Below are 72,089 nucleotides of genomic sequence, written 5' to 3'. Positions count from 1 at the left end.
TGAGACTAGTAAACACTTCATTCATCTGTGACGCCTAGTCCTACTTACCGTAACGTCTGTGTTTATAGGAGCTCATATGTCCTCATTGAAACAATTACAACCACAATTCTATGGCCATTACAGTATGAAATCATGTTTTTTTGTTGTATTATATCAGGCTGTAAATCTGAGCCCTGCCTTCTAAATTGTGCTTGTTCTAAACTGTGACCGTAACCTGAGTGAATACCTGAGGTGCCGGCTCCCCACCGGGCCGGCTTGCTCCATCTTTAAGGACGCCATTGTGTCCTGTGTTGTCCCTCGGGACAGACCAGCTGTCCTGAGTCCCTTTACTGCAAAACAGACTGCAGAGAGATTCAAGCTATGAGTATACATCCTGCACAGCTTCACATTAGCATAACTCAAGAATAATTCATAGCCAGTCCAATGGATCAATGCAGATGCCTGGTCCAGGTCTGCACAGTGACAGTACACATGAGGCATAGTGCATTGGCACTTACCTGCGACGGTATCCAAACATGAGGAAGAGAACACAGAAGATGATGCAGGCGGTGCCGATGTGGATGCCAATGACGATGCTGCCCAGAGAGGCCTCTCCGTCCCTGCACTCACACAGACTGCTGCCTCCTGGAAACACAGCAGCAGTGATGAAGAACATCCTCCATCACAAAGGAAAAAGCCAGAGATACATAGACATGGTCCGTTGTTTCAGTAGTGTTCAAGGTATTGCTGGTATTATAGTATTAAGATAAGCGTCAAACACGCCATACAACTCATTTAGTTGGCGTTTGCTGTCTGGTCCTTTCAGTGTGAGAGCTTTCTGTCTATCAGCCAACATGTGTTTTAGATCTATTCCTCCTATGCCAGGGATGTATTTTTGATTTTGCCAGGTATAATATGACAAGAAGAAACTTTATTTGTCATATTACATACTTTTTGTGGTTTGCATTTAACCCATCCAAAGCAATTTAGACCAATTACCTTCTACTTCAATTTTTTGAAGATGCTCAGCGGTTCTACTTTGGAGACCCTAAATATTAGATTATGTTCTTCCAACAGAACTCTCACTAGCGTATCTGTCTAATCATGTATTATTAATTGGGATATTAGACATTTGTTGATGAATATCTTGTAGGCCTGTTCATTTTCATGATGAACTAAAATAGCTTAATTATGATATTCATTATTAATGATGAAGCCTAATTTTAAATAATGTTTGCCACCACTGTTTATGTAGGTTAAGCTGTGTTCAGGCTGTGAATAGTACATGTCATTGTGAAACACGGCATGACTCATTCAGACGTGACCTTGGTGGAGCTCTGCTCTCTCTCAGCATCCAGGTGTTCTCAGAGGACCGGCTGGAAGCGGGTCCAGGACACGGTCCAGCATCACTCACCTGTGGCTTGGTCCCTCACGCCTTCCTCTGCCAGCGACACCAGTCTCTTGAAGCAGTCGCTCTCTCCGTTTCCATTGTAGGCCACCAGCTTGACTTCATACACGGCACCGGAGTCTGGAACAGAGGAGTGAGAAACAACGATTTAAAAGGGAATGATGTGTGTCTCAACAGGATGAATGTGAGAGGATGAGTGGTGTTGTTGTTGTTTCAGATCAATCCATTCAGCTGCTACAACCCCACACAGAGCCATACGACCAGTGGGGATATCGGAGTAACTGCAGACCATTATTAAATCCTCTACACTTCACTATCTGGAATCTCACATTGTATTAATCTATGTGATGAATCCGAACTGTGTCGGTTAAACACCACATCACACGGCGGGTTCCTGCATTATGTCTAATTCTCTTGGCTTTCTGGATCTTACGACGTCTCGTTATATCAAGATAACCGTCCAGGCTGCTGCTGATTGTGTTTCATGCTGTGCATTGAACCGGCTCAATCAGTTCCTACAGACATGATCGTCAGCATCTATGTCTTAAAACGCCAACTGTTGTGACTAATCCATGATGATTGATCCATGCGGCCACACTTTTAACTGCCATTACATGCAGGGCTGTTAGATGATGAACTCAAGAGGTGATAGTCATGCGACACATGAACCATGATTATCATTACAGCACCACTATTGTAGATGTGTGTTCAGAGAATTCTCCACAGTTTGGACACCAGCTGTCAGGTCGTCCATCTGGAGGCTCCATCAAGAACCTTCTGGTATTCAAGCTCAACAGGGATGTTTTCTCAAGGTCCTGACTTCTCTTCACTTGATTTTATAGAGTGCACCTTAAGCAGTAAGATAGTGTGTTGATGTAGCAGATTTTAAAGTGCTCATACTTTATTTTCCATGTCTGATGTTGTAGTTTCCTCAAGATTCTTTTGAAAAACAATGTATTTGCCACTAATTACAAATAACTATAATCTTTTGAGACAGTTGAGATTCTGAACAGTTCTTGATTTCCAGAACAATTTGAAAGAACAACAAAAGCCTTGTATTATTAATGTATTATTAATGTATTATTGCACACATTATCACTGTATAATTATAGTTATAAGCACTCATGCATATTCATAATGGTGTTTAACTATAATCATAACACATTATGAAGTATTTTATAATTACTAATAAGATAACATCAGAATGCTTCTTAATTGCTGGTCATCCATATGTAATACATTTAATATTGCATTTTAGTGTAATCATAAGTTACAAAGTATAGTATTTGTCGTTAGTAAAGTAAAACATATTTGTACAACTTTCTGTGTGTTATTCTTAAAGATATAGATTTCATATATTTTATATTTTTCACTTTGCCTAAAGCAAACAATAAGCACGTATACGCACTTCTAGTCATACATTATCGTGATAATTGACCTTGTAATTCATTATAAAATGCTTTATAATGTGCTATGATTATTGTTATAAAGCATTATCAATATTTATGAATGCTATGACTATACAGTGGTAAAAGCATATTACACTACATATATGTTTAAAATGCATTACAGACATAGACGTCATGGTAAGTGTCGCCAACATGTCACATTGTCATTTAAAGCTAACTTAAGACTCTCTGCTGTTACTGTTGAATGATGTCAGTATTTAGTTTCAGTTATTTAAATGAATTAAAAAAGCTTTCTATGAAATTATAGAAAAGTGTGAGACCTCTAAAATAAGCTGCTGTTGGTTTGTCACCACACACACACACACACACACACACACACACACACACACACACACACACACACACACACACACACACACACACACACACACACACACACACACACACACAGCTGCGGACCTGCACAAACAGGTTGACCTTCAGATAATATTTTGTGAATTCATTTTTAGGGAGAGGTGTTACTTGTAGGTTGGGAGATAAGTGTGTTGTTATGGTTACAGACATCTGTACACTGACATGGGGTGAAGTCTCCACACAGACTCACCCAGCTTAGAGATGGTGTGGGCGTTGATGTGAGAGGGCAGCTGGACGGGCCCCTGGAAGTCTGCGTGGGGGACCCTGCGGTAGGACAGCCTGAAGCCCTCGGCCCTGCCGGCCTTACTGGGCAGCTCCCACAGCACCTGCACGGCGCTGGAGTTCAGCACTTTGGTGAAGAAGGTGGGAGAGGTGGGCACTGGAGACAGAAAGAGACGAGCTGATGCAGACGAGACCGACACAGAGACAAGGAGAACTAGCAGCTGACAGGAAGTGGATTCAGCACAACAAAGACGACGGATCAGGCAAAAAAGTAAAGACACATAAATAAAACGTATGAAGGAACCTATCGAAGGGATGGCATTTTTCCTATAATATCAAAGCCATTTTAAATGACAACGTACTGATGTTATTGCATAACATATACCATTCATGGTCATAGAAATAGACTCATAAACTATTTATATATGGAAGCTGTCTTCACTGCAGCTCTGGTTACATAATGTGCTCTTTACACATAACATGGAACTCACAAAAGATTTCCAATAGTGTTCATCACTTTTAGCAGAATTAAAAATGTTTTACACCTCTTAGCAGCCACATTTTTTAATGTGTGTAAGTTTTATGCAGAGTGAAATGTGTGTTGATGCACTGTGACTCATGTGACTGCCCCACAGCATCATGGGATGCATGAGCCATCTGGGCAAACATGTACGGTTGAGCATCGCGAGATATTTAATTTCGGCTTGTTTTGGGATGCTATTGTTTTCAACGACTGGACTTTGGAATTGTATATTATTTTCTCTGATCTTTTGGATTATGACCAATATGATTCGCTGGGATGTAGAAGTGAATAACCAACATGCATAAGGAAGCAGAGCAGGAATGAACCCTTCAGAGTTTCACGCTCTTACCGCCCCCGAGTGTCGTGGTCACCACGGTGAGGGACTGCTGGCTGGCGCCCAGAGGAGAGTAGGCCTTCAGGGAGAGGGAGTAGGTGGTGGCTGCTTCCAGGTTGGTCACGTCATGCTGGAAGGTCCCTTTACTGATGGCTTCCTGCAGCTCCAGACTGTCAGGTTCTGAGACACACACACACACACACACACACACACACACACACACACACACACATACACACACACACAGATTGAGTTATTATTCTAACTAAACATTTCTGCATTTTAAGTAGATATGATATATTTCTAGGAGACTCTTGCTATGTGCATGTGTGTGTGTGTGTGTGTGCGCGTGCATGTGCGTGCATGCGTGCGTGCGCGTGTGTGTGTGTGTGTGCGTGCGTGCATGTGTGTGTGAGTGTGTGTGTGTGTGTGTGTGTGTGTGACACTTACCTCCTATCTTGCGGATGTGCAGGACGTATCCGATGATGCCTTCAGTGACGGTGGCCTCCGGCTGGCTCCAGGTGATCTGCAGGCTGCTGGTGGACAGCGCGCTGGCAGCGAGGCCCTGCGGGGCGGCCGGCAGGTCTTTAGCCTGCAGGGCCACGGCGAGGCGGGCGCTGGCTTGGTTGGTGCCGGCGCTGTTCTCTGCGATGCACTGGTAGATGGCCTCATCCTCTGAGCTGATGCGGGTCAGAGCCAGAGTGCTGCACAGACAACAACAAACAGCTGCATCAATCCACTGCTGGCCCCATGTAGCAGACCCCACCGTGCAACACATGGAGTTATGAGTGCAACTTCACCCGCTCTACTGCCACTGATACTACTACCACTTGCACTACTTGCATCACTAGTAAACAGGTCAAAAGTATTATGGTTGAAAAGTTTTAGAATATAAATACTTCTGATGCTATCTGAGAGCAAGAATATGTTTAATATGTGATATGATTATAAGGGGTTACATGGAAAATGTCCCTGGCCCCAAAACGTTTTAGAACACGGCTCCGTAACACTCTGTGCAGCGCTGCCTCCATGTGGTACAACGGTGAACTGCAGGGCCAGAAATAGCTCTTCTGTTTATTAATGCATGGACATGCATAGATTGGGCTTTTTATAGTAAACCAAGGCATCATCCGACAACGCTACTGCTCCAAGGAACTCAGCTCTGTCATATCTTCTGAAACCAACACAATGCCTGAGCCTTCCTTTCTCATTTGTATATGTGAATATAAGTGATAACTACGTTGTCCTAATTAAATGCAACACCAGCACTGTGGTGCTACGACTGGCTCTGCCTTTGGGTTGCTGTGATACTTTACTTTATACTCTATGTGCATTCATTGTATTTGTTTTAACAGTTTTAGCCCAAGCCTTTTCCTTTTCCTTTGAGAAAATTGCGAAATATTGCATGCCCATACTAAGACAAGTTCATTTCGCAACCCCAAGTTTGTCTTTGATAAAGTGAAGCAAGAAAATATTTTAGTACGGACCTTTTCAATGTGCCATTTAAGTTTTCTCATGTACCATGCTATATATGTCACTTGTATATCACTAATGGTGTTAAATACATCCAAATACAGCAGTAGCATACACTAAATAAACTAAAATAATAATCTGTGCCCTCAAGTCATCATGCAATATTTGGCATAATCATATTTCTCTAGGCCTGTATGAGTCTAATGCCATTCGTTGAATCCTTACAGCCTGTCAAGCGCTCGCTGCGATTTGCTGATAAAACGTGTAAAATCTGACTGAAATGAACCCATAAATGCTGTTCTGGCATTACAGGAAGTCAGTCGTCAGGTAGCAATGCAGATACAGCGCTTACAGACTGATGGTCGTCTTCTTTTTGAGAAACTAAGTCATATTTCTCGACAATTGCTCTGATTTTTTTTAATGCATGTCTGTGTTGGATTATGTTTGGCTGATGCTTTGTTGGAGAAGACATTGAAGTGTCTATTGATCATCTGCAGGTTGTCTTCTTTCTAGAAAGCCATTCCGTTTGTCTCCAGCATGAAGCTAACAGCTAAGAGGCTAACAGCTAACAGCTAACAGCTAACAGCAACACAGAACGCTGCGAGTGGTCGAACATTTTGCGTGATATTAATATTGATATTTGGTCATTCATAACGTTGTTGTTTAGAGCATGTTCAAACGGCTTGCATCGTCTTGTAGTCCAGGCTCTGCTGTTTGATTTGATGTCCAACATCATTATATTTATATTCGGTGAGTTCATCGTTTCACACAAGGCTTAAAAGGTTTTAATGTTCCATTATGTATTTTAAAGATCATTCCACTGTGTGACTCATACTGTCAGAGGGAACATGTTCACTGGTCGGCTTGCCATCCCCCACCTGTTGTTATTGGTCAACTTGGCGTTGTGTCCCGGCATCAGGACCTTTCCGTTCTTCAGCCAGATGAGGTGAGGCTCCGGGACGCCCTGCGCCACGCAGGTGAACACAACACTGCCCCCTGCTGGTTTGGACACAGACTGCGGCCACTGCAGGAACTCAGGGGGAGCTGAGGAGGAGAAGAGAGGTGAGAGAGATGTATAATATAAATCTACATAACATACTCAGGTTCCCATGAACTGTCATGGATACATTTATTTAAGATAATATATTGACGATTTACAGTTTCAAAGATGCATTATGTCAAGCTCTCTTCAGTAAGAATGTGTCTTGGGTGAAGCTTAAATATGAAATATTTAAATCCAAGCGTTCAAATAAAGATCATTGCAATCACAGCATCTTTAGCAAGGGGCTATAGTCTCTACCATAACAATACATCCAACCGTACATGTTACGATATCAAAAGTTCTGAATAAAAAACATTCTGCAAGAGGGATATATTTCAGGAATTCTGTTTAATCTTGGAATTGGTTTACTTAATTATAAAATCATGTTCATTGTCGTATGAAATGAAAAAAACGCAATACCCAGATAAAAGGAACATTTACGTCTAAGATACTCCTCAAATCATTCAGAAATATGTAGAAAGTTTCATTACACACACACACACACACACACACACACACACTGCTCCTCTTGAGACCCAGTTCAACACTAGAGGCACAATAGACGTGCATAATGCTGAGATATGGGCAGCTGTATTTAAGCCCTGAAGCCCCTCCCACTCCAGCCCACGCTCAGCATCTCATTAATCTGTTGACCCCGACACCCTCTGTGCACCCCCACCCCCACCCCCACCCATCCATCCATGAGCTGGGGTGGGGTCAAGAGGATGACCATTGCAATAATAAGGAAACATTCATCACTGCAGTTTTCTTTCTTCTTTTATATCAACTCTCCATGAAGGAGGCAGCAGCTGAAATAATCACAGAGCTAAAGTAGACCAGGTGGGGTGAAGGTGTGCTGTCAGCTGTCTGCGTTCTGAACTCACAGTACGTTTCATGAATGGTTTCATCAGCCTCTGTGTGAGAACAAAGATGACGGGTTGTGTTTCAATTAAAACATGTAACAAGGTAACTATAGTGAGCGCACTCCATCTTTATTTACATGATTCTTTTTCCACCGTGGAGGCTTGGCAGAGCATCCAGAGTACCACAGGGGTTCATTGATAGAGGTGTCATATAATATTACTGTATCTCTGTATGTAATAATGGAATAGCTCTCTCAAGACAATCTACACCAGTATATCAAATACAACATCATTATTTCCTTCATTGTGTGTGTGTGTGTGTGTGTGTGTGTGTGTGTGTGTGTGTGTGTGCTCATTCTCTCTCAGGGGTCCCTGTCCACCATCTGTTCAGTGTCCCACCATCATGTTAGAACGTGTCTCTTCCTCAGCTGACCGTTCATACTCTTATTAATCGGTGATTGTTGACCTCATAACTTATTTTTATGTTTGTTTGTTTCTTTTCTTTGGGGACATCTGTCCACTGCTTGGACAGGAACATAACTACGTTTACATATGTGAGAACCATAACACTGATACAAGTGCAAAATGCCACTAAAGCACAGTATAGCTTGGATGAGCAGTGAATGTAGCTACATATTAATAAATAAAGGTACTCCAAGAAACACTAAAGGTTCTAAATATGATTGCACTACAATGCAAAGAGTATTTTAATGTGTAATACTTTAACGGTCCTCTATTCCCAGGATGTTAACTGGAAACAAATGTAATGTGGTACCAATTCTAGTTTGGGTTTTACAGAAAGAGTCAAGAAATTAGAAAGTAGTTACATAAATGTACAATGAAGAGTGTAGTATAGTGTAGTATGTAGTATAGTGGGTAGTATAGTGTAGTATGTAGTATAGTGGGTAGTATAGTGTAGTATGTAGTATAGTATGTAGTATAGTGGGTAGTATAGTGTAGTATGTAGTATAGTATGTAGTATAGTGGGTAGTATAGTGTAGTATGTAGTATAGTATGTAGTATAGTGGGTAGTATAGTGTAGTATGTAGTATAGTATGTAGTATAGTGGGTAGTATAGTGTAGTATGTAGTATAGTATGTAGTATAGTGGGTAGTATAGTGTAGTATGTAGTATAGTGTAGTATGTAGTATAGTATGTAGTATAGTGGGTAGTATAGTGTAGTATGTAGTATAGTATGTAGTATAGTGGGTAGTATAGTGTAGTATGTAGTATAGTATGTAGTATAGTGTAGTATGTAGTATAGTGTAGTATAGTGGGTAGTATAGTGTAGTATGTAGTATAGTATGTAGTATAGTGGGTAGTATAGTGTAGTATGTAGTATAGTGGGTAGTATAGTGTAGTATGTAGTATAGTGTAGTATGTAGTATAGTATGTAGTATAGTGGGTAGTATAGTGTAGTATGTAGTATAGTATGTAGTATAGTGGGTAGTATAGTGTAGTATGTAGTATAGTATGTAGTATAGTGGGTAGTATAGTGTAGTATGTAGTATAGTGGGTAGTATAGTGTAGTATGTAGTATAGTGTAGTATGTAGTATAGTATGTAGTATAGTGGGTAGTATAGTGTAGTATGTAGTATAGTATGTAGTATAGTGGGTAGTATAGTGTAGTATGTAGTATAGTATGTAGTATAGTGGGTAGTATAGTGTAGTATGTAGCATAGTGGGTAGTATAGTGTAGTATGTAGTATAGTGTAGTATGTAGTATAGTATGTAGTATAGTGGGTAGTATAGTGTAGTATGTAGTATAGTATGTAGTATAGTGGGTAGTATAGTGTAGTATGTAGTATAGTATGTAGTATAGTGGGTAGTATTGTGTAGTATGTAGTATAGTATGTATTATAGTGGGTAGTATAGTGTAGTATGTAGTATAGTATGTAGTATAGTGGGTAGTATAGTGTAGTATGTAGTATAGTATGTAGTATAGTGGGTAGTATAGTGTAGTATGTAGTATAGTATGTAGTATAGTGGGTAGTATAGTGTAGTATGTAGTATAGTATGTAGTATAGTGTAGTATGTAGTATAGTATGTAGTATAGTGGGTAGTATAGTGTAGTATGTAGTATAGTGTAGTATGTAGTATAGTATGTAGTATAGTGGGTAGTATAGTGTAGTATGTAGTATAGTATGTAGTATAGTGGGTAGTATAGTGTAGTATGTAGTATAGTGTAGTATGTAGTATAGTGTGTAGTATAGTGGGTAGTATAGTGTAGTATGTAGTATAGTATGTATTATAGTGGGTAGTATAGTGTAGTATGTAGTATAGTATGTAGTATAGTGGGTAGTATAGTGTAGTATGTAGTATAGTGTAGTATGTAGTATAGTATGTAGTATAGTGGGTAGTATAGTGTAGTATGTAGTATAGTGTAGTATGTAGTATAGTGGGTAGTATAGTGGGTAGTATAGTGGGTACTATAGTGTAGTATGTAGTATAGTGTGTAGTATAGTGGGTACTATAGTGTTGTATGTAGTATAGTGTGTAGTATAGTGGGTAGTATAGTGGGTACTATAGTGTAGTATGTAGTATAGTGTAGTATGTAGTATAGTGGGTAGTATAGTGGGTACTATAGTGTAGTATGTAGTATAGTGTAGTATGTAGTATAGTGGGTAGTATAGTGGGTAGTATAGTGGGTACTATAGTGTAGTATGTAGTATAGTGTAGTATGTAGTATAGTGGGTAGTATAGTGGGTAGTATAGTGGGTACTATAGTGTAGTATGTAGTATAGTGTAGTATGTAGTATAGTGGGTAGTATAGTGGGTAGTATAGTGGGTACTATAGTGTAGTATGTAGTATAGTGTAGTATGTAGTATAGTGGGTACTATAGTGTAGTATGTAGTATAGTGTGTAGTATAGTGGGTACTATAGTGTAGTATGTAGTATAGTGTAGTATGTAGTATAGTGTGTAGTATAATGGATACTATAGTGTAGTATGTAGTATAGTGGGTACTATAGTGTAGTATGTAGTGTAGTATGTAGTATAGTGTGTAGTATAGTGGGTACTATAGTGTAGTATGTAGTATAGTGTGTAGTAGAGTGGGTAGTATAGTGTAGTATGTAGTATAGTATGTAGTATAGTGGGTAGTATAGTGGGTAGTATAGTGTAGTATGTAGTATAGTATGTAGTATAGTGGGTAGTATAGTGGGTAGTATAGTGTAGTATGTAGTATAGTGTGTAGTATAGTGTGTAGTATAGTGTAGTATGTAGTATAGTATGTAGTATAGTGGGTAGTATAGTGGGTAGTATAGTGTAGTATGTAGTATAGTGTGTAGTATAGTGTGTAGTATAGTGTAGTATGTAGTATAGTATGTAGTATAGTGGGTAGTATAGTGTAGTATGTAGTATAGTGGGTAGTATAGTGTGTAGTATAGTGTAGTATGTAGTATAGTATGTAGTATAGTGGGTAGTATAGTGTAGTATGTAGTATAGTGTGTAGTATAGTGGGTAGTATAGTGTAGTATGTAGTATAGTATGTAGTATAGTGGGTACTATAGTGTAGTATGTAGTATAGTGGGTAGTATAGTGTAGTATGTAGTATAGTGGGTAGTATAGTGTAGTATGTAGTATAGTGTGTAGTATAGTGGGTAGTATAGTGTAGTATGTAGTATAGTATGTAGTATAGTGGGTAGGCAGTTGTATGAGTTGCTGGAAGTACAGATTCATATTAGACTGACTATTGCCGATCTAATTACTACCAAATAGAATAGTCTCCATGTGTATTTAAATATGGCCAGAATTATTTGGTGGAAGAAGCATTTAAGTATTTAGTTTACTTCAAGTATTAGTACCACAGACTAAAAATGCAATAAAAAGTACAAGTACATGAACAATCTACTTCAATGACCAGGTAAAGTACTCATTGTGCAGAATGGGTGCTGTCAGAGTTATATTATTATTATATAAAGAATATCATTTGATGAATGTTAATGCATTAGTTTCCAAGGAGTTTGGAGTTGGAGTTTATTTTATTAGGAATGAAACAAACTTGGAGGATGATCACATGTTTCACAGTACAGCTGTCTGATGAACGCTGTTTATAAAAAACATACAATATTTAAGTATCAAGTAACATGTCATTAAAATACTTATGTAAAGTACCTGTAGTATTTGTTTCTACCACCAACCATATCTGGAGAGTTAATTCTGCTTCACTTCACTTCACACTCATGAAACTCCCCGAACCTTTTTACTGACAGATCTGACTAAAACTACATTGTAGTGAAATTACACCCCTTAAATAAATGCACATTTGGTAATAAAGTTATGTGGCTCAGTGCAATACTGAAGATTTCTTTTGCTGAAGTTCACATTATATGTGAGAACTGCATTGAGGCCTTTAATCTGCATGATAAAAGATCTGCAGCTCATCTCTCCTGCAGAACCGGTCCAGAAAACAATGGTCGTCCATCCATTGTGTCTCCCTCTCCGAGGTGACACCCTGGTCCTCCATCCATTGTGTCTCCCTCTCCGAGGTGACACCCTGGTTGCCATGACCCCTCCCTCCCCTCCATTCATCTTCCTGCTCTTCCTAATTTACCCTGAGACCACACCTCCTTTCTCCTTCCACCTCTCTATCCGTCCGTCCTGACTCCACCGCCTCCTCCCTCACGGCAACCGTTCTCACACACCCTGCTTCCTCCTGTCGGGGTCAGGGGTCAGAGGTCGGAGGTCATTAATTCCCCTCGGACCCCCTCCTGCACCTCACACCCTGCATTGACTGTCTAGCTGTCCTCCACTTTTTGTCTCTTTGTATGTTGTCTTCTTTGTCCCTTCATCGTGGCCATGACCGTGGACACACACACACACGCACACACACACACACACACACACACACACACACACACACACACACACACACACACACACAGTTCCCACCGTATTGACTCCAGCTGGATAATAAATGCGTTCTCCTCACTGTGAGTCTTCACATGTACAGCTGTATGGAGTGGAACGTTACAAAAGACAAAACAATGAGAACAAACATGTTCTCATTGTTTTATTACGTCTAATTGCTCAAATGAAGAAGAAAAAATGAATCGCAAAGAAATCTTTTCTTTTCTAGATTTAAAAACGTTTTCTATTGGACTAAATATGGTTACATTAGATTTAGAGTGAGAAGTGATGATATTAAGAAATAATGTCAAAGCCTGTGGTTGTAAATCCTCAATAAAAGAAACATATACGTTTGTTTATGTAAAGAAAAGCACAACGATATCAATAGAAAGGTTATTGTTGTTGCTTTTGTCTCCACTTCAGTGTTGAACAGTTTTCAGCTGTGAACAATACTTTTATTCTCTGATTCTTTGTGTGACCTCATCGTTGATTTACTATCATTTCTGCACACATAGTATTTAGGTATTCTTATTCTCTTTTTTAGACTTTTTTTCTTCACACTTGAAATAATCATTTGACAAGATCTAAATCCTGTTGAAGCTTATCAGAGTCCATAAATATCAAACACACTTCCAACATATACGAATAGCTATATAACATGATGTTGTTACATTAGATATGATATACACGTTTCATCTCACCTTATTAGCTCTATTGTAAAAATATAATGTTGGATTCTGCAGCAGAATGAGGACATGTCCTCTTCTATATCCCTGATCATGCTGCAAACCCCAAAGAGAGGAAACTGATCAATAAACGGATGAATATATTAGAGATGCCCGGCTCCCCTCTACATTTAGGCTCTGTGACATAGTGACAGGGGAAGTATTGAATGATCGGCTCAAAGTCGGACACAATACAAAAAGAGAGAAGGATGGATGAAGGAAAAGCTTAACATATGAATATAGATTGGTGGTAATTGAGAATACAATAATGAAATGTGCTTCCGGTCTTTCTTTTGGTGTATGCTCCAAATGCTGAGCACTGTTACAGAACAGAGTAGATACTATACTTTCCCCACTCAGTTGGATTATAGCACCCGGGGATACAGAACTCAGCCTGTATAAGATTATTATTATATGTTATTCATATTTATATATATTCATCTGGAGGACCTCTACAAAGTCTGATAAAATAAATAGAAACCTTATGGTCATCTCCACTTGGGTTTGAGACTATAATTCATAACAGAGCGCCTGCACTAAAGCGTTGGTTTAAAGTTTGAGAGATATTGACATTTAAGTGGTAGGGAGGGTTTAATAAATATATAATTGTATAATGATTGTTACATTATGGAAAATGTAAGATCCTTTGGTGTTTGACCCATAAGGACTAAAGGTCTGATGATCCTTCTCTGAAGAACAGAGGTTTTCATTTTTTTAAAATCTAATAAAGTAAAATAACCCAAACTCAAGCTGTAAATAGTATATTTCTAGTACACGCTTAAGCATAAACTTGTGTGAATGTCACTGTCTGTAAGCAGTACGCTGTAGAACCTGCATGTGTTTAGGGATTTATGGTTTTTATAGTTTTTAAACCTTTCTGCAAATCAAAGGTCACTCCCATGACTTACAGGAGCAGACAGAAGTCAGACTGCGGATTACAAAGTGAACACGGTAACAGTCTCCTTCAAACACAGCTGATGACAGTGAGAAATGATATCAGTGTATGGACATCTGCAGGGTGACGGATGAGTCCACGTCTCACACACACACACACACACACACACACACACACACACACACACACACACACACACACACACACACACACACACACACACACACACACACAGCTGAACCCTGTCGTTAGTACTTAATGGTTAGAGAGGAACCGGGTGTCACACGGTAGTTTCTCCCCCTACAGCTGGCCGATGCTCCCAGCCTCCACCCGACTCATCAACGCGGGGCAAAGGTGAGCAGAGCTTTGCTATTGACCCGTTCCTTCCTCTCCCCTCAGCACTACGACAGTACATATGATCAAGTGCACTACTAGTGATCAAACGGAGGCTGCAGCATTGGCATGTTTTCTGGACAGAATGTATCTATAAGACATTTACAGCATGGAACATGAGAATTGTAATGTGTTAATGTATAATTCAAACTAATGTGTCTTTAATTAATCTTCTCTTCCCTGGATGCATCATGCCCTGCACTAATGTGTTTTTACATTAAAGGAACGGTCCAACATGAGTGTCTCTGTGTATGCAGTACATAGAGGTTATGAAGGATGGGACACGTCTCCACTTCCTCCCACTGTACAGAATTAAGTCAAATACATATACGGGAGCTGACATCTTGACATGTTTAAGTCAGCATCTGCACAGTGATGATAATAAACCCTTGCTATCCATCACCAGCACGGCCTCAGCGTGTTAGCGTGACCCAGGAGCGGCTGTATTAAACTAGCGAGAAAGACAACACAACTTCAGATCTCTATAAACACATTTATGATCAAATTGAAGAATGTTCTATACAGAAACCTGTGATTTGTGTTTCAGAAACATCACCTGCATGTCTGCTATGAACACACACGGTGCTGGCTAACCAACATCGTGCTACGGTAGTTTAAAAACTTTATGGACAGAAAAAGTACATAAAGATATTTATGTACAGTCTTGAAATGAAAAGTTAAAGTTCCATCTCCTGTCCGTGCTCGATGTAACTTACCCAACACTGGTCTGAATAAAGGTTACATTCTTCAGTTCCACTTATGATGGATTTATTTTAGGCTAATTCTGATCTACAGACGTTAGCCAATTATTTCAATGAAATTCAAGCAAAACAAATGGATTTAGTATTCGACCACCAGTAGTATGTCCCTAGCTGTATGAAGAGGGTTTTGCAACAGCCTTGGAAATTGACAGACAATAAATAGGGACAGTGTGACTCATAACCCCAGTATTGTTTAAATTATGGTTATGACCCTGTCTGTACTGGACACAGATGCATGATAACTTTGACCCATCTTCTCACCTATATGTCTAAAGTTAGTCAATTCAGAGTCAATGGTCAGACATGATGGAGAGTCAAGAACACGTCATCCGTGTGTCTCTGCATGGCCTCACCTTGCACGACGAGTCGTCCCAGGGCGGTCCGCCTCATTCTGGTGCCGGGCCGGTTGGCAGCACACACATACACACCAGAGTGCTGCAGGGAAACGTCTGAGATCATCAGGTTGCCGGTGCCCAGAACCTGGATACCCTCCACCCCAATGGAGCGTCCGTCTGATGGACACACAGACACACAGAGGTGGAAATACAACTTAAAACATGCTTACAATTGTTATTAATTATTCAATATTCTCCAATCAAGTACATTGACAGTGTATTAGACATGTGCAGTGGTACCTAGCCTGCTCCAGGAAACAATGGGCCTGGGGTTTCCTGTGGCGATGCACTCTAAGATGGCCGTCTGGTGGACGGTGAGGGTCAGGTTCTGGGGTCCAGACAGGATGACTGGCTCCTTGTATGTTCTGGGTCCTCCACCTGAGAGGAGGATGGAACACAACAAGTCATTACTTGTAAAAGACTACATTTTGGGATGAATTAAACGACGACTCATGTACGGGAACATCTTAAGTTGTAATGGCAAACAAATCTGAGAAACAGTGACGACAATTACCTCTACAGGTACATGGACACATTCAAGATGTTAACACATGCAGGAATGAATAACAGGCAGGGCTGGAGGGAATAGATCTCCTAACCTTGGGCATTATATCTACATGTCCACCTACCAGTGATGTTGAGCACGGCCTCCAGGCTGAAGCGAGTGTTGGCGGAGTTGGTGGCGACGCAGCGGAAAACCCCTGCATCCAGCTGCCTCACGCCCGTCACCTGGAGGATCCCCATGGGCAGGAGAGTGTATCTGGACAGGGAGAGAGGGACGTGTGCAGGTTAAGACTCACAAACATGTTTAAGAAATGAGTCTCGATACAGTACATGTCCCGTACAACAGCTGTGAAAATGGGTTGAATTGATCTTGTAATGAGAAGACATCAAAGTAGCAGACATCTGAGCTCCTGACGAGACACGGAGAACATCTGGAGGGTGATAAAGGATGTGGATGGTCAAACAGACACTGTCCCGTCCGTGTGAAACCAAATCAGCATCGATTTATTTAAGAGGCTTGTGTTTGGAGTGAGAATGTGTTGGTCAGAAACTGTACACAGTGATTTACAAATACACTTTAATGTGCAGCTTCTCAACACGTGTGAGGTCTTTGGAACATACTGAGCAAACAGCTGGACGAGGACATCTGGATTCAAGTTCTCTTTAGTTTCTACTGGATAGTTTGATGCTAAAATGTTGCGTTCACATGAAATATACAAAATAACATGATTTTGAGTAAACTATTTTCTGTCATTCTTCCAGTAATGCATGAAGCTTTAAAAGGCAACTGTCTCCGTATGTCACACCCAGTTGTACATTATGTTGCTGAGGAGGGCAAAAAGATCACATATTTTAACTTTGGACGGCCTCGCCTATTTGTACCCTCCTGATCTCATTCCCATAAATGATAAATGATATCCAGCTGCCTGATTCCATTTGAATGCAGCATAAGCGTAGGTGGTGCAGAATGGTATACTAGTTAGAGGGACACATATCGTCATAGCTTACCCTCATGTGTTTGATGCATGTTACAGTGGAGGTCGTGCAGTAGCAGTGGAAGGTGCAGCAGCGTGTGTGTTACCTGTTGTCGGTGGTGTTGAGTGCTACTCGGTCTCTCTCCCAGGTGATGTTGGCCTCAGGTACTCCGTTGATCTCACACTGGAAGCGAGCGACGCCTCCCTCATCCACAGACATGGACACAGGGTGGGTGTGGAACTTAGGAAGAGCTGAAGAGCAAGCCACACAAAGATCAGTTTACCCATCGAGGATGGAGGCTGCTGGGTGTCTTTAGCAGGCTCTAATGTCTACTGTGGCTCTGGAGGAGCTTTGTCAAGTCTGAGAAGACAACCCTGATGACATTACAATGATCCTACTGAGTTCACTGGACAGGGAAGGTCTAACAGAAAGAGACTCTTGGTCACATAAGGGGAGTATCAGGTCCAGTGTTTCTGCAGCATGTCGGTGGAGATGATTAGTGGCTTCTAGCACTTTTTCAATATCTCTTTTCTTCTTCTAACCAGACTTTCCAACTTCACTTTGCTGAAGAGGACAAACGTGTGAATAGATTTTCCATCAGCCTTTTGTACACACTCTGCCAAGCTGTTTGAATTGTTTTGTTTTGTGAAATAGTCAAAACTTTAAGAAGAAAGGTTTATGAATCCATCTCTGCACACATTCACATAAATACTGTTCTCTCTTCCATGTGACCTCAGAGGGGCTCAGTGAGGTAGAGACCATAGTGCACAGGATTCCTAATGACCTCGTGGCCATAATCAATACGGTGGTATACCACAGACAGGGGGGTCTGCAAATGAGAAAGCATCACCATGGCAACACATTGCATTGAAGTAAGACCACCTTGAGATGCTATAACTCTCCTGGATCAACTATAAAGCCCTGCTTTTATTGGTCTGACTGGAGGGGCGGAGGAAAAGGAAGAGTAGTGTGTGTGTGTGTGTGTGTGTGTGTGTGTGTGTGTGTGTGTGTGTGTGTGTGTGTGTGTGTGTGTGTGTGTGTGTGTGTGTGTGTGCGTGTGTGTGTTCAGCACATGTACATCACTGTACACTCCTACATGTGCTGAGCAGAGTAATTTACAGGTTTTCCATAATGAGAAGCCGGCATGTTCCCTCTGACATCAAAGGATCCCAGGGGCCAAGGGGGGCTCGGGTTGCTAAGTATGATGCAAAGGTGTTCAGCGTGTGAATATAATTTACAACAGAGACTATGGGATGTCTGACAACATGTGGTGATATCCTCTGCTCCCTGAGCAGGTTCATGGCCGGTGGATAACAGGGATGGACATTACAATGCCCGAGGAAATGAATGTTGAGATTTTTTTAAATACAATCTTCATCAGAACAAAACAAAAAAACAGTAAGTTTAATTAAGGTAATAATATCATAGAAACCAGAAAAGGATGAGCTAAATAAAGCTGCCTTTCCTTCTTAAGCGAGCAGTGAAACGTGATGTGAAGGTTCACTGTGACATGAAACATCATTTTTATTGGATGGTTAATAATAAACGTTTTAGAATCCAAACAGTATAACTATGTGTACAGTTCTGGTGTTTGGGTGTTGTGGAACTCATGATCTCAGTGTTGCAGTCATACTTACAGTGAACTCATGTGTTTTGATGATGATGATGATGATGATGAATGGAAGGAAATTGCATTAACCCAAAAAATTCAAATAATGATGTTGTTCTTGGAATTATGATGAAGTCTCTATATAACACAGCATGTTTTTATAATTACAACATCACTTTCAAAATGATTAGATTGTTTATATGAGATGAGGATCTTATATATATGATTTCCATATTCCCATATCTCATTGATGCAGCTACAGGAACTGATGAAGTGAATGAAACCTCTTCCTCTTTTCCTCTCATCAGGGAATAAGATAACCTCTGACATCATCTCCTCCCGCCCCTGTGTAGCAACTGAACGGCTTTAAAGTAGTTACATGGCATCAACACAAAAAGTATGAATGTAACAGTGTGTGTGGCACCATCCATAACTCACATGCCAGGAGCACCTTGGCCTTGCGGCTGACCAGCATGCCGTGGCGGTTCTGGGCCGCGCAGTCGTACTCGCCCATGTCCGCGTCGCTGCCCTCTCTGCGCTTCTGGAAGCTCCGGATGAACAGGGTGCCGTTCGCCAGCACCTGAACCCGCGGGCTGCTGGGTAAAGGCGCCCCGTTCCTACGCCACGTGACCATGATCGGCTCCTCCCCCTGCACCCGGCAGTCCAGCATGAGCGGCCGCTCCCTCACCGCGATCACGTCGCTGGGCTCCAGCAGGAAGGACAGCTCCGAGGCCCAGCAGCCGCCTGCAGGGGGAGAGGAGACGGGTTACCAGAGAGGCTTATGGCTACACATATGAAGTATATGAAGCCTCAGCCAATGTGCATTCATACATCTAAGGTTTATTGTCCTGAGTTTCTGATCCAAAAGGGACCTGAGGACAGTGTCTGCACTCCATTAGAGAACTTCCACCAGTTTAGAAGAGTCTCGGTTAGTTTGGCGGGATATAAGAGGCCAGAGCAGCTTATCACTCATCAATAATAAGTAAAATAAGAACAAGCCCAGGTTTCTCTGTGGTCAGGCTGTAGCTCTGTGGATCCGTGTATTCATAGACCTCAGTAGTAGTGACTTCATGAACTTCTTTAATAATAAGATTCTAACTGGAGACCAGATTAATAATATTTTACCGATCTATCCTCAAATAGAGTAACCGTAGAAACAGCTGTAAACCTGACATATATTTGGCAAATCAGTTGTGTGACTTTTTACATAACAATAGTTTATTTGAGGAGTCAGGATTTAGAAAGCATCATAGCACAGAGACAATCACTAATGACCTTCTAGTGCATCAGATAAAGGACTTGTCTCTATACTCATAGCATTATACATTATTATTATTACTTATACAATATTATCAGAAAAGACGACATAAACTTTAATTGTTATACAGATGATACTCAATTATATATATATATATATATCGATCAAACCAGATGAAACCAACCAGCTCACTACACTTCAGACATGAAAACCTGGATGAGATCACATTACTCCTTATTAGCTGCTCCCTGGCTCCTGTAAGATCAAGAATCACATTTAAGATATTAAAAAAAAGATCCTTCTCCTCACCTACAAAGCCTTAACTGGTGATGCACCATCATATCTTAAGGAGCTCATAGTACCATATTACCCCACTAGAGAGCTTATAGTACCATATTACCCCACTAGAGAGCTCATAGTAACATATTACCCCACTAGAGAACTCATAGTACCATATTACCCCACTAGACTAGACTAACACTAATAACTTAGCTTCTTCCCAGAGTCTTTGTCCTTTCTCTCCTCACAGGTTTAGGGTCGTGGTTTTATCTGGACCCTGGTCCTGCCTGACACCTCCTGCTACTATTATTATTAATATTATTTGTATTATTAGTTGCATTGCTATTACTATTGAGGACACCATTACCGTTTTTATTATCCTGATTATTCTACTGTTATTTTTGGTAGCTGTAAACTTTTCATCATGATATGAATCATTCATGTGATATTCGTTGAATCATTCTGTACACATGACATCTACTGCTTCCCTCCATCCTGCAATAGGGATCCCTCCTCTGATGCTTTCCTGATCCAGATTGTAAAGAACTATGAAGAATATTTGTAATTTGTGATTTTGGGTAATAAAAAATACATTGAATTAAATTGAATTGATTGATTGTGGTGACCGACACACAGGCTCAAGGCTTGTGGCAATACCAAGCTGGTCTCTACCTTACACAGCACATTGGCTGTACATGGATAAATACATCCGGCCCAAACAGTGCAGCTGACTCAGCCCATCCCTTGGCACAGCAGTCAAACAATCCAAATGAAAGTGTCATTTAGAACCAGAGAGTTGTTGCTTCAACACGGATGAGTCGTGCACAGAAGAGCAGCCTTGAACTGCAGGAGTAAACATTTAGTTTCTAACAATTTTACATCTCAAACAAACAAACTTCCCATAGTTCCAGAGACAAAGGCACAGGGGGAGGCTTCTCTGTTGGACACCAAGTCTCAGGGAACCTCACCAGAATTGCCTGAAAAACCTCACTCAACACCAGAAACCACCTAATTTGATTGATGGTGCATTTGGTTTTGTGGCCTATAACGCTTTAAGTGAAGGCCAGGCACAATGGGAGCTGGAGGCTGGATGCCAGCGAGCCATCCAGCCAGAGAGGGCAACAACAATACCCAGCTGGGGAGGGGAACACTGGCAAGGGTTGCAGGGGTCAAGTTAGGAGACCCTCCATTGAAGGAAGGGGCCATCTGCGACAATAGTGTTGTGACGATGCTTATTTGCGCCTAACCCACAGTAACCTCTGTAAAAAGTCCCGTCAGCCGCCGTGCACCCAAGAGCACCATCTGCCCCTTCTAATGCATCCCCTCCACCCCTCCCGGCCCGTTCTTTCAGATCCTCTCCGAGGTGACTTTCCCATGCCACCAGAGCGCTCTTCCTCACGCCTGTCGCCTCCCCTGCGTGACCTTGGTGACACTCCCAGTCTTCCCCATTTTCTTTCAGTCTTTTTTTGGTGTTAATGTCCTCATATGCAAAGAACCTTGAACCCTCGCAGTAGCCAAAGCTGCGAGGCAGTAACAATGGCAGTGGCACTTGAACCTGCACAAAGCCGTATCGATGTCACTGTGGAGCCGTGCATCTATTCAACCACACATAGCCTCTCGGTCAACTGAGATGTGAGCCACACAACATGTATTGTGGTCCGGCATCACATCTCACACACAGCATTGCAGCTGAACTTGAGTTTGAATTGGCTTCAGTCGCTTTGTGCATTCCTGTTGCAGAAGAAGCTGGTGTGTTAAACATTATTATCAGTACGCTGGCTATGTATTTCTAGTATTTCTATTGATTTTTTTATTTATTATTGAAAACCTAAAACAAACACATTTTTCACTTGCCTTCAGTGGTAACTACCAATGCAAATACCACAATACAGTATACATATATATATATATATATATATATATATATATATATATATATATATATATATATATATATATAGCAGAACTCTCTACCTCACCACTCCCACATCTAGACTCATTCCCTCTGCTGCTAAAATACTAATTTATGTTGTTTATTTATGTTGTATTTATGTTGCATTTATGTTGCATTTATGTTGTATATATGTTGTTTATATGTTGTTCTATCTTTTAACTGTTTTGCACTACTCACTTTGTCAGACAGAAGAGAAACACAATTTCAAGTCTTCTGTATGTTTGTACTAATGGAAGAAGTGACAGATAAAACTGACTTTGACTTTGACTATATATATATATATATATATATATATATATATATATATATATATATACTTCGGCCATACCTGATAAATGGTAATGACGGAAGTATTATGGCAGTGCATATACAAATACCACAAAGTTTGGTGAAGTGAACATACAGCAGAGCTTTCCCTGTCTTCATCTCTGGCCCTCACTGGTGTGTCACATCCAGAGATGAGCATCTGCCTGGCTCTAAGGAGAGATCTCCACCCGGCAGATGCAGCAGTTGAAAGTGGATCTGTGCTGATAGAACCCTGCAACCCCCCTGAGCGTCCCATCCCTCAGGCCTGGTAATGAAATCTAGCGCTCCCAAGGGGGGCTTGCATCCCATTCTGTGGCCATGGTGATCGAACACATGGTGCTGCACCCCGTGAGGCCTGAAGGGCTGAGGTTGGTAAGTAAGGTTAACATGAACAAGGTGTTGTCACTGGACACGTTGAGGGGATTGGTTATTCCCCCAGCCTGAACATTACCATGTCTACATAGTTAGATATTGTCTCTTTTAACTATGTGTTCATTCAACTTAATTCAGCCTCTTGTTAGGCTTGGGTGAACAACACAGGAACTTAGTTTAGTACAATACCGTACAACACAACACCAACTCAAAGTGCAGCTCTGAGTGGGACTATCCTCTGAGATGTTCCCCTTGATACATTGGCATTGACATGGGCTTAATCCCAAATCTTGTTTCCAGTTTGAAACCTCAATCTGTGCATGAGAAGGGAAGGATGGCAACAATAAGACAACAAGCTTTAAGGTGAGTTAAATGTTAAATGTCCTCCATGACAACACGCTGGACCCATGAGGCGTGATTAGGTGCATAGCATTAGAGATTGGACTATTTTCATGGAGTATAATGAGATTTTTTGCAGGGAGGGGGTTGTCCAGCAACCCCCACACGAGCGCCTGTGCTGGTGACCCCAAGCCCCTCAGGGGTCAGGAGCCAGTCAGAGGTGAGCAGGATGGATGTGTAGAGGAGGCAGCTTGAGTCCAACCTGAGCGACTCGACCAGCCTCCACTGCTATTGTTTAGGGACTCAGACCCTGAAGTTCACAGAGCTCTGTCTACCCATAACAACAGAGACAGAGAGACGGGTCCTGAGCACCTTATACACACCCCTTCACCATTTATGTTCCTTTATGCGCTCCCTTTGTAGACATCTCTGTTTGAAAGGAAACTTTGGACGGCTGATTTGATTTGAGCAAGATTGAGAATGAAACTGAGAAAAATAGGTTGGAGCATTAAGGTCAGGGTTGGAGCTTCATATTCTGCAGACATTATATTCAAGCAAATGTTTGATAACTGATTTAAATATTAACAAATCAGTTCTAATATTCCCCTTTCTGGCCTCTTCTTCTCATCTCCGTGTCAGAGGGAACACATGTGTAGTTGAGGATGGGACAGACCGGTGCCATGACACCCACGGCCTCCTTTGTCCTCCTCGTGGGAGTAACTCTGCTGGCTTGAAGATGGCCAGTTCTCTCTGCAAAGGTCTTTGTTTAAATCAGCTGATGGTCATTTACCGGGTATCGTATGTCAAGTTCAATGTTTCTGAGTTTATCTGAGGAATGAATGTGTTCATACTCATATTTAAACATATAACAGGGATATTTTAGGCTGCTTGTACTGTAAAAAGTCATTTCTTCATTCAACAACTACATTAAGCTCAGTAGCGGTCTTCCATCATCAGTTTTTAAAAATATATATATTTGTGGAGATACAATACACAAGTTAAAGTACCGAAACAATACTACTTTCATGTGTTTGGTACCAGGCCCTATTCTCATATAACTTCATCTTATTTCAAGAAGGTAAAACTTACTTATTTTGGGATATGAAGAGTAACTATTTTTTATAAGAAAACACTGGCATTAAGGTCAATACCATTGTTTTACCATTGTTGCTTACAGATTGGTCTTTTTGGAGCAACTGATCTCTCCTGACTGATAGCATGCTTAACGATGCATACACTGATATTGCATTGGGCCCCTGGGCCCCTGGGCCGAGGACTAGGACGTCCCATCTGCATTTGGGGGTTGCTTTCTAATGGTCAGTGCAGATTTAAAAAGCCTGGCCAGAAGCATGGTCCCTCCCCAGCAGCCAGGCAGATCAATAAGCAATAGTCTGTAATGTGATTGAGAGGAGGCTCTTTGTTTGTTCTGCAGCTTTAATCAGCGAGGTGTCGGCTCACAGAGCGTCTGCTGCAACTCTTTTTAGGGAAATCTCATTAAAAGCAAAAAGCCCGGCGGACACCTTAAAAACACGAGCTAACAGGACTCAAGAGTGCTGCTACTGCAAGAGCATGGGACACACTAAACTGTGATCTAGTGGGGCAATAATAGTTGCATCAGAAGATAACTATTAGTTATGGGGTCTTGTGCAATTTCTTTGAAGTACATAGGACCACTGACTTTGCTTTTATTAAATCAAAATAACTTACAGCTTTCACATATTAACTGAAAAAAGTGTAATGGATTATTACAAGTTGCAATGCAATAAGGTTTGCCTCGTATAGTCGGGTCACAGCTGGATGAGGGCCTCCTACAGCAGGCCTCCGCCTCATAGCCGCATCTCTACATCCTCAATCCGTTAGCATTAGCCTAAACTCTGCACAGATTGAGATGTCCTTTTTTACTGTCACACGCCAGCCACCACAGGCCCTTTGTGTCCCAGCTGTGGATTAAACCAAGGGGTGTTGTTGCCGGCCTCCTCCATGGTGTCCACTGTGTGTGTGTGTGTGTGTGTGTGTGTGTGTGTGTGTGTGGGGAGCCTAACAGGGGAGGGTTGTTGGGGACACGGTCACGGGCAGCTGGAGGGGGATTACCTTCCTCACACATATTTGTAATAAGGTCTAAATCTGAGCGCAGTGTTATGGAGATGAGGGTGTGGAGGTCAGCTCACTGAAGACTGAGGCCTTGGGGGCCATTGTGTCTGTGCACCCCCCACACAGACGGGTCTGCTGACCGGGACCCCCCTCCCTAACCTTTGGGAGGGGGTCCCAAAGGTCAGAGGTCACAAACTCACCAAGCTAAGGACACCGTCTGCACTGCTCCCCTTCTCATGGAAATAAAACATGTCTTCCCCATCTACAACCTCCTGGGTTATTTTAATGTTTACGATGTGGAAAACTAATTAAGATACCCGGCTGTCAGCCACTCCATTCTTAAATTAATGCTCTTTAAATAAATGTATGTATGTATTTATATGAAATATAGAAACTATTTTCTGTGTCACCTCAAAAAATTAAACCCTGTTGCAAACAATTAGACCAAGTTCAAAAGTTAAAAATAGAATCTGAACTCCAGATCCACTTGAAAGCTTTTTCTGGAGCTTTCGACTGCTCCTCACAGTCTTCCAGTGGAGTCAGCTTTGTGAAACCTCCAGAACAGTCATGTGAGTGAGTGAGTGCAAGAATGAACCTTCTTGGTTAGTGTTTTGATGACCTTCAATTTGAACCTTCAAATGTTCATTCAAGATTGATAATTACATGTTTTGACCAGTTTATATTCATATATTTGGGAGTTATTTAGAGCATTACCCTCAAGGACATGTCCCTTCAAAAGGCTTTTGCTTACATTGTTTTACTGAGAAACTGTCAGGTAATCTGCATATTGCTCTAAAGGCAAACATATGTGTATATGCGTTATACATGTGTGTTGAAGGTTCATACTGTTCTTTGCAGCTTGGCTGTGTGGTCTGAAGCCTCCCTCCAGGAACACAAGACCAAGGAGACAACGCTTTGACAAATATGACATGAAGATCTAAAATATGTCATGGAACGTAATGCTTAGCTCCAGTTTAAATGCAGATATTTACAGTCAGATATTGACAAAAGAATACAGTCATCTGAACAGAGAGGAAGTGATCATTATTAATATGAATACCTGGGTTAGTAAATGAGGACAGATCTCTCCGATTCACAACAATTTCATAAATTTAAATTACGATGCGGTTGGAACACAGATCTTGTGAAACTTACTGATTCAATGGGAAACAATAGGCTCTTCAAAAAGGAAGCTGTTATGAGAATGATTATGGATTTCAGGCTATAAACTGGGTGATTAATAACTTAGGCGCCAACCATTTGAGTTCCAGTTTACTGAGAGTGAAGCAGCAGAGCAGATGCAGCAGCTTCCTCTGCTCTCATTGGCAGAGTTCACAGTTCTCATCTGAACTCTCCAACAGCTGAACCAGGCGTATGAATGCAAAACCTCAACTGTACTTACTCAAACAGGAGAGCGTTGCCAGGCAGGTGAGAAAGAGTCTCGGTTTCATTTTGTCCAACCTTCTTGATGTCAAAGCTTCTTCCCCTAAAAAGCCCTAAAAAATCAAATAGATGTAAAAAGAGTAATCCAAAAGGAGAGGTGTCTGTGTCCTCCTGCTGTGGGTCTTCTTTGGTTAAAGCTACAATTGATTGCAATAGTTTTTCATGAATGCGTTGTTGTTCTTCGCTGGTCCAGCGTTTGGGCCGCGGAGGCTGCTGGTCATGTTCAAAGCTGCTCCCAGAATAGTGTGAGGAGGACCACGTTCAGCCTCAGAGCTCATTAGGGATGCAGAGTCATTGTTGTCAGTGAATGAACTGATACAGCAGCTTTCACCGGCCGCTGCAGGTTGGTCTGCTGTGGACCAATCACAGCCCTGCGCTGACGGCTCGGCCTGGGAGGCGTGATTGATATTCATCTGAACAGAGAGCTGCCGGCCCGGTGGGCCTCGTGGTCCAGAGCTGGGATCTGAGGCGACGCTCCTTCTATTTAAATACTCAACCTTTTAAAAGTCTCCATTACCACGATGGAAACGTTCTGAATCCACATGAAGAAGGTTCGTTTGGGCTGGTGGGATTCAGACTGGAAGTTTTTGGAGAGACACATTTTATATTGTTTGAGCTCTACTCCCAAAAAAACAAAAACACAATCAGGTTAAAATGATGAGACTCAAATTTCATCCAAATTAAATTAAAAACTACTTTTTAACCCTTTTAGAACCCGAGTCATATTGTACGCCTATTTAATAATATATGCATGAAAACTGACAAATACAATCTAATTCTCTGTATTTTAAAATGTATATCCAATCATTGTTTCTTCCTGTAAAACAACATATGAAGTGTGCTGATGTAACTAGAACCAAGCAATTTCAACCAATAACATCAAGACATCCACTCATCAAAAAGAGGTGGTGTGTGTGGATCCAACTCTTTCTCATCTCATCTCACCACTGTCTCATCTGGACAGGACATTACAGCTCTAGTCTAAAGTGTTCCACCTCCTTCAGTAAACACCTGGTTAACGTTGTGAAGTCAGACAAAAACTCTTTCGTACTTTGAGGAAAAACACAAGTATGTAAAGTATGTAAAACATTAATGTAACATACGCAGGTTAACATCTGAAGTAGTCCAACTAACTAACCTTGTATAAACTTGTCTTCAATCACAAAGAAAAAACATGTGCAGATCACTAAATGTAGTGGAAACAACTAACATGTTGCACAAATTCAGCAGCATGTAGAGAATGTGGAGGAACTGTGTACATTATAATATAATGCCAGACATGTAATAAGGGGAACATGTCACATATATCTGTACATTTTAGTTCACAAATATTGATTGGTCCGTCTTCAACCATAGGAATGACATTTTCAATTCAATTGAATTTATTTTGTAAAGCCCAAAATCACAACTCATACATTCTCCCCAGAGAGCTTTACAGTCTGTACACATAGACATCCTCTGTCCCGGGACCTCACATCGCATCAGGAAGAACTCCCCAAATAAAACTTTAACGGGGAGAAAAAGGGAAGAACCCATCGTGAGAGCAACAGAGGAGGATCCTCTATCAGGATGGACACAAATTATTTAATTATTCATTTGAGTTCACTGCTGTTGTCCTGAGCCCTTACAATGTTAGTCTGTCTGGGCATGTTTGTAAGAACTTAGGCAGCATATGGAGTAGTGACCTCCATATGATCACATGATCATATGGAGTAGTGACCTCCATATGATCACATGATCATATGGAGTAGTGACCTCCATATGATCACATGATCATATGGAGTAGTGACCTCCATATGATCACATGATCAGTTTAACAGTAGAAAGAGCCGTGTAACTAGTCTGACCACATCATGCCAGAGCGCATTTGACTGATGTGAAGCAGATCCTGAGTGATGTTGAGGTTTCTGTTCTCAGGGGGAATTCATGTCATGTTGTGACAATTTAGATTTTTGATTTATTCCCTCAGTAAACATGGTAAACATGAGTTTATGTCTCAATCTCTAGTTTCAAGTCTTCTTCAATACAGCATGATGTTAATTTAGTAAATTATGGTCATTTAGAGTCAAATGGACGATAAAGCAGGGGATGCTTTAGGGCGGGGCTTCATTGTGATTGACAGGTTGTTACCATGACGTTGTCCGTCTGGGAGTTGTCCATATTTTCATTTTGGTGTGTTTTCATTTCATTCAAATTAATTGGGATATTTTCGTATTCAGCGTTCGGTTGCACTTAGCTCCGCCCTCTTTTGACACTTCTGGTTGACTGTATTACACAGCCCGATACTCACCTACACACTCCAAGGAAGAAGGATCCACACTCTGTCTCCTACCTTCATTTGAAGGGCCAGAGAAGTTTACTTTATTCTGTCTTTGGGGTGGCTGTGGCTCAGGAGACGGTATTCTCCTCATGTTTACATTATTCTCGAAATTTTGACTTTATTCATGGAAATCTCTGATTAATATTTTATTTTTGCCTGCCACTAAATCTTGTTCTCAACATTTTGATTTTGTATTCTTTATCCTCCTTTCAGTTTCCCCTCATGCTGACCCTGGAACTGTTCCATAGAGGCTGTGAAGAGAGGAGACTTTGAAGACAGCTGTCCCCACAACAACAGGAAAACTCTTTCTCAATCAGTCGGGTCAGTACACAGCAAATAACTGGAGCTCAGGATGGGTCCATACTGGCTATTCTAAACCTACATGAACACACTAGTTTAGCTTTTTAGGCACTGCACATGTTACTGAAACAATACAGACTTCCCTCACCCTGTGATGCCTGCATACTTCCACCGGGGTCCTAGGTTTCTACACATAAGGCCTCTAACTGTCATCAGTCAAGTATACTATGCACACATACAGTACATACTATGAATACAATGAACGCATTATGAACACATTAACATACATTCATAACAAACACCAAAGCTGTCGGTGACCCAGCTTCCAACTTGGAAGCTTTTTCCATTTGTTTATTGTTATATTGTTTATATTGTAGGTTACCATGTTGAATTAAGTGTGAATTACTTGTCCTGTCTTTCCTGTGGAACTCTATACTGCGTCGCTGTAGGCAGTGTTGCATCACTTTAGAGTATGAGATTAGTATCCATCTTCTCATTTAACTCCTGGAATGAAGGTAAATAAGGTCACTTCCATTCTAATACATTTTTGTTTAAAAACGTTACAATTAGTTAGATTTAAAATCCAACGTTTGACGGCAGAGATCCGTTCTACTTTCTGTGATTAAGCAACCATCCGTCTAGTAGACAATACACTTCCTGTTTGCAGTGGCAGCCGCATGCGTGTATGACCATGTGATATGATGTGTTAGTATGGACGGAGATTATTTCTAAAACACTTGCGGGCCGAGATTGTTTGAAAAGGAAAACATACTAGTGTGGATGAAGTGTATTTCCCAATGTGTTGAACTATTCCTGTATTCTTATCAAATTATTACACAAAACACTATACACTAAATTGAAATGTATTTTTTCATACAAAAAAAACAACAAAAAAACATTAAAAAGAATCAAGACAAAATAATTCTAAACAATTAGAATGATCATATCTGAGGATCAAAACAATTTGTTTCTTTTGTTTTGCTTCAAAGGATACTGAGCATGAGTAATAAAGTACAATTAAAGTACTAACACAATTTCAACAAAAGACATGCCACAGGAAACACATGTATGAACTGGATGTCTTTATTGTCACTCTGGTGTCCAGTGTTGGGCGGTCACTGTACTGCACCTGTAACCTGATCTAAAGGTGCATGGACGTCATGCTCCTGCTCACAGGGTCCCAGAGGGAGGGGTCCCAGGCCAGGAACCAGCCGATGAAGTTGGGCGGTTCATGGCCTTGCTTCACCAGCACCACAGAGGTCTGCTTGTCCCGGCCGCTGGGGTCGGTCTCTATGTACTGTTTGGCTGCAGAGGAGATGAAGAGTCACGGTTAAGCCAACAAGCAGCTTCATCTGGCTGAATGAAGGCAGTGTCCGTGTTAGTAGTGACCTCATGTGGCAGTAAAGGATCATGTTTTATACATGTGAAATTCAATGCAGAGACATTCTGTGGTGATATTTAACTAACAGACATGAAGATCCGTGTTTTGTGGACCCTGCAGGGACTCGGCTCAGACTCAGTCCTACAGACCATGAGGCTCACACCGTGTGACTGTAGTCCAGTAGGCTACACCGCTCAGTGCAGCAGCAGTTCTCCCTGTCTCCCTGTCTCCTACACAATACTACGAATGTGATTCACCAAATGTGATTTGGAGGAAACATAATCGCGCGGAGGTGTTACAGGTGGGACGCGGGGGAAAGCTGAATTTCTTTATTCCAAGACCTCCATTGAGAACTTCACATATTACAAAAGTACACACATCATTAATAAATACATGGCGAAACGCCTGTACTTTCGTGTAAATGTTTACATTACACCGTTAACAGGTTATGTAGGAAAGCAGCTCATTACAGACACTGACACTGATAACACGTGATGCTCACACATCTGCACTCATTCTGTTTTGTTTGGCACAGGTTGCACATTATTGTTATTATCTTGAAAATATATTCAGTGTAAAACAGGTTAATTACAGCCACAATAAGCAATTTTTTCTGCCAAGTATTAGTTATTTTTTGCACAGATTTACTTTATTTGCATTGTTCTAACAAAGTGATTGCACATTTTATTTGTTTTTGTCTGATGGAGCAATCTGGTTTACTTGAAAGTGATTGCAATTTTCTTTATTTTATTATTTCAAAAAGCACGGATGGAGTCACAGAAAATTAAAATTAAAAATTAAAAATTAAAAATTCACCATGGACCATTTTGTCATAATTTTGTTGGGGCGGTGGGGCATGAACATTTTTGCGGTGGGGCGTGACAGAAAAAGTTTGAGAACCACTGAATTTAGCTCAATAAAAATAATCTAATCCAGTGACACTCCACGGAGGAAGCCAGGGTTGAGGTCATGTGTCCATGTGACGTTCAGGAAAGATTGTTGTCTTGTTAGATACTTACAAAACATCTTCAGTGCTTCCAGTCAATAATCAAGTTTCTACCCAAATGTAAGGCACATTTTAATCAGCAGAATTACAATGTAAATGTGCTGCTGCTATATGATTATTAGGAGTTGGATGGATCAAGATGAACAGCAACACTGCTAAAACAGCTTTTAAATAAAGATATATATATATATATATATATATATATATGTATATATATATACATATATATATATATATATATATATATATATATATATATATATATATATATATATATATATATAAAAATAAAACAGCAACACACGGAGATGAGTCAACATTACAAAAGCTCACCAGACTTGACGGATTCGATGGCCTCCACCGCATTGGCATCCTTTCCGATCCACGCAAACACCTGCAGCAGAAGCATGTGTCAGTGACTGTGGAGTGTGTCCAGAGAGTATAACCTACAGCTGTGGACAGTACCTGGTCCCACACATCCAGGAGCATCACGTCGTCTTCAGCCAGGTCATCCTGTGTGAACTCTCCTGGAACCTCCTCGATCTGCAAATACGATGGCACCGGTTAGAGGACATCCCATTCCACTCACACACAGATGTAACCGGGATTCACTGATCACACGAAGAAACATTACAGGTAACTGTTGTTGAGAAAGGCGTTTCAAAAGATGATGATTATCACATTTAAAGCAAGTGATGGAAGGCGTTAAAGAAGCATCTTGAGACAAGGGAGAGATGAAAGAAGTGCTGACTCACAAGGTCTTCAGCAGAGTTTATCAAATGTACTTGTTCTATCACGCCCTTGTATAGACAAAGGAACATAGCAGCATGAAGCACCCATCATGTACATTTCACTTAATCCAATTGCATGGTATAGTTAGTATAACAATACATCCAATTCTATCCAAAAGAGGTGATGCCGCAGGTAAAGTACTGACCTTGAACCTGCCGGTCTTGTTGGAGCATCCAAACAGACGAGGCGGGTGAGTGATGCTCTGACTGTCCAGTCTCTCTGAGGTCTGGTACTCGGTCTTCCCCCCTAATGCTGCCCACAAATCATCTGCAACACAACACACACCGACATGTTCACTTCCCTGTGTAAATGATATCGGAGAGTGACAGGCGGCTTTGAGTGACAGGTGGTGCCAGACCCCTAACCTCTCCTCTGCTGCATCACCAGGCTCACGTTCAGCTCCACCGCCGGTGATTAAAAAATATGAATATTAATTTAATAAGTGTTTGTGTTAGTGTAAGTGTTTGTGCTGATTTTGGCGGTTCCTTTTGACAAAAGTAGTATGTTTCCTGATACCAGAATCCTTTTACTAAAACCCAAACTGATTCTGCACTGAGGTTTGAATGTCTGCCCCGGTCAGTCCTGGTTTGGGTTCATGACTTGCCTCCCTGCCCTAAAGCCTGGGCCTCCAGCCTGGGCCTCCAGCCTGGGCCTCCAGCCTGGGCCTCCAGCCTGGGCCTCCAGCTTGGGCCTCCAGCCTGGGCCTCCAGCCTGGGCCTCCAGCCTGGGCCTCCAGCCTGGGCCTCCAGCTTGGGCCTCCAGCCTGGGCCTCCAGCCTGGGCCTCCAGCAGCATGGCGGCGTTGGCTCTGACCGGCAGAGGAGCCAGCTGGAGGTCGGCTGCTGCCGCAGGAAGAGACGCTGCTGAGCTCCGGCTGCAGGTCAAAGGCAGCAGCTCTTTCATAACCCAAAAGCTGTCTGGAGCCGCAAAAGCTATTTCATATCACAGCTTATGAAGTTATATTCATATTTTATATATATAAAAACTATAGTTTTTGTATTTATGAAATTATAGAACAAAAGTAAAGACAATTCTTGACATTGCATTGCTATTTTACCAGTTATATGTTCAAACTCTTGTGCAGAGGAGAAATACAGTCACGTGTCGCCCTACATTGAGGTCAATTAAAAGCACACTTATGCAGATGATAAGTCACATCTCTATGTGTGGCTCATGTGGTAGAGGGTTCAGCCGCTTAACTCAAGGTAGCAGGTTCCATCCCTGGCTTCCTAACGTGGGGTTTCTATTTAAAAACGAATATCTTCTGCTCCGTTTACACTGAGCGTTCTCACCACGGACTCTTAGAGCACCGCAAACGGAGGAGGAGGGATCTGTTTGTACTAGCGGACGCCTCAGTGTCTCATGAGCTGACACACAACCAGCAGCAGGAGTTGAGTTTGGAGACGTGATCCACTTCCTGAAGTTAGATTTTGCTCAGTTTGCTGCAGCAGTTGAGGAATCGCTCTTCTTCGCTCTTCTTCGCTCTTCTTCAGCTTGATACTTGTCATCAGATGCTGTGTGTTTGTTCTGGAAGAGTCTTTCAACATTACATGTTTTGTTGTTTGATAATTTCTCGCCACATATCAGCAGACAGGTCAGCAGCATCGTTAGCAGTGAAAGCAAATGAATACGTCCACGCAGAATTAAACTCTCTACTTTTCTCCATGACTTTTCTTTTTCTTTCTTCATCCGTTGATAGTTTACTGAGGGCGGGGCTCTGAATCATGATGAGCCGCCTGCAGGGGAAGAGGCTTCACACCGACGAAATAAGATGTGACACATTTTAGTTAAACGAAGTTCCCTTTGAAAGATTCTACACTGGGAAAATAATAATAATAACATAAAAAGGGAGCTGCAACAGAGGGACAAAGGAATGCTAATACACAGCTGTTATCAGCACACAATGTTCTCATTCTTGTTCCTGCTTATGTTCTTGTTGACAGAGGTATTGTTCTTTTTTTGTGCTAAAGATGGAAGCTTTTTTTGCCTATATATTATACAATATTATTAGGTAAATAGCCCAAATAAGTGCAAAGCCAGGCAGAACTAGTCCCGCTCTCTAACACATCCTGTGTTAAACCAATAGTCCTGTCCAGCAGCTGCTGTGAGCCATGCACAGCCAATGCTGAGCTTACAGGTTTGTTTTAGTACCAGTTTTACTGGTCCAAGTCACAGCTGTCACTCGTGTTGTTTGTTTGAATCCACCGAAGGTCAACAGAAGGTATATGTGTTAGTATTATTTGTGTATTTGTGTTTCATGAATGTAAGTGAAGTGTAGATGATGACCTGGTTCCTTTCCCTCCATGACATGCTTGCTGCTGCAGTTCAGCTCTTTACTCATGTAGTCAGCTCCTCTCTCCTCTTCCTCACTGGCCCCTTTGCCCATCCACAGAAAGCCCCGCCCATCAGCCGTCTTCAGCAGGAAGGCGTCGTTAGAGTTCAGACTGGAAGCGCTGGCATCCACCTGAAACACATGAGACAATCAACAGCTTCACGTGAAAACAGACACATTATTAATATCTACTGCCATGCAGCAAGAAGATACTCACCTCAGAAATCCTGGTGATAGTGCCCAGGTTGCGTCGCACCTGGAAGAGGCGGGTTGGAGGCGGGGGGGTCTGGCCTCTGAGGCGGGACGTCCCACTTTTATATACAATGAGGGGTTTGGATTTGAAGAGGCTCAGCAGATGTGGGGGCTCTTTACCCTGGCACACTCTGACCTGATGACACACACACACACACACACACACACACACACACACACACACACACACACACACACACACATAGACAAGTCCCCCCAAAGAATCATGCCAACACCTTTATATTTCTGTTGCTTTAATCCTACACCACACAGCCTCTAAATCTTTTTTATTTATTTTTATTATTTATAACCTTTAGCAGTATTATTGTATTGTGATGTTTGGTTGTTGAAGGAATAGTTTGACCTTTTGGGAAATATGTTTATTCGCTTTGAAGCTACAGCCAGGGAAACATTTAGCTTAGCTTAGCATCAAGGCTGGATAGACTTGACTCGACCGACAAGCACTGAAGTCTGCTAATTAACACATGAACCAAGCTGCAGCCAAAGCTGCTTATTTGTGATAAACTAAGAAATGCACTCAGCATGCTTACTGGTTTACTGGACAGTAAATAATGTATAGTTCAATAACTATTTCCGGCATCCATTGCATGTGCTGTTGTGTTGCATCCTGGCTGTACCTGAACCGCATGCCCTCCCAGTGAACGGTCCAGGTCCACGGTCAGGAAGGCCGACGCTGTCAGCTCATCTAAGGAGCATCTGGCTCCTTGCCTAGAGGCCAGAAGGAGACATTTGACAATGCTGAGTAAACCGTTGAAATATGTTTATATCAACAATGAGTCAAGCAAGTAATTGTGATGTGAGAGTCGTCTTGATGACAAGACCACAGAGAATGATCAACCCTGTAGTTTCCCTGAGCTCTACAGATCGGTAATGAACGGCATGATCAATATATATCAGGGTGCTCGGTGCAGAGCATCAGCGCATATCACTCTGTTGGTTAGGAAGAAGCTGCTCAGTGAGCGGTGTCATACCAGGTGTAGATGACCTGCGTCTTCTTGTTAGTGTACAGGATGATGTAACAGTCGCCACCATAGAACTGCCCGTAGCCCTTGGGATCAACAGGAACTCTGCCGCTGCTCTCCACCCTCCAGATCTGAGGATGGAAACAGCATTCCCTACTTTAAGAGCCAACGTAAGGATGGTGTCCAAGAGGGAATTCTACAACAGATTATTGCTGAAGGTGCAAAACTGCTTTCTCATTGGGCTAGTTTATTAATCACAAACTGATCTTCAGATTACTAATCGAACAGATAAGCACAGCGTGCTGTCTTTGTTGGTTCAAGGTCCGTCTTCTCTTCTCTCCTCTTCCTCATGTGTGTTCTTACTGTAACGTTAAGCTCTTGGTCTTTACAATACACTGTGATTCTTTAACAAGTAATCTAAAACATTTACACAGATCCTCTCAGAACGAACGCTGGGTCTATATGGGAGAATTACCCCGACATCTCTGAACCCTTCTCTGAATGGCCTCTGGTTGGTGTTTGAGCTGCTGAATAACAGTTTTTAATTTCATAAGCCCCTCCGAGGCAACATTTCATTTGTGATGTTGGGCTATGCAAAATAAACTGAATTGAATAAGACCTTCTTGATTAATTAATTAATTTGCATGATCGTTCTGTGTTCTCAACTCTCTCTCTTTTTCTCGCTCTGCTCCACTCTTAAAGCACCGGGAACAAAGTACATTGTCATGGCAACGCATCAGCTGTCCACTAAAAATGACGTTCTGCCGGATATGGTCTCTAGTCATGATGTTACCGACATCGAACCCACAACCCCCAAGGAAGTTGATCAAGGGAGGAAATATATAGTTTGGTCTCCACCAACTCCAAAAACTAAATGTACACCAAAAACTGTTTGGTTTTATAGTTTCAGATTTCTCCTATTGATTCCACCACTGCAACCTCAGATCAATGTACTATACGTGATCTGGACATTTGTGGTATCATTTCATTGTGATGTATAGGCGTGATGGTGTATGGACTTAACGCTGGAGGTAACCTTTGTTTTAACGTGTGTCAATAATCTCTAATGGCTCTGGGTTTGCTCATGGGACAAATCCCAGTTCCCCCTCTTTGTATCCCAGTAACATGGGTTGTGTAACCCCTTAATGGACAACTAGAAGCCCACCGTAAGTCATTGATGAAGGAGGTAGGGGGAAATGCATGATGCATGCCCCAAAGAGACTTCAGACATCCATGACTGGAAGTCATGGCTTCTCAGCTATTCCTCCCACATCCCAGTGTGGTTTTGAAAAGTGAACTTCTTGTACATGCAGTCACCTGTGTTTGTCCACTCCCATCGTCCACCATGTTGTACTGGGCGGCCATGTGGTGGGACTCGTGGAGCTTGGAGGCATCAAACTTCTCCTGCTGGATCCTCGCAATTCTCTCAGTGACAAATACCTTCCCAAAGCCCTCACTGTGGTCCCGGTCCTTCCAGTCCAGAAAGAACTGCTTGAACATGGCGGTCTCTCCTGCCTCCGGCAGCACCTGGATCTGCAGGACCAGCAGTTGCAACACTCAATTATTACATAAGGTCCATGACACTTTTCGCTTAGTATTTTTGCTCACTGAAATAATTCAATCAAAACATAATGAAAACACATTTGATAACAGTTTTCAGGTTCCCCCCCAGAGCCTGTAATAAAGCACTTATTTAAAATGATTTTAACAATACAATAGAAAAGTGAAAGTGAAAGTGAACCTGTGTGTTTGCAGGATAGCCCATCTGCTTGATGAAGCCCTCGGCTGTTTTCATGGCTTCTTTTCTTTCACTGGGGTTGGCCTTATGCCCTGTTGGAGATACATGAGATGAGATGGATACACTATTCAAAGCAGAGGCTAAAACGCTGTCTGATTACCTTTCCATACGAATATCATCTTGTTTCCGCCATGATCCAGAATGAAGCATTCATCTGAGAGCAGGTCACTCTGGAGGAACGGGTTCTCCTCCTTCACAGCGGTCACTTTCATGGACCCTGACGCATCAGAAACCTGGGAACACACACACACACACACACACTAGCCCATATTACAAAGAGAGAGTGTATACTACAGGGTGCTGCAGACACATTTTGGAGGCCATCTTTGGAAGTTAGCATCACACGGTTCCCTAAACAAAAGAACTGTGGGATCTTTCCATTGGCTTTTGAGTTACTGCAGAAAATAAACTCTGTGACAAACAAAGTATATGCTACTTACACTTTTTGCTCAGCAAGATAACTTTCACAAAAGAACACCACTTTTATAGTTTTTTAAGCATGAATGCAATCAGCAGAAGTAAAAAGCTAACATTGGGCTATAGACGACTACATGATTAGTAATGAGCGTTAGTAAACTAAACTAATTTCCTAGTCCTGGAAGCGACCGAAGCTTTCTTACTGACAGTTCATTCAGAAGATATAATGAGCTTGTTAGCAGACAGACCTTTTGCCTTGAAGATTACAGCAGCTGGAGGAACAGGAAAGGGGGAGCGAGAGAGAGAGCGAGTGTGAGAGAGAGAGAGAAAGAGAGAGAGAGAGAGAGAGAGAGAGAGATAGAGAGAGAGAGAGAGAGAAATTTGACATGCAGCAATGGGTTGAAGGTTTGAATCCAACCCAGGCCTCTGCCAAGTCCTACTTTAACACAACTCTTCATTGTATGAAAAGATGCAGATTTAGATCACTGGATCCTGCATATCCAGGTCACAGAACAGCACCCCACTTGATCAAATGCATGAGATGAGATTCCTCAGGTTCTCATTTGATGTAATTCGAAGAATCAATCATCGGTATTTATGGTATTTATGTTCCTATCACTTCCTGCTAAGTCAACCAACCGGCCAACCCTGGTGTTTTGTACGAGTGAATACTGTACCATGTATAGTTTAGCCATTTTCCTGTTGGACATGTCTGCCCCTGTATCATCATCACCGTCTCCCTCTGATAGTACTGGTTTGACTCCAAGGACCTGTTAGTGTAAATGATTTGACAAGGATCAGTTATTCATTAGCATGTTTTCCTTCCCGATACCAGATATCGTTACTGCTACTTCCATCGTACATTTTTGAAGCAGTTAAAAAAATAAAACCTGGAGCTGATGATGGAAGTAGCTAATGAGTAAGCATCTTGAGAGTTCCACATAATAGAACTGATCAGACAGGATGTACCGGTGTCTTGTGACACGTGTTATGACAACGTGATACATATATAAATAAACATACATTACATACATACCAAATACCCGGTTCAGAAGTGTAAGCGTATTGTAGACATTGCCAATACTGGTATCAACTCTAATTACAAGCAAGTATTTCATCCAGTAAATTCAGGCTAACGAGCTGAATCACAATTAAACAGAAATATATAACTGTCCATTTCCATCAGCAGGAGATTACAATATATTGAAGTATAACAAAAACACCTGTCACCTGCCACACGCCTTTCCTTGGTAAACATGATGTGGCAAAGACTTGAAGGCTGTTAAAATAATATTTGAAATTGCTCCCACTTCCATGTCTATTACATCCAAAGTTTAAGTCAGAATTATTTTAGCCTAGCTTAGCATACACACTGGAAGAGGTGAGAAACAGCCATCCTGTCTCCAAAGTACACCACTACACCTGCCAACACCTCTAATGTTCACCGATTAACCCATTGGAGCTTTTATGGTATGATCCATAAACAAGCAGAAATGTTTGCAGCAATAAAGATCCAGGTGTAGCACTGTGTGCTTTGTGACTGCTCTCACAGTGAGGATGGGTTGGTTCCACAGTCTGTGTACAGAGAGAAATCATGTGCTCTCTGGCGCTGTCTGTCAACTAGCCTCAGACACCGCACAGGGTTCCAGGAAGGAGTATACATATTTTCATAAAAGAATAGTTACAATAAACAAATTAACAAGTTAAAATCTCATGCCACATAATACATTTGAGGTCAAATATACAATAAATAAATAAAAACTGTAACAGTAAAACAATAGGATTTAATTCATTTTAAAGGTTGAGGTGGATCATATATGTGCATTGTGTATATCTGTATGTGTTAGAAACAAACAGTGTTGAATATACTTGTTATGTCTTGTGTTAGTTTGACCTTTTCATATATATGTATATGTATGTATATATACATACATATACATATATATATATATATATAAAAATATATATATATATATATATATATATATATATACATATATACAGTATATACAGTATATTTCTGATATACACTATATCCCTGTCCATAACAACAGTACGGGCGTTGCATTTATATAATAGCTCACCTGTTTAAAAGATAATAAGGCTGAAAGTTATGTATGTCAAGTCACGAAACTTAATGTGTTTTTGTTTTGGCGGATTTTTCATGCAGATATCAGACAAATAAGGCTTGCTGTGCCGTTGATGATGGGCTGCTGGACGGTAATGTCCATGAAACTTGGCTAAAGCTGCTGGAATAGAGGACAGTGACGCTTAAACACAACTTTCTCTCTTTATCTGACAGAACAGAGCTTTATGGTGAATAACGTTAACCCTAATGCACAAATTGAAGGAGTTGGCGGGAGTGCATTTCATGTGACAAATACATGTATCGATTGAATGAAGAAGCCACGTGCCGATTGTTTTATTAACATGTTGCCAACTGGCAAACCGGAAAAAACAAGACCGGTCAGCAACAGCTTGTTAGCCTTAGCTAGCTTGGCAGCGTCAGAAACCTATGGGTGACGTCATGGGAGACTATGTCTATGTTTTATACAGTGTGCGTTTCACACCCAATATAATGTATTATTTATTATGATTATGGCTGGAATAAATTATTTTTATTTTTCTGACAGACATATCTTGAGACACAACTGGAAAAGAAGGGAAATGTATGACAGACCAAGTTGAGACTCACATCAGTCAACTTGGATGGTTCACTTCCCTCCTCCACAACCATCAGCTCAGCTCGGGCGTTTCTCTCGTTGTCCCGGATACCTGTGGCCACTTGTGCCGCCTTCAGTCGCTCAAACTTGTTGCACTTGGATCCACACCACTGATAGATCTTCTACAGATGGGTGAACACAGACAGGGAATCACTCTCAACATACACACTCTTCTATCCAGTTTGGTTAACCCTCCTTCTGCAAACACATAGCAAGACGACACTTACGTCTCCGAGGTCCACGATGAAGCAGTCTCCACGGTTGAAGCTGGTCCAGCTGAGAGGGACCTGGGTTGCCCTGACGACGCGCCGACCCTTTATGTGGAGGAGTCTCTTTGCTGACAGGTGATTGGTGACCACATGGTGGAAACCTGAGGCCACGCCTCCTGTCTGTGGGGCAGAGAACACTGTCAACCTTCTTCCTCTGTTTACTTTAGTTTACTGGTTCTTCTGTTCATGAGTCACTGCCTGTAGCCAAGTATACTCCTGCAAACAGGTTCATGGGAACACATTTAATTAAGTCATGATGATCCAGTTAAAAAGCTTTTTAAAAACACATGTATAAAGTGAATATTATTTGAGCAGAGATGAGATATTGAGATATTTCTCAGGATAAAAATGGCAGACTGACCAATACTGACGCACATAGACAGACAGACTAATATCTACCTAACATGAGAAATATGAAAATCATATGGGCAGGTTTCATTTGTAATTTCACTCATCTTTCCTCTGGTATCAACCTGAGTAAAACATGTCAACGTGAATGCAGCCTCATCGGCTTTCCTCTCAGGAAACAACATGTAAACTGGGAGACAAGTTTAGAGAGTATTCAGTTGTCTGTATGCTGTTCAATGTGCTCAGCTTTGAAGCGTCTTTGAGTACTTATAAAAGCGCGATATAAAATTTCAATATTAGTATTATTATTATTCAATCTGCTGTGTGGTGTAATTGCTTGACATTGTTGCCTATGGGCTGATATTGAAGTGTCAGTTTAAGGCCAGTATAAGCAAAATATAACAGTTATTGGTATAACAGTAACTATATTTCAGAGTAAAGTAAAGTAAAAAACGTAAAACATAACCAGCAGTCACTTGATTGCATTTTGAAACCAGTGATGAATGGGATCAATACTTTGTACGTGATCCCTCCCTTGAAGTAGCGGGTGAAGGCGGTGGACTCGACCCCCTGCAGCTCTCGGTACTGGACCGGCTTTCCGCCCAGGTAGTCGTCCAGCTGCACAGTGAAGATGGCCGCCGCGGCGCTCTCATCCTGGCTGCATTCCTTTCCTTTAAAGAACAGGCACATGCTCAAACCAAGGAAACGTTACGGATGCATCAATCTTCTGCTTTGATACGAGAATCCACTGCTCTACTCAAGGGCTCATACTGAAAGTTCATGTCATCACCAGGCCCATTCACTTCATGTACATGCACATTAGTACTTAGGTCATTGTTGGAGTTTGTGTAGAAACCTGATTTCTAAAATTGTGTCAACAAGAAACACAGCTTCTCTATTCAGGATAGAAATAAACAGAAACGATTTCTTGGTTGTACAGTTTAACTGGGTTTCAAACTGATTGAAGCAAAAACACAATAACCACACAAATACTACAAGCAACATAAGTAACAATACCGTTGGTTGCACACATGGTCTCCTGGATGAAAGACCCACACATCCACCCAGCCTCCACATCCAGACTCTGATTAGAAACATACTGTGTGATATGTAAAAAATAAACTAAATTATAATTGACAATTTGATCGATACACATAATTGACAATGCAGTTTTGTGGTATAGAAACTTAATTTTTAGGAGACCAAATGATAAAATAGCTTAACTGTATTGATTGTGTGTATTAGTCACCTGGCGGGTCGTGCATTTTCTACTTAGGCCTGCTGTCTGATATCGTACACATTAATACGCGCATGACGGGATGATGTTCGGCGCGCTAAGCTAGCTAGCTCATTCTGCGCTTTCCTCTAAACTTACGCTTACGCAATACGCTTTTCTAAATAAAACATGTATACAACGTTTCCTCATGCCACAGTTTGATATCTAAAGAAAGCACATTTCGTCATGTTATTTTTCATAGTGTTATTTCCTCTGAATGTCCAGCAACACACGCTATGCCTCTGCACTGTTTAAGCAAAACAAACTGTGGTTTTGGTAGAAAAAACTACAGCAAGGGCTTGGGAGTTACGTGACAAATACTTCAAGATTGATTGACATGGATTTACTACACAGGACACACACACTGGGTGAAGTAACACGGTGCACTGGGTCTGCACTTGCAACAGAGACAGTCAATGCGTTCATGTTCCATGTGAAAAACACCTCGTAGGGTAGTCTGTTGTTATGTCACTGCATGCCAAGACTCACTGGCTGAGGGAGTAGTCAAACTGGAAAAGTTGAACTCCACCCACTGCATAATTTTTTAAATATGTTAAAATATATTTCAAGGCCAATGCTAGCAAACATTGAAATTGGGTTAGGCTTTCCACCCTGCCAGCATTAGACTTGCAAGTTTAAAGGCTGATTTAAAGAAGAAGCTGGAGTGTTGAGCCTTTTTAAGTTAATAAAATGCAGATTTCTTTTATTTTGGTACGAAATGTGAATATTGTTTGTGTGTGCCATCAAAGTACAGTCATATCATTTAGCTTACAACAAACCCATTTGAGTATTCAGTGTCTCTTTACATTTTAATTCATAAAACCAGTCATGAACTTTGATATTTAAACTGAAGTTTGACCTTTACCTGACAGCATGGAGATAATACATCTCTATTGCTTTCCTTAATACGTGCCTGAGGAAGCTGCAGTGTTTCTTAGAGTGAGATGTGATATATATCTCTTACCCAGGAGGACTTTTACTAAACCATTTCCCTCTCATGACTACCTCATGACTGAATTTTATTAAAATCCAATTAACATTAACAAATGTTCCTACTTTTGAGTGGAAAACAAAGAACTTGACCCAATGCAGAAGGGCCGGGGTGTTTCTTACTTACCCAGCCAGTAGTGCAAATGGTAGAAAAGGCTGTTCTTCTGTTTGACAGTATAGAGAATCACATAAGCGTCTCCGGTGTAAAAGTTCCCACACAAGCTCTCTGGCACAGGGACCAGATCCAGATTCTCGATCCTCCAAATCTGCAGGCCAGCTGTCTTGCCTGCATTGGTGAACTCTTTGTGGTGGAGGACCATGTCTGCTGCTGCGTCGGCTCTGAGGATGAGTTGAGAAGCTGCAGCGACAACACACTGCTGCTCTGTTGCTGAGCACTGACTGTATGCAGCAGTGTTTCAGCTTCTGCTTCCTGGAGTTCTTAGACACACACTGGGTGTGTCCACATGCTGCCAACCTACACACACCAGCATCCTCAAACACACATGCATACATTGAGCCTTTCAGCACACATATGAATTCAAGTAGTGTATATATTGTTTGTTATTTTATAATATATTGAGATAGAAATCAACTATAAAAAGTGATATGATTTGCATATGTGGCACCCTGTACATTTTAAGGGCTAACATGGTTTCAGAATTGTTATTGTTACATTCTGTTAGTGCCTGGCCCCCGCCACCATTATCTTCTGGTTATTATCATTTAAAATGCTTTGTGTGACTTTTAAACTCACCTGCTTTCACCTAAAGTAGCTGCAGGACGATACTCATTTTCGCCAATTGGTGGTTTTTGGCATAACTCGGCATATTAGCTTATTTTCTCACTGCACAGCTCCTGTCTTCCTCTGTTGCTCTGCTTCCAGCCTGCAGCTTGTTTTAAGGAGAGCTTTTATCCAATCAGATTTCACCTCCTATGTCTTCATTCTGACTACCGAATAGACTACCTTGGTTATCTTAGGTTTTTGGCTCGGCTGTTATTAAACTACCAACAATTAATACATTTATGACAAACTCTTACAAGAGGATTTAATACTTATTAAACCTGCTCTCTACCCGTAGACACCCAGCGATGTCCAGCGGACAGTCAGAGGTCAACCAGTCACCGTAACGCTCTCTCTAGTTCATTACAACAAATATGTGGCTGTTATGTATGTGTGTCCTATATCTTTATCAGTGAGTGTAGCTGTGATGGATTAGCCTCAGACTCACCTCGGGGGCTGCCGGGGCGGGTCGGCGTGGAGCTCTGCCTCTGGCTCTCTGATGGCTCGGTGCCAAGAATTGAAGGAGATCAAAGAATGGGCTACGAACGCGCTGACTTGATAACTTCGATATCAGTATTTATTTCACCAAAGATAGAAAAGGATGTACAAGTTACAAATGCAACCTCGAAAGTCCTTAGAAGAAAACTGAGAAGATAGAAGAACGGAGGCTCTACTGAAAGTGCGGGAAAATTAATTGATTCAACTACCCCAAAGTATTGCTACGTCTATTCACCTAACTCGCTCGAATGCAACTGATTTAAAACTTATTATTCTGTTTCAAATTTCAACTCGGACCCTACTCATTTTTGAGGGCTGAAGCCCTGGGCTTTCTTCAACCCCCGCTCTTTCCTGTGCTACTTCTCCTTTTTTACACCGCAGTCTTATCAGCCTCGTTTCCGCTCATCCTCTCAGTCCTCACACATGCACATGGTACAAATCAACTTTTTATCATCACGTTAATACAAAAGTTATTGAAGAGACACCATAGTTGAATTTTTCCAAATTTCATATTAACACTTGCCAAGCATTGATTATATGTCAAGAGTATCTCCCCAATATACCGTACTCTTATGCAAGGTGGATCACGGTCTCGTCGACCCGGAGCATCACTAGATTATGTTAAGGGAATAAAACACACACCCATTGTTTTTACCCTGTAAAGAGAATCAAACCATGCAGAACAAACGTTCCTGTGACCCGGCAGAACCCCCAACCTAAAAGTCTAATTCATGGCCACCTGACCCCTGAGAGGATCCTGTAGGTCAGCTTCTCAGCCGCCTGATTCACTAAAGGATCTACTCTGTTCTGCACATCTCAGCGGCCTGCTTCCTGCGATCTGCACCCTCACCCTGTCGACTGTTTGAGACTATAGGGGCCCATACTCCACTTCTGCTTTACGTTTGTCTCAGGCTGAGGCCTGCTCACCGCAGGGCCTCCCAGCACATGGCTGCGTCCGGAGTTTAGGTTTGTGTACTCTGACACCCTATAAGGACCTTTCTTTGTGCTGAAGCTGGCAGTGACCGGCCAGGGCTCCTCGTTGATAAGAGATTCACACCAAAATGACCGGTTGTCCAACAAAGCAGAGCGGCCCGAGGCCCTAGGCTTTGCAGATTAAAGTACATGGAGACGTTATCGTTGATTGTCATAGTCTTCAACCAATCAGATCTTTAGTTTGACAAGCTGATTGCAGATTGTGTCATCGTTTTGGGTAAACAGGATCTATCATTCAGGGGACACGGCGAATGTTAAGAGTCAATAAGGGGAACATGTGAAGTCTTTTCGGAGCATAAAAGGTGGAAGTCTGGTGTTCTGAGACACGATATTGAAGGAAATCAAGTAAACTATGTATTCTCCAACAAAATCCACTTTTGGTCTCTACCCTGCCTGAAAAGTCTATTCAGAGCATAAAAGGTGGAAATGTAGCTTTGTGCACCAAGCCCCCCAAAATGTTGTATTTAAAAAAACACTTTTATACCATATTTTGATCATAACTATGAATTCCAGCATGATATGAGCCAGATTCCCCAAAAATGCCTCCTCGGTCCCCGAGTTTTTCAAAACTGTATGGTTCAGGGCCTTAACAACAGCGCACACACTAAGAAGGCATCTTTGGAAAGATTAAGACCTAAAGAATCGGAATCTGCAAAAAGAATCACAATAAAACAGATCATTGGCATGAGAGGAAGGATATTCAGTAAAAAAAAAAACTGTGTCGTTCGGTTCAAAAATGAAAAGATTACTTATTTTATGCCAAAACATTGTCTGGTTTAGGCATGCTGGGTATTGAAATGTTCAGGAGCTTCTGCATGGGTCCGTGTACGTTTTGTTCATTTGTTTAATGGTTCATTAGAAAATACAGAAATACCATGGTTTCTTCGTTTTGTGTTTCAAACCCAAAACTCGAAATACGAGCCAATTTTGTTTTTTGTATATCCTTCTTTTCATGTCAAAATAAAAGCCAGTGATATATATTCTTATTTACAGTCTCCTATGATGCAAACACAAAGCAGGGTAACGTTAAAAGAACATGAATTCATCAATATAAATAAATAAACCTTTATATACTTGTTATTCCATCTGTAGTGTATATGTAATATTGCTATTGTGGATTCTTTTCTTCTTTACTGTTTTTATTACAGTTTTTACTGTTTATTTATATTACTTGATGTGTATTTACTATGTGTCTCTTGTGTGCACCGCTGCTGTAATCCTGCAATTGTGGTATCAGTTCCTTGAGCTTTAAAACATTCTGCAACATATTCCATGATGAGGGGGCAGAGCACACAAAAGCCCTTTTTCCCATCTCCGTTCTGGCATTTGGGACAGTGAGCATGAAAAAGTCCTGAGAAAAAAAAGTCCTGATAAAAAGACACAGGTAGTAAGGATTTCCTTATAAATGAAGGTGTACCAACGACGGAGCCTATGGGGCCAACGCAGGCCATCCTCACTGTGGTGAGTCAGAGCTTAACAACGTGTAGCGAACCTCAGGGAAGCTGGTGAGCTGCGTCCACCATACGAAGACAGGGAGCAGAGGCATGCATACAAAGAAGAGCACCATAGTCCAGGTTACCACAGGTAGACAAGTAGCACACTGTAAGACATCTCAAAGTTCATGAGGTTGAACAAGAGACTCAAATGATTTAAACTGAAATCTGTGTTTCCTAAACATTGTTCCCACATACAAGTGGAGGCAATCTGACAGGAGGTGTGGTTGTACTCTGACAAATTAGAGATAATTACAACGGGTTCATGCATTTTCAATATGAACAAGAACATTGTAAACACTCCAAAAAATAGAGACACATGACTGAATTGGATACTTAAAAAAAGAGGGAATATTATAATTAGAGACAGATGGCGATAAGGTAGTGTGCAGAGGCACAATTTGGGATACTGAGAACTTCATAAAAACATATAATACAGCTTTCATTTTTTCTTAAACATAATTCTAGCATAATTAAAACAACCAATCTACAGTTTAGTTTTCACTTTTACATTTCTCAACTAAGCTTGACTTTGAGATGGGTTTGAGATTTACTGGCTATATTTATTATTATATTATTATAATCTAGGGCGACTGTGGGTCAGTGGAACAGGGACGTCCTTCAATCAGAGGATCGGCGGTTCGATCTCATGTCAATGTGTCCTTGGGCAAGACACTTAACCCCAAATTGCTCCCGTAGCTGTTCTATTTTGTGAATGATAGTTAGTCCTGATGGGCAGGTCGCACCTTGCATGGGACACATCTCATTTTCAAATACACGTTTATTGGGTTAGCTAAAACATAATATTCAATAGTTTACATTCAACTTCGACGCTCCGTTTAACTATGTAAACCAGGGGCCTCAAACTCAATCTGGCTTGGGGCCACCGCTGGTATTGTGATCTCATCGGAGGGCCACACAGAAAGCGCAGAAAGTTTACTTATTTATTTTCTTTTACATTCATAACATATTTTCGTCATATTAACAAAAAAGGGCAACCAGCAGTTTCTATACATTTTTATATTAGTTTTTAACAGTGCAAACATATATATATATATATATATATATATATATATATATATATATATATATATATATATATATATATATATATTTTTTTTTTTTTTTTTAAATAAGTTATTAAAACTGCACCAAACCAACAAATGCAATCCCTGAATACATTTGTACTTTACTCTATTGCTTGCCAGACACCTGGTAGCGCTTCTGCTCACACAGCTGAGCCACATTGACCTGATCCAGGTCACAGTGAAACCCTGATACCTGTACTTGCATTTATTAAAGTTCATAGTCGAGAAAGGTTTCTCACACAGATATGTGCTTCCAAAAAGGTACATTACCTGACTGATCACTTTTGTCTGCTCAAGGAAGGATGGAGACAATTCTCTCATAAATGGTCAAGTTATGTCTGGTTTTCCTTTTGCCGGTCTGAATTTAGCTTTTAGATCACTGTTGCAGAGCTGGTCTATGCTGCCGGCGATCGGCTCGCCCAGGCCTCAAGCAAATGTCCAAATTAACCGTAAAGATACATGGACAAACATCATGGCCCTTTCATCACTTTATTTTCAATGTTCAATAAAGGGCATCTCTTAGCCTTTCCACATAGTGTATTGTAAACATGTAAAACAAAATGGCACATAAAACTCAGCTATTAACTTGAACGAACATTAACCCTGTTCACACTGTCTGACCAAAGAAATATGCCTCACTTTAAAATCCACAAACAGGATCCAAGAGGCTGTGTATGGTGGGGACATTCAGGTCAAACAGCATAACACATTGAAAACAGGCTTTTGGAAACATGAGACCCCACTAAACCAAATGTTTAAGAACAAAACCAGCTTGTTATAGGAATCAATGTAGTGGTCTAAGAAAGATAGAAAAATAAATGGTACTTTTGGTGATTGGACGATGCAGCTGAGCGGACTGATCGCTGGAGTTTCATACTAGAGTGAAGAAAATCACAGATTAAACTCAAGTTATATATTATATCTGTTAAATTATTCACCATCACTGTTGTTTGTGCTTATAAACCGAACAGCATTTCGGAGTATCCGGCCTTCTTGGAGTCGGTGGGAGGGGTCCTGGAAAGGGCACTGCCTGCCGACTCCATAGTTCTCCTGGGAGACTTCAACGCTCACGTGGGCAATGACAGAGAAACCTGGCGGGGCGTGATTGGGAGGGACGGCTTGCCCGATCTGAACCCGAATGGTGTTTTGTTGTTGGACTTCTGTGCTACCCACGGTTTGTCCATAACGAACACCATGTTCGAGTATAAGGTGGCTCATAAGTGTACCTGGTACCAGAACACCTTAGGCCGGAGATCAATGATCGACTTTGTAATCGTATCATCTGATCTGTGGCCGTATGTCTTGGAGTGGACACTCGGGTGAAGAGAGGAGCAGAGCTGTCAACTGATCACCACCTGGTGGTGAGTTGGATCAGATGGCGGGGGAGCCGGCTATAAAGAGCACCTTGAGGAACTCCTAAACCCGGCTAACATGTCCCCTCGAGAGGGGGCAGTGCTTGAAGACCCTGGGGTGGCCTCACCCATATCCCCGGCAGAGGTCGCTAAGGTAGTCAAAAAGCTCCTTGGTGGCAAGGCGCCGGGGGTGGATGAGATCCGCCCTGAGATGCTGAAAGCGCTGGACATTGTTGGGCTGTTGGACACACCTTTTCAGTGTCGCATGGGGGTCAGGAACAGTGCCCATGGACTGGCAGACCGGGGTGGTGGTTCCCATCCTCAAGAAGGGGGACCGGAGAATGCTTGAACTATCGTGGTATCACACTGCTCAGCCTCCCAGGAAAAGCTTATGCCAGGGTGCTGGAAAGGAGGCTCCGACCGCTTGTCGAACCTCAGATTCAAGACGAGCAGTGCGGATTCCGTCCCGGCCGTGGAACAGTGAACCAGCTCTTTACCCTCGCAAGACTACTGGAGGGATCCTAACCCAACCAGTCTACATGTGCTTTGTAGACCTGGAGAAGGCTTTCGACCGGGTCCCTTTGGGTTTTTCTGGGGGGTGCTGCGGGAGTATGGGGTGCCGGACCCGTTGGCACGGGCTATCCGGTCTTTGTACGCCTGCAGTAGGAGCTGTGTCCGTATCCTCGGTAGTAAGTCAGACACGTTCCCGGTGGGTGTTGGCCTCTGCCAGGGCTGCCCTTTATCACCGGTCCTGTTTGTGACCTTCATGAACAGGATATCTAGGCGCAGCCAGGAGGCGGAGAGGATCCGGTCCGGGAGTCTCGGGATCGCCTCTCTGCTGTTCGCGGATGATGTGGTCCTGTTTGCCTCCTCGGACCGTGACCTCCAGCATTCACTGGGGCGTTTTGCAGCCGAGTGTGAAGCGGCAGGGATGAGAGTTAGCGCCTCCAAATCTGAGGCCATGGTGCTCTGCCGGAAACCGGTGGATTGCTCCCTCCAGGTGGGGACAAACTGCCTACCCCAAGCGAAGGAGTTCAAGTATCTCGGGGTCTTGTTCACGAGTGAGGGTAAGGTGGAGCGGGAGATCGACAGGCGGATCGGTGCGGCTGCAGCAATAAAACAGGCGCTGTACCGGTCCGTCTTGGTGAAGAGGAGCTGAGCCGGAAGGCGAAGCTCTCCATTTACTGGTCGGTCTACGTTCCAACCCTCACCTATGGTCACGAACTCTGGGTCGTGACCGAAAGAACGAGATCTCGAATACAGGCGCCAAAATGAGCTTCCTCCGTAGGGTGGCCGGGCTCACCCTTAGAGATAGGGTAAGGAGCTCGGATATCAGGAGGGAGCTTGGAGTCGAGCCGCTGCTCCTTCGTGTCAAAAGGAGTCAGCTGAGGTGGTTCGGGCATCTAGTCAGGATGCCTCCTGGACGCCTCCCATTAGAGGTTTTCCAGGCACGTCCAACTGGTAGGAGACCCCGGGGAAGACCAAGGACAGGCTGGAGGGATTATATCTCCTGTCTGACCTTGGAACGCTCTGGATCCCCCAGAATGAGCTGGAAAGTGTTGCGGGTAAATTGTGTTTTCATAAGTTGCTGTGATTAGCTGACCAGGGCCCTGGAGCTTCAGGTTAAGGATGTTCAGCTCCTGTGTTATCAGAATCAGAACCATTTATTTGCCAGTTATGTTATACATATGAGGAATTTGTCTTGGCGGGTGGTGCATACATTGGACAAACAACAACAATCAACAAAGTGCGCATTCATATTTCAAGCATTTACTGTACAGTGCCTGTTGGTGTATAATGCAGTGCAGAACAACTGCTGGATCTACATTTTTCTCCTCTAACTTTCTTTGGACCAGCGCTACCAGTCAGTTTTTTTTGCCTGTCATAGAAGGGGATCATCCGTGGTAGTGCCCACCAGTCTGTTCCAGGTAAACCAGCTCGCTCCATCACGCCGCACAGCTCCTGAAATATGTCCTTGGCTGTGGTGCGACCGTGCATTGGACACAAACTTAACAATTCTTCCGTCACTTCGAATTGCTCATTAATACCCCTGATGAATATGGCTAGCTGAGCATTGTCGGTGTTGTCTGTGCTCGTCGAGTACCACGGAGTATGCAGTGAAACCTCGGGCTTTTTCACGTAATTGATCATAGATGTCTCTCGATAGCTCGTTAATCCGCGCTGCCACGGTGTTTTGCCGACAGAGATATTGCTGAACAAGCTCTTCTTTTCCGGACACAGAATATCAGCGACATGCAACATGCAATCCTTCAGAAACTGGCCTTCGGTGAACGGCTTTCCTGCTTTGGCGATTAACTCACTCACCACATAAGTTTATGAAAAAGACTTTGCTGAGACGCGAGTCCTTTCTGAAGCTGCGCGTTTTTTCCTCTCGTCTTCCAGGTACTTCTCATACTGTTCTCCGTGTTTAGTCGAGTAATGGCCCTTGAGATTATATTCCTTTAAAACGGATACTCTTTCTTTGCATATGAGGCAAGTGGCATTTGCATTAGGTGCGTGTGAGAAAAACGCGCGGGCCACACTAACACTAAACTTTGATGTCAAGTAGGGGGCCACAAAATATCGGTCTGACCTGGATCAGGGTTTCACTGTGACCTGGATCAGGGGTTTACTGTGACCTAGATCAGGGTTTCACTGTGACCTGGATCAGGGTTTCACTGTGACCTGGATCAGGGGTTTACTGTGACCTGGATCAGGGGTTTACTGTGACCTAGATCAGGGTTTCACTGTGACCTGGATCAGGGTTTCACTGTGACCTGGATCAGGGTTTCACTGTGACCTGGATCAGGGTCAATGTGGCTCAGCTGTGTGAGCAGAAGCGCTGCCAGGTGTCTGCAAGAAATATAATAAAGTACAAATGTATTCTGGGATTGCATTTGTTGGTTCGGTGCAGTTTCAGTAAGTTGTTTAAAAAAATAAAATATGTTTGCACTGTTACTACTAAAACTAATATAAAAATGTATAGAAACTGCTAGTTGCCTTTTTTTGTTAAGTATGACAAAAATATGTTATGAATGTAAAAGTAAATAAATATGTAAACTTTCAAAAATATTGCACTTTCTGTGTGGCCCTCCGATGAGATCACAATACCAGCGGTGGCCCCAAACCAGATTGAGTTTGAGACCCCTGTTTACATAGACGTATACTGCCATCTACTGGTAGAAAGGTAAACCCCTTACTCTGGTCTCCTCATAGAGGCTCTGCTCTGTGTTCACTCAAGAAACAGCACAATAAGGTGGACAAATAAATATGATGCTAACAGCAACAACTCCACACACAAATACTTTCATTAAACTATATTATGAACTGTGTTGCATTAAACAACGCAACGATTTATTGAAAAGTTGACTCTTGCTGTGTACATAATACAAATATTAAACTGCCTGTAGTCACTACTGTTACATATACATATATAATACTATATATAACATATCCAGGTTTATTTATTTATATTGATTAATTAATGTTATTCTAACGTTACGCTGCTGTGTGTTTGCATCATAGAAGACTGTAAATAAGAATATTCTTTACAGGTTTTTACTTTGACATGAAAAGAATCGTCTTGTTTTCTCGTTTTCTCGTTTCTTGTATGTCTGGTTTTCTGAGACACGTTATTGTAGGAAATCAAGTAAACTGTGTATTCTCCAATTGTAATGGTTTTATGTGAAGTACTTTGAATCGCCTTGTTATGGAAGCCCGTTTCCGCACAAAAAGAGAGATCATAAAGTCGAACTTATGAGATAAAAGGTCATAATAATAATCTCATTATTATTACTTTTTATCTCATAATTATGACTTTTTTTTTATCTCTTTTTGTTTTGTTTGTGTGTGTGGCGGGAATGGACTTCCATACATGGTTGTTATAATGTGTTATAAAAATAAACTTGCCTATCTATCTATCTCTCTCTCTCTCTCTCTCTCTCTCTCTCTCTCTCTCTCTCTCTCTCTCTCTCTCTCTCTCTCTCTCTCTCTCTCTCTCTCTAACTCACCAATGCACACAAATAAGACTTCATTAAAACCAATGTTGTTGCAAATGATTGACATAGCCTTGACTGAGAGAGTACCCGTATTTCCCACCCTAGTGAAGGCAGCATTACGACGTGCTGCGTAACGCGCGTCTGGCCGGCAAGGGCACTCATCGCTGGGATGACATTCGTGTAGGTGAGCTCGCGTTGACGCTCCTGTCTCATTGCTCGCGTTACGCTACCAGGACTACAGCAGTAACCCTGCGCCGGGGACGGGCTCCTGGAGACGGGATCCTGTGGGCGCTGGGGTTCATCCGGGTCATTACAGGGACGGTTGCCAGGCCGGGGGTTCGCCTGCTACTAGCTGGTAGCTAGTTAGCCGAGTAAGCTAGCGGCTATCATTGCCTGTGAAGTTCTGCAGCCAGCGCGAGCTCACGTCACTGCAGGTAATGTCAACACGTGACGTAGACACTTGGAGCCCCGTGTGTGTTTGTTAAGGCACCGTGGCCCACCAACGGGACCGGAAGGGACCAGTAGCAGCCAGAATGCAGCTGTTTCCAGTTTCACTTTAATCAATCTAATGGGATGACTCGTAGCCTGAATCATGTTCACCTATTAGTGCAATTTAATCAAACATAAGTTCTTCACTGCGCTCATTCGGGGTGTTGACTAGAAACGAGCAGCACTCGTTGATCAGGGAGCATTTGAACGCGTCACACCCCTTCAGTGTATTCTCTCTGCTCACTAGATGAAGGTCTCCAGCACGCCATGCCCTTCACACCTCACCAGGTAACTCTGCAGGAGTGATTCACTGGACCTTTCCCTTCTGGCGTTAGAGGACCCTTCTGTTGGATCTGGTCGCCCGGTGAGTCAGCCTGTCAGCATGGACTCTGATTATGAACGTGTGGTCTCTACAGGTCATGTGCTCTCGGCTGAGCAGAAGACCCAGATCCAAATCTTTCAGCTAGAATAACATTAAATGAAAGTATATACAATTGTGAAAAAAGTTGATCATCTATGGATTAATCTGCTAACCAGATGCAGCTCGATATCCAACTGTTTAACACGTTTGCTTAATAAAAGACTGATTATCAGTTGTCAACAGCCTTCTATGTGGTAGCTTGGAGCAGATTATGAAGCATTCATAAGGCCGTCCCTCTTTTCTCTGCCGTCTCAGGTCGGAGGTCGACAGCCGTCTGCTGTAGTTGGAGTCGTCCGTCACAAGGTGTGTCTTTGAGGTGATGCTCCGCTGGTGACCGGGTGGCCTCGGCCCTGTGCTGAATGGCTGTGAGCAGAGGGGGCGTGGCCTTCTGGGTGGGCTGTATCCGCAGCCATGGCAGAAGGCGAGCCACCGGAGAACAGAGCTGGAGTCTCAGTCGGGTAGTCTGCTTCTTTCTTTGCTATTATTTCTTCTTTCTTTGATGTTATCACAATACTGCGATATTATCACCATACTGCGATACATTGAGTATTGTGATTTATTCCCTTTTTCAACAGTAAATTGTCCCCAAAGGAAAACTGTCAACATATTTGATCTTATAAGATAAAGTTTTGCAGCAAAATGGGACGAGCTGACCAACACTGTCATAAATGTTGCACCTGACAAACTGAGCTGTTTGCATTAGAGTCTACATAGTCACTTCATTACTACAGTCTACAGTCACTTCATTATTACAGTCTACAGTCACTTCATTACTACAGTCTACAGTCACTTCATTACTACAGTCTACAGTCACTTCATTACTACAGTCTACAGTCACTTCATTATTACAGTCTACAGTCACTTCATTACTACAGTCTACAGTCACTTCATTATTACAGTCTACATAGTCACTTCATTATTACAGTGTACAGTCACTTCATTACTACAGTCTACAGTCACTTCATCATTACAGTCTACAGTCACTTCATTACTACAGTCTACAGTCACGTCATTATTACAGTCTACAGTCACTTCATTACTACAGTCTACAGTCACTTCATTACTACAGTCTACAGTCACTTCATCATTACAGTCTACAGTCACTTCGTTATTACAGTCTACAGTCACTTCATTACTACAGTCTACAGTCACTTCATTATTACAGTCTACAGTCACTTCATCATTACAGTCTACAGTCACTTCATTATTACAGTCTACAGTCACTTCATTATTACAGTCTACAGTCACTTCATTACTACAGTCTACAGTCACTTCATTATTACAGTCTATATAGTCACTTCATTATTACAGTCTACAGTTACTTCATCATTACAGTCTCCATAGTCACTTCATTATTACAGTCTACATAGTCACTTCATCATTACAGTCTACAGTCACTTCATCATTACAGTCTCCATAGTCACGTCATTATTAGAGTCTACATAGTCACTTCATTATTACAGTCTACATAGTCACTTCATCATTACAGTCTCCATAGTCACTTCATCATTACAGTCTACATAGTCACTTCATCATTACAGTCTACAGTCACTTCATTATTACAGTCTACAGTCACTTCATTACTACAGTCTACAGTCACTTCATTATTACAGTCTACATAGTCACGTCATTATTACAGTCTACATAGTCACTTCATTATTACAGTCTACATAGTCACTTCATTATTACAGTCTACATAGTCACTTCATTATTACAGTCTACATAGTCACTTCATTATTACAGTCTACATAGTCACTTCATCATTACAGTCTACAGTCACTTCATTATTACAGTCTACATAGTCACTTCATTATTACAGTCTACAGTCACTTCATCATGACAGTCTCCATAGTCACTTCATTATTACAGTCTACATAGTCACTTCATCATTACAGTCTACAGTCACTTCATCATTACAGTCTCCATAGTCACGTCATTGTTACAGTCTACAGAGTCACTTCATCATTACAGTCTACAGTCACTTCATCATTACAGTCTACAGTCACTTCATCATTACAGTCTCCATAGTCACGTCATTGTTACAGTCTACAGAGTCACTTCATCATTACAGTCTACAGTCACTTCATCATTACAGTCTACAGTCACTTCATCATTACAGTCTACAGTCACTTCATTATTACAGTCTACATAGTCACTTCATCATTACAGTCTACAGTCACTTCATCATTACAGTCTACAGTCACTTCATCATTACAGTCTACAGTCACTTCATCATTACAGTCTACATAGTCACTTCATTATTACAGTCTACATAGTCACTTCATCATTACAGTCTACATAGTCACTTCATCATTACAGTCTCCATAGTCACGTCATTGTTACAGTCTACATAGTCACTTCATCATTACAGTCTACATAGTCACTTCATCATTACAGTCTCCATAGTCACGTCATTGTTACAGTCTACAGAGTCACTTCATCATTACAGTCTACATAGTCACTTCATCATTACAGTCTACATAGTCACTTCATCATTACAGTCTACATAGTCACTTCATTATTACAGTCTACATAGTCACTTCATTATTACAGTCTACATAGTCACTTCATCATTACAGTCTACATAGTCACTTCATTATTACAGTCTACATAGTCACTTCATCATTACAGTCTACATAGTCACTTCATCATTACAGTCTACATAGTCACTTCATCATTACAGTCTACATAGTCACTTCATTATTACAGTCTACATAGTCACTTCATTATTACAGTCTACATAGTCACTTCATCATTACAGTCTACATAGTCACTTCATTATTACAGTCTACATAGTCACTTCATCATTACAGTCTACATAGTCACTTCATCATTACAGTCTACATAGTCACTTCATCATTACAGTCTACATAGTCACTTCATCATTACAGTCTACATAGTCACTTCATTATTACAGTCTACATAGTCACTTCATTATTACAGTCTACATAGTCACTTCATCATTACAGTCTACATAGTCACTTCATCATTACAGTCTACATAGTCACTTCATCATTACAGTCTACATAGTCACTTCATTATTACAGTCTACATAGTCACTTCATCATTACAGTCTACAGAGTCACTTCATCATTACAGTCTACATAGTCACTTCATTATTACAGTCTCATGCCAGAATCCATTTTGGATGACTCCCTAGATTAATGGATCATTTGCATATCGAGAGGCTCTGGAAATATTCTTCCAAAAGCGCAAGAGAAAATGCTGATTTTAAATGTTCACCGTTAACAGGTCACGCTTGCGTATCCGCGACTCGCCGATTCTTGGCATTTTGCGTGAGGTCGTTTTTTCTGCTGTTGCATCTCTCATACAGATCTCAGCTCAACATTGAGCATGAATTGAACTCAATATTAGTTATTTTTTGCATAACTTTATTTAAATTTTTCTAACAAAGTGATACTTCTTTTTTTGTCTGATGGAGCAATCTGGTTTACTTCTTATCGTCGGGCATATATATTTTTACATACATCCAGTGTTGGGGGTAACGAGTTACAAAGTAACGGATTACAGTAACGTAATTACTATTATAGGTAGCGAAGTAAAGTAACGCATTACACTCAAAATATTGGTAACTACACTACTTTACTAGACCTCAGTAAACCTCAGTAAGGTCTCAGTAGACCTCAGCGTTCCTACGTTACTCAAGACATTTGTACAGTCCGAAAAGTTCTCTTTTAGCGGCGCGCGAGTCACACGACACTTCCTGATGAACAGCCTATCACAGAACTCCATCTGAGTGATTTGAGTGACGTAGCTGCTGGTGCGTAGAAGGAGGGAAGCGGGGAATGGAGGAGACGGAGACGGAGAGCCCGGATCCAACTGGGAGGTTCTCTCCAGGTTCCCTAGGATTAAGGATATTGCAAAGCAATACAACACTCAATACCATCAAGTGCACCTGAGCTTCTAATGAGGACAAGACACGTCTGTATGAACGGAATCCCTCTACTGGTGAACTGCAGTATTACAACTGTTAAAGCATTGAGAACGCGCTCTTGCACCAGACATGTATATATTTTCCACACGTAACATCAACATTAGTTAGCGTCAACAAGCACGTATCACTGTACTTTATGCCTTCAAAGTAAAAGCACTTCCTGCTTACATGCTCTTCACAATAAGAGTAAATCATGTAATAAAACAAGTTACAACACTGTGGAAAGGCTTTCAGCCTGGGCAGTATTGTTCTGACCCCAAGGAGGAACAGGCTGTCGGATAAAAGATTCCAGAGACTTTTACTCATGCGATACAATCGCTATTTTGAAGAATAGAGAAAAATGATAAACTTCATAGGATATAGTGCACTTTCTGTTTATTTAGGCAACGATGAAGTGGATTTTCTGTTTATTTAATTGCATTTCTGTTTCTATTTTATGGGAAAAAGTGCCATTAATTTTTCTATCTTTCTTAAACCACTACAATGATTCCTATAACAAGCTGGTTTTGTTCTTAAACATTTGGTTTAGTGGGGTCTCATGTTTCCAAAAGCCTGTTTTCAATGTGTTATGCTGTTTGACCTGAATGTCCCCACCATACACAGCCTCTTGGATCCTGTTGTTTGTGGATTTTAAAGTGAGGCATATTTCTTTGGTCAGACAGTGTGAACAGGGTTAATGTTCGTTCAAGTTAATGGCTGAGTTTTATATGCCATTTTGTTTTACATGTTTACAATTACAATACACTGTGTGGAAAGGCTAAGAGATGCCCTTTATTGAACATCGAACATAAAGTGATGAAAGGGCCATGATGTTTGTCCAGGTATCTTTGCGGTTAATTTGGACATTTGCTTGAAAAAAAAAGGAAAGTAAAGTAACTAGTAGTGAAGTTACTTTTCAAATGCAGTAACTAGTAAAGTAATCTAGTTACAATTTTCAGAAGTAACTAGTAACTTGTAACTAGTTACTTTTTCTGAGTAACTACCTCAACACTGCATACACCTACATTTTTGTGTACATTGTGTTCACATACTTGGCGACTAAATGTGATTCTGATTACTCAAAATGTGAGACTATTGTAATGAAAACCAAGCGTTTTACTGGTAAATCCATCTCACCATGTCTTCATTGCTCCTTCAGGCAGTGGACTGGCAGTGGACCCGTCAGACCCGCCCCCGGAGCAGTGCATCATGGGCCTTGGTGCCCCCCAACAGCCTGAGATATCAGAGCATCAAGCCGTCGGTCCTGTCCCATCCGTTCCACCATGCTAGCCAGCCTCAGGCAGGCGGTTACCACGAGGAAGACTGGGAGTCTCTCAGCGTGTGTGTGCTCGTGCGACAGGGCGAGTCCGACGGCCTCCACACCCTGCTGGAGATCCCTCTGCTGGGTCACAGCAAACCAGGAGAGGGCCTCACTCCTGGGCCCCACCAGTCCAGCGAGTTCCCCTTCCTGTTGACCACAGTGGATGGCAGCAGAGAGGACGACATCAGCGTCGACAGCTTCAAGAGAAACAGTGTAAATGCTTTGAAGAGAGAACATGGCTGTTTCAGGAGCCTCTTTGAAGCAGAGGGGTGTCCTGCACCCTTCATGTATGGCTCCCACTTCTATTGTTTCCATTGCCCAGCCACACAGCTGGCAGCTGACAGCAGGCTGAACTCCAGGCAGGATATTGAACTTGACCACAAGCCTTTGGAGCTGCCTCTGCTGCCATCCACCTCTCTGTGCAGCCATGCAGAGAGAGAGGGGCGCCGTACGCAGAGACACAGTGAGGAGGAGGAGAAGCTGGCCCTGATGTATGAAAGGCTGAGGATAGAGGTAAGAGTGCACACTGTGTGTGGATAAGTACAAGTTGCACTGTGACTTCTACACGCAAACACCCTGTAACATGAAGCACACATAACAAAGCACGGTGTCAGCACTTTTATCAAGTCCAATGTCAATAACAACCTTTTTTATTTGTGTTTATTTATTTATTTATTTCTTCTGTATACGGACAGTGCACTGTTTGAGATTTCATTTGTATTTTTTGTTCTCCAAATGTTTTTTGTTCACTGGCTGTAATTCTGTTGTAGGATTGTTTGAATCAGTTCAACGTCGAGGTGTTGAGCAGCCAGAGCACGGCTCTGAGAACAGGCCAAACCAAATAAATACCTATGCTGAAAATGTTAAAAGAACGTTTAATTCAGCATTTTCCAACCATCAGATGCATCATAAATCAGCAAATGTTTAATGTTGTCAATTGATCTGAGAGTAAATATGGGTGATATTTACAGTATCTGCTTTATACTGTCTGTAAAGCTTCTCCTTCACTTCATTAAATCCCTGCTGCTACTTGAGGGAAGCAGGACAAATCTGCGACAAATAATAATGATATATATTATAGTGAATATGATTCATACATGTGGAAAGATTATTTATAAATGCAGCCTCTGATTTGAAAAGTGCAGCGCTGCAATAAAATGATGAAAGTGAAAAACAGACAAACTGCAAGTTAAAAAGTTAATAAATTGCTATATATTGCAATATATGTAACAATACTAGGATCGCAGTAAGATTGTATTGTGACATTAGTATCATGGCAGTACGGTATATTGGGCCTCTTGATTCCCACGCTCATTGTACACGGTCTTCAATTTTCCAGTCTCAAGCCAGTGACACCAGGCTGCTGCCACAATGCTGGGCTATGTATAAGATATTCTATCTCTGGCTCCTTTTATTCTGGAAGTGTTCTTATGTAGTTATGCTCCACTGTGATTGGCTCAGCTGGCATTGAGTGTATAAATAGTCACCACACCCGTTGCTCTATCTTCTCAATGCACTCTACTGTATGTCCTTATGACAGCTACAGAAGGGAAAAGGCCAAACTTATCTTTAAGGGTCGGAGGGTAAACGAGTGACGGTGCTGTTCGAGTCCCAGAATAACTTCATATAGTGTTAGAGTATAAGGGAATAGTCGGCCAGAGGCATTGCCATAAAAGATGAATGAAAGGCTGCTCGTGATGCGCTCGTCCTGCTATCAAGCTTTACATTGTGGCAGCACATACGGTACCAAGGTGGTAGCTCATCATACAACTGTCCCTCAATCTTGTTTTGCAGCTTCCAAGTTTCTTTATGAAGAACCATGACTACAGCATGTACTCGAATGATATGGAATTCATCAACGGGCTCATCAACACCAAGACCAGGTACTGCTGCTCTTCAGGTTTGGTGGTACTTATGACAGCCCCGGTTCTGCTCTGATGAAGTGCTGTAGAGGTGTGACCCGGTGTTGCTGTGTGTGTTGGTCAGAGGCCGTACGGTGTACCAGCTCACGCTCTCCCTGTGGCGCCTCCTGTGTCTGTGTTACCACGCCAAGGCTCGCCTGGAGGTGCTGAAGCTCACCAAGCACACGGAGGACGGGACCATTAAGGCCCGCTGGAGGGTCAGGGGGCTTCCCTTCTACTCTCTGCTGCTGCGCTTCTACCGCAAGGACAAGTCTCACCTGTACAGGTAACACGGCTGCTACGAGCTTTGATCTAAGAAGGGGGTTTTGTTTTTAGCACCGATTTAAAAGCCTTTGTCTTATTAAGTGTTTGTCCTCTGTTGTAGGTCATATGATGCATTCTCTACTTTTTACATTGGACCGGATGGACTCATACACTGTCATAAGGTTGAAAAGGTAAGCAGCAGTGTCATGCTTTGAGGGACATGTTGGCTGCTTCACAAGGTTTCAGCAATCGTTGTTGGACCAACCGTAAGGAGTTCCTGATACTTTATCTAAGTGTTACCACCATGTCTTTGAAAGGTGCAATGTATGGGATTCAGAGCATCGTAGAGATATGGAGGAGTACGGTCCTTTCAAACTTAGTTGCTTATTGAAAATGATTGTTATTATAAAGTCACATTTTAATCTTTTTAGTTTTAGTCAACATAAAGGCAGTAGAAGTCGGTCGATTTGTCAGTTTTCTCAGGCAGATTCATACTGTAATGGCTTTTGATGAAGGGATCCAACAAGAAGGACTTTGAACTGCATTGTGAAGGACGAGCATCCTCATCATCTTCCTTTGTGGTCCTGCAGCAAGCGGAGAGCAAACAGTGAAGATGCTGTTCTTGAAAGGCTCAACGCCTCGTCGTTACTCATCAGGGCGGAAAGAACCAAGATTTAATTTATGTCGTTACATTTTAGTCGTGAAATGAAAGGAACGACCAATACTTTATTTCATTCTTCTTGATGAAGATCAAGCTGTTTTTTTCATCAACAAAGTTATTCTGTTTGTTTTAATCACTAAAGTCCAACAGAAGATGAGCTGGACCTCTGTGTCGTATGTCCTGAGCTTCCTGTCTGACCTCTGTGTCGTATGTCCTGAGCTTCCTGTCTGACCTCTGTGTCGTATGTCCTGAGCTTCCTGTCTGACCTCTGTGTCGTATGTCCTGAGCTTCCTGTCTGACCTCTGTGTCGTATGTCCTGAGCTTCCTGTCTGACCTCTGTGTCGTATGTCCTGAGCTTCCTGTCTGACCTCTGTGTCGTATGTCCTGAGCTTCCTGTCTGACCTCTGTCGTATGTCCTGAGCTTCCTGTCTGACCTCTGTCGTATGTCCTGAGCTTCCTGTCTGACTGACCTCTGTGTTGCAGGTGATGCCGGATCCGCCCCCTGTCCTGCCCAGGGTGACCTCTCTCCTGGCCGGGGCTCTGGTGGCCCTCGGGGTGCAGGAGCCTCGCCCGGCCCTCAACCTGCTGCCCCTCCTCCTGGCCTCTCTGCGGCAGAGCAGAAGCTGACCAGTGTGTCCACGGTCCATGTGACCCCAACATTCTCAACATAGGAACACATTAAAATGGAGGGTTACGCTCTCTATCCTAAAATCTCAGTGTTGCCCCTGATTTACATACAAAGTCAAGACTTAACACTGCTTTGCCTTTTTCTCATTTCTAATTTAACTTTTATTTGAAATGATAAATGTGGTTAACCTGAAGACAGAACTGGGTTTTGCTGTAATAACACACAAGTTGAAAAGAGACTACTACATAACAACCAACACTTTGTTTTGCCTTTTCAAGCCTTTTCTTCATATGCAACAATTTGACATTTAAGGATGTAAACCGCAGCTTTTTTTCATATTTAACCTGAAGACAACATGTTGTCCAACATGAAAACATCCTCCATAGAGACAGCACGCAGCGTGTCACACTCTGAAAACCACGCCCACCGTATGGGGAAAACATGTGAACCATTATATGTAAACAAGGGCTGAACCGCTAACTAAATGCTGTCAGATTTCTGCACGCCAAAGGATTATTGGAGCATCACATGTAAGTAAGTAAGTAAAATGTATTTGTACAGCACCTTTCGCAGACCAGGGTCACAAGGCGCTTCCTAATTACAATAAAACAATACACAGATTAAGAAGTACAAACACATTTAACTTAAAAAAAGGCCAAGACAACTCAATGACGATCATAACAGCCCCAAGGCAATTAAACAAAAGCCTTGACAAATCAAAGGGTCTTGAGTTTCTTTTTGAAGGAGTCAACAGACTCCATTGAACGCAGGGAGAGCGGAAGATCGTTCCAAAGCCTGGGAGCAACAGCCTGGAAAGATCGGTCTCCTCTGGTCCGGAAACGGGTGCGCGGAGCCATCAGCAGATTCTGACCCACAGACCTCAGAGCCCGAGCTGGGGTGTAAGGCTGGATCAGATCATTGATGTACGGTGGAGCCTGACCATGTAAAGCTCTAAAAGTTAAAACCAGAATGTTAAAATTGATCCTAAAGGAAACTGGCAGCCAATGAAGTGCTTTGAGAGTAGGGGAGATGTGTGTCCTCCTATTAGAGCGGGTCAGGATTCTCGCTGCAGAGTTTTGCACTAACTGCAGACGAGACAGCTCCTTCTTGTTTAGACATGAAAATAAACTACTACAGTAGTCTAAACGTGAAGACACAAATGCATGAATGATCAGCTCCAAATCATTTTGTGACACCATTTTCCTAAGTTTGGAGATGTTCCTCAGCTGGAAAAAACAATTTTTGGTCAGCTGTTTGCAGTGTTGCACTAATGACATGTCTTTGTCCAATACAACACCGAGGTTTCTTAGGCTCTGTTTAACAGACTGGCCCAAGTCACCTAGGTACTGGTTAATCCCTGGAATTAAGTCATCAGGGGCAATAACCAGTGTTTCTGTTTTGTCCACATTTAGCTGCAAGGTATTATCACTTAGCCATTGTTTTATCTCCATCAAGCAATGAACTAAGGAATTTAGCCTCTGGAGCTCAGTCGGCTTGAAAGAGCAGTAAAGCTGAATATCATCAGCAAACGTGGTACGAAACATCAGAAAATCTCTGGATGATTTTTCCCAAGGGGATCAAATATAACAAGAATAATACAGGCCCCAAAACAGAACCTTGAGGAACTCCACACAACAGATCTGCTGACTCAGACCTTATTTGATTAGCTGTGACACTAAAGCTGCGCCCAGATAGGTATGACGAGAACCAATGTAAAACTGACCCTGACAGCCCTACCTCATCCCTCAGTCTACTCAGCAGGATCTGGTGGTCAATGGTGTCAAAAGCTGAGGACAGATCTAAGAGAACTAGAACAGTGCACTTTCCCGAATCAGCAGACATCATAATGTCACTGGACACTTTCAGTAGGGCTGTCTCTGTAGAGTGATGTTTGCGGAAACCAGACTGAAACGTCTCATGGATGTTACTTTGATCCAGGAATAATGACAGCTGTTCAGCGACCACCTTCTCTAGGATCTTGGACAAGAGTGGAAGCTTTGAAATAGGCCTGAAATTACTGAGGTCAGTCGGGTCTAAGCCTGTCTTTTTAAGCATCGGCTCCACTATGGCATGCTTAAATGTATTGGGAAACACACCTGTAGAAAGAGAGAGGTTAACCATTTTGGTAACCCAGGGGCCAATTACACCAAACACTTTCACAAAGAGCCTACACGGAAGGACGTCGGATGAGCAAGAGGAGGGTTTCATCTTGGACACCAGTGCCGAGATATCAGCAAGAGTCACAGACTTAAATGAGGACCACAAGCTGGAGGCTCAATGACAGCAGGGGTTCCACACAAAAGAGGAGGGATTTTCTCCTTGATCATCCTAATTTTGTCAGTGAAAAATCTCAACAATGCATTGCTGTCAGCTTCACAAAAGACAGGGGTAATTGGAGCAGCAGGACATACAAGCAAATTGATCATGTCAAACAACACTTTAGGGTTTTTCTTATTTACTGCTACCAGCTGACGAATATAGTCAGATCTGGCATTTTCCACCATCTCATTGTATGAGGACACAAGATCCCTGAGATAAAGTCTGTGCACCTCAAGGTTAGTGGATTTCCACAGACGCTCAGTCTTTCGGCATAGTCTCTTCAGACTCAGGGTATCTTCATTTGCCCAAGAGCACCCTTTTTTCTGTATTGACAAGTTCGATTTAACAGGTGCCACCTGATCCAGAATATTAACACAGTGATTGGTGAAACAGTGAATGAAATTGTCCACTTTGAGGCAATCCATGAACAGAAGAGGGTCAAACATAGCAGAAAAACTGTCTCCAGTATTAGCAGAGATAACACGCCTCTGAGACCTAACTTCTAAGGGCTTAGGCTCAGGGCTGAAGTGTAGGTCAAACAAAACAAGACAATGATCACTCAAATGGACGTCCTGTACAGACACATTTGAAATGTCTTGGCCAAGCGTAAAAACCAAGTCTAAAATATGGCCTTTTTGGTGTGTGGGCTCAGAAACATGTTGCTCAAAATTAAAAACTTCAGTCAAAGTTAAAAGTTCCTTTGCGGAGGAAGATGAGCTGTCATCAACATGAAGGTTAAAATCTCCAAGGATTAGAACAGAATCCAACTTTATTATTCAATTCAATTCAATTTCAATTCAATTCAATTCAGTTTATTTTATATAGCCCAACATCACAAATACAAGTTTGCCTCGGAGGGCTTTACAATCTGTACACATGACATCCTTGTCCCGGGACCTCACATCGGATCAGGAAAAACTCCCCCAAAAAGATAGTAAAAACCCTTTCACAGGGAAAAAAAGTGGAAGAAACCTGAGGGAGAGCAACAGAGGAGGATCCCTCTCCCTGGATGGATAGAAGCAATAGATGTCATGTGGCCAGAATGAATAACGTAACGGAGTTACAGCACATTACATGAATGTGACAGAAATGATTCATATAATGAGTAGTAGGCATGGTCCATGATCCAGATAGCCACGACCCATTAAGCAGAAGGAGGTAGAGAGGAGGGGCATCCCAGGGGCAGTGGGAGGAGAAACCAGGGGGAGGACCGAGGTCCTCCCCCTGGTTCCAGGCAGCCACGAATCTTTGTAGGTAAGGAGAAGGATTTTAAATATGATTCTCGATCTTACAGGAAGCCAGTGGAGAGCAGCTAGTACAGGAGTAATGTGATCTCTCTTCCGCGTCCTCGTTAGTACACGAGCTGCAGCATTCTGAATCAGTTGGAGAGATCCAAGGGATTTACCAGGGCAGCCTGATAAAACGGAGTTACAGTAATCCAGTCTTGAGGTAACAAATGCGTGGATCAATGTTTCTGCATCGCGTTGAGACAGGATGTGCCGGATCTTTGAGATGTTCCGTGGGTGAAAAAAGGCGGTCCTTGAGATCTGTTTCACGTGGGAGCCAAAGGACAGGTCCTGGTCAAAAATAACTCAGAGATTCCTTACGGTGGTGGTAGATGCCAGAGCGATGCCATCCAGAGAAACCATATCATCAGATACTTGATTTCTGAGGTGTTCTGGTCCGAGTAAAATAACTTCAGTCTTGTCCGAGTTCAGCAGCAGGAAGTTGCAGGTCATCCAGGTTTTGATGTCTTTAAGACACGCTTGAAGTTTGGCGACCTGGTGGGTTTCATCTGGCTTGATCGACAGATATAGTTGAGTATCATCGGCATAACAGTGAAAGTTTATGGCGTGTTTTCTGATAATATTGCCTAAAGGAAGCATATATAATGTGAATAAAATTGGTCCAAGCACAGAACCCTGTGGAACTCCATGGCGAACGGCAGTGGTAACCGAGGCCTCATCGTTTACAAATACAAACTGAGATCGATCTGATAAATACGACTTAAACCAGCTTAGTGCTGTACCTTTAATACCAATCAACTGGTCTAGTCTCTGTAATAAGATGTCATGGTCAATGGTGTCAAACGCTGCACTAAGGTCTAACAAGACCAGTACAGAGACAAGTCCTTTATCTGATGCAACTAGAAGGTCATTAGTAATTGTCACCAGTGCTGTCTCTGTACTATGATGTTTTCTAAATCCTGACTGAAACTTCTCAAATAAACTATTGTTATGTAAAAAGTCACACAACTGGTTTGCGACTACCTTCTCCAGTATCATAGAGAGGAAGGGAAGGTTAGAGATAGGTCTGTAGTTAGCCAACACATCTGGATCCAGAGTGGGCTTCTTAAGAAGAGGTTTCACTACAGCTACTTTAAAAGACTGTGGTACATGACCAGTTAGTAAAGACCCATTGATATCTAGTAGAGAGGCACTAACTAAAGGTAAAACTTCCTTAAACAGCTTAGTCGGAACAGGGTCCAGGTAGACGATTTAGAAGTAGAAACCATTGAAGACAGTTGATCGAGGTTGATGGTAAAAAATCCATCCAGACACACAGCAGGGCCCACAGCCTCCTCCATGGCCATCCCACCTGAGGATGGACCGGCAGTAGTGGAGGGCAGGAGATCACCGATCCTGTCTCTAATAGCCAGAATCTTACCATTGAAGAAGTTCATGAAGTCATTACTACTGAGGTCTATAGGAATACACGGATCCACCGAGCTCTGACTCTCAGCCAGCCTGGCCACAGTGCTAAAGAGAAACCTAGGGTTGCTCTTGTTTTTCTCTATTAGTGATGAGTAGTAGGCTCCTCTGGCATTACGGAGGGCCTTCTTATACGTTCTCAGACTATCCCGCCAAACCAACCGGGACTCCTCCAGACCGTTGGAACGCCATATGCCCTCAAGCTTCCGGGATGCTTGCTTCAATATGCGGGTCTTAGGGTTATACCATGGAGCGAGCCTCCTTTGCTTAATGATCCTCTTTTTTAGAGGGGCTATCAAGTCCAGTGTCACTCTCAATGAGCCAGTAGCACCATCGACGAGCTGATCAATCTGGGAGGGAGTAAAGTTAGCACAGGAGTCCTCTGTTATATTGAGACATGGTAATGAATCAAATACAGAAGGAATCGCTTCCTTAAATCTAGCAACAGCACCGTCAGTTAGACATCTGGTGTAAAAACTCTTGCCTAACGCTGTACAATCCGGTAGTATAAACTCAAAAGTTATAAGGCAATGGTCTGATAAAAGAGGGTTCTGTGGAAACACTACTAAATGCTCCACGTCAATGCCATATATAAGAACAAGGTGAGGGTGTGGTTAAAACAGTGAGTCGGTTCCTGTACTCTCTGACAGAAGCCAATCGAATCCAACAATGAGCTAAATGCAACACTAAGGCTATCATTGCTGACATCCACATGAATATTAAAATCCCCTACAATAATAACCTTATCAGTCTTAAGGACCAAACTTGACAAAAACTCAGAAAATTCTTTATGGAGGATAAAAAGTCACTAAAATCCTTCAAAAACACAGCAGCAGAACCAGGAGGACGATAGATTAACACACAGTAGAATGGATTTAAAGAACTAACCTTGACCATCTGGGACTCAAATGAAGTGAATTCCTGGGTCTGGGTCACTTTGCATGTGCAACTGTCCCTGTATACAATAGCCAGACCCACCCCCCCACGACGACAGGGGCGGGGCTTCCCGACAGCAGAGCAGCCAGCAGGACAAAGTTCATTGAGATGAATAAACTGGCAGGGCAGTTGGTAAGTCAAATGATAATGGGACAAGCTGGTAGCAACTAGTGAATCAGAATTAGATGTTTATTAACAGACACGTTGAGCATGAGAGGAATCTGACTTGGGGAAAAGGTGCATAACATCGACATAGAATACAAATATAATAAAAACTATAAACGTGCAAGTGCAATGGTATATATACATGGTAAACAACAGATAACAGTACTATAAAAGTACATATTATAAAATGAAAGTGACAAGTGTGTTTGAAATAGTCCTGGGATGTGACAGCTATATATATATATATTTACTTTTTTTGTTACCCACAACAAACAGAATATAGCTCACCCCTGAAGAGGAGCCACTTTGAATGGGCTTCCCAACAGCGCCCCTCTGTGGAAGCTTCATCCGTTGGCACGACGACCCTCAAGAACGTTCTTGTTCACGTCGCTTGTGTTACGTTTTCAACCGCGAAAATGACATCCCAAAATATCTGTTTTTAAAGTGTACATTTGAAGGTGTTTTGGTTGACTTCAATGATCAGCTGGAGAGCGGCCGCTCAGCTGTAGCTGCAGCAGGGAGGAGTCTCCAGAAGCTGCCATCTGATGCCAACAGTCATTCTACTCTGATGAATGAGACAGAGACATTCTACTCTGATGAATGAGACAGAGACATTCTACTCTGATGAATGAGACAGAGTCATTCTACTCTGATGAATGAGAGTCATTCTACTCTGATGAATGAGAGTCATTCTACTCTGATGAATGAGAGTCATTCTACTCTGATGAATGAGACAGTCATTCTACTCTGATGAATGAGACAGAGACATTCTACTCTGATGAATGAGACAGAGACATTCTACTCTGATGAATGAGACAGTCATTCTACTCTGATGAATGAGACAGAGTCATTCTACTCTGATGAATGAGAGTCATTCTACTCTGATGAATGAGACAGAGTCATTCTACTCTGATGAATGAGAGTCATTCTACTCTGATGAATGAGACAGAGTCATTCTACTCTGATGAATGAGAGTCATTCTACTCTGATGAATGAGAGTCATTCTACTCTGATGAATGAGACAGAGACATTCTACTCTGATGAATGAGAGTCATTCTACTCTGATGAATGAGAGTCATTCTACTCTGATGAATGAGACAGAGTCATTCTACTCTGATGAATGAGACAGAGTCATTCTACTCTGATGAATGAGACAGTCATTCTACTCTGATGAATGAGACAGAGTCATTCTACTCTGATGAATGAGACAGAGTCATTCTACTCTGATGAATGAGAGTCATTCTACTCTGATGAATGAGACAGAGTCATTCTACTCTGATGAATGAGACAGAGTCATTCTACTCTGATGAATGAGACAGAGTCATTCTACTCTGATGAATGAGACAGAGTCATTCTACTCTGATGAATGAGACAGAGTCATTCTACTCTGATGAATGAGAGTCATTCTACTCTGATGAATGAGACAGAGTCATTCTACTCTGATGAATGAGACAGAGTCATTCTACTCTGATGAATGAGACAGAGTCATTCTACTCTGATGAATGAGACAGAGTCATTCTACTCTGATGAATGAGACAGAGTCATTCTACTCTGATGAATGCCAGACAGACAGACAGAGTACACGGTAAGCTGGAGACCACCGAAGATGAACTGGAATAGACAACCAAGACCAGCAGGGGCAATGTCTGTCATTGTGGTTTACTATTGACTGGTCAGAGTCGCCAATGAGCCGCTCAGCTTTCACTTTAACATCTTACTGAATGAAGGATTTTTTAGGACCAAACCAGAGTTGTCGATTGTTGGAACAGTGGGAAGACTGGATTAGTCTGTAAGATGAATGGTTTTGGTGTGTTTTACGACGAGATGAGTCCATTCAGCATGTCCTAGTAAGGTGGCGGAAAAAGAAATTGGTTGACGTATAAGAATATATCCTTCATTAATGTTTTGTGTGTTATTTGTATTTAGCAATTTCAGCAAAATCGCTGCTCTCCCGCAATGCATCCTGGTACATGTAGGCACCACAGACCGAGATCTTGGTTAATGTAACATGGACTGGAATTTATTTCTTCAGTGGACTACATTAACCATCAGCATAGATGGTGGGAATGTTACCTTAAAAAAAAAAAGCTATATATAATATATATATATGTATATATATAATATAATATATATA

The 72,089-nt window shown here is 42.0% G+C and overlaps 3 protein-coding genes across 3 annotated transcripts in view; 1 reads left to right on the top strand and 2 right to left on the bottom strand.

The window, feature by feature from the left end:
- LOC306748423 (immunoglobulin superfamily DCC subclass member 3) overlaps window positions 1-19,510 on the bottom strand; it is a gene marked incomplete at its 3' end in the record, with an annotated part of 19,699 nt that extends 189 nt beyond the window's left edge. The window contains exons 1-12 of the mRNA XM_079231588.1: window positions 19,213-19,510; window positions 17,272-17,416; window positions 16,316-16,446; window positions 15,927-16,064; window positions 15,645-15,803; window positions 6,641-6,806; window positions 4,740-4,993; window positions 4,305-4,469; window positions 3,401-3,589; window positions 1,394-1,507; window positions 498-624; window positions 227-341 (exon numbers count right to left, since the gene is read on the bottom strand). Coding sequence (XP_079087714.1) covers window positions 227-341; window positions 498-624; window positions 1,394-1,507; window positions 3,401-3,589; window positions 4,305-4,469; window positions 4,740-4,993; window positions 6,641-6,806; window positions 15,645-15,803; window positions 15,927-16,064; window positions 16,316-16,446; window positions 17,272-17,416; window positions 19,213-19,444 — 1,935 coding nt within the window. The 5' untranslated portion in view covers window positions 19,445-19,510. The remainder of the gene's footprint in view (window positions 1-226; window positions 342-497; window positions 625-1,393; window positions 1,508-3,400; window positions 3,590-4,304; window positions 4,470-4,739; window positions 4,994-6,640; window positions 6,807-15,644; window positions 15,804-15,926; window positions 16,065-16,315; window positions 16,447-17,271; window positions 17,417-19,212) is intronic.
- Window positions 19,511-30,521: 11,011 nt separating this feature from the next.
- Window positions 30,522-44,322, bottom strand: scin (scinderin; the record flags this gene model as incomplete). The annotated part of the gene is made up of 16 exons (XM_079232385.1): window positions 30,522-30,741; window positions 32,157-32,217; window positions 32,289-32,366; window positions 32,761-32,882; window positions 34,901-35,078; window positions 35,164-35,334; window positions 35,837-35,927; window positions 36,191-36,312; window positions 37,499-37,714; window positions 37,923-38,011; window positions 38,080-38,212; window positions 39,074-39,166; window positions 41,092-41,241; window positions 41,347-41,508; window positions 42,253-42,407; window positions 44,130-44,322. 16 exons carry the CDS (start codon window positions 44,320-44,322, stop codon window positions 30,578-30,580), a joined length of 2,178 nt encoding a protein of 725 aa, XP_079088511.1. The 3' UTR covers window positions 30,522-30,577.
- Window positions 44,323-54,394: 10,072 nt separating this feature from the next.
- cUnh6orf136 (chromosome Un C6orf136 homolog) lies at window positions 54,395-64,426 on the top strand. The gene is made up of 8 exons (XM_079231842.1): window positions 54,395-54,639; window positions 54,942-55,058; window positions 55,371-55,573; window positions 60,209-60,883; window positions 62,165-62,253; window positions 62,357-62,557; window positions 62,657-62,726; window positions 63,680-64,426. The coding sequence occupies exons 3-8, from the start codon at window positions 55,475-55,477 to the stop codon at window positions 63,821-63,823; spliced, it is 1,278 nt and encodes a 425-aa protein (XP_079087968.1). The 5' UTR covers window positions 54,395-54,639; window positions 54,942-55,058; window positions 55,371-55,474; the 3' UTR covers window positions 63,824-64,426.
- The last annotated feature ends 7,663 nt before the right edge of the window (window positions 64,427-72,089 follow it).

This window comes from Taurulus bubalis (genome assembly GCF_910589615.1).
Source record: "Taurulus bubalis genome assembly, chromosome: 16".
Taxonomy (NCBI): domain Eukaryota; kingdom Metazoa; phylum Chordata; class Actinopteri; order Perciformes; family Cottidae; genus Taurulus; species Taurulus bubalis.
The sequence above is the reverse complement of the archived record's forward strand: the minus strand, read 5'-3'. Positions and strand labels throughout refer to the sequence as shown.

What these genes read in the sequence shown, in the direction of transcription:
- cUnh6orf136 (XM_079231842.1), top strand. Translation starts at nt 55,475, where the DNA reads ATGGCTGTGAGCAGAGGGGGCGTGGCCTTCTGGGTGGGCTGTATCCGC. An exon ending in ATGAAAGGCTGAGGATAGAG is followed by an intron (nt 60,884 to 62,164) that starts GTAAGAGTGCAC and finishes CTTGTTTTGCAG; the next exon opens with CTTCCAAGTTTCTTTATGAA. An exon ending in GACAAGTCTCACCTGTACAG is followed by an intron (nt 62,558 to 62,656) that starts GTAACACGGCTG and finishes CCTCTGTTGTAG; the next exon opens with GTCATATGATGCATTCTCTA.